This window comes from Fulmarus glacialis, unplaced genomic scaffold (assembly GCF_000690835.1).
Source record: "Fulmarus glacialis isolate BGI_N327 unplaced genomic scaffold, ASM69083v1 scaffold9569, whole genome shotgun sequence".
NCBI lineage: Eukaryota > Metazoa > Chordata > Aves > Procellariiformes > Procellariidae > Fulmarus > Fulmarus glacialis.
Window position 1 is genome coordinate 31,825 of NW_009232626.1, and position 71,316 is coordinate 103,140.

Here is a 71,316-nt window from a genome sequence, read left to right on the forward strand (position 1 = left end):
TTTGACGCTGGATGGAAGGGTGTGTTTCCTCAGCCAAATTGTTTCCTGCCTTCTGGTGCTGTAGCCTTAAGTTTGTCTCCTTATTTCCTTTCTGTTCACAATCTCTTGTTTGTACCTTGTCCTCTTGCTCCCTTTGTCTTCCTTGTCTTTGGTGTTTCCCTCCATGTTGTTTAAAAATTATTTTTAAGGTTGGTTGCTTTTCTCTTTGTACAGGTCAAACTCTCAGATTTTGGCTTCTGTGCTCAGATCAGTAAAGATGTACCTAAAAGAAAGTCCCTAGTAGGTACTCCCTACTGGATGGCTCCAGAAGTTATCGCAAGGATACCATACACTACCGAGGTAAGGGACCACCTCCCTAATATCAGGAGAGGTAGTAAGTAATGTTCTGAAGTGTCACAAGAAAATAACTCTTGGCTTTTCTAGGAGGAGCCTCTAGAGTCTATTTAAAATACAAATACAACTATGATTACAGATTTGATTGTGATGATATCAATATTTCCTAAACCAGTAGAAAAACAGGTTGTTCTGCTTCCGGGAACAAGGTGTAAACTTACTCTATTCTTATACCTGAAGCTTGGCATAGGCTTGTATCTGCAGTGGTGTGGACAGATGTTAGCAAGGAGCAGCTTGTGACATGATATGGATCTGTGCCATAAGGGGAGGGAAGGAGAGGAGCACAGATGGGAGCTCTGAAGTTATGTGCAGGTGGCAGCAGGCTGATGAGTTTTGTTTGCTTGTGCTGCACCTGGTTGGTTGGTAGTTACTTGCAGACCTTTGCATGTTGCAACACCAGCGTGGCTCAGTCCTAGGTGGAAAGCTGTCTTTGTTAAACCACGGTAAGGAGTCCAATAGCATCAAGTGGGTTAATGTTTTACTCTCTTGGTAACGTTTGTCATGGGTGGGGTGTTGTAGTCTTTGTGAAAGCAACAAAGCAAGGACCTGTTGCTCTGAACTGTGTGTATTGATGTGACATTGGCTCCCACAGGTGGATATCTGGTCTCTGGGGATCATGGTGATAGAGATGGTGGATGGAGAACCCCCCTATTTTAGTGATTCTCCAGTCCAGGCAATGAAGAGACTCCGTGACAGTCCTCCTCCCAAACTGAAAAACTTCCACAGGGTGAGCATACTGGCAAACACTCATAAACCTGATGATTATCATGGGGAAACATCCGTATCAACCGTTCCCGGTAAAGCTGGCTGTGAAAGTGATCTTGCTAGGACATGTTTCCTGGGGAACTTCTTTGGCCCTGGTACCTCAGTGGATGCAAGCTGCTGCTGACAGCTAGTGGCTAGTATGGGAAATAGCCCTAATGATGTAAGGTCACTTGGGCATAAACCTGATAATGCGAATCAAAGCTGCTTCAGGTCGACCCAACAGTTAATATCTTGCTGATGTCGACAGAGTAGCTCATCTTCTAGGGAAGCAAATAGGAGGATCCTCTTGAGAGCTTCTGGCTTCGCCGTTTTCAGGGCTGCAAAGACTGCATTATGGTCAGAGCAGGAGAGCTCAGTACAGACAGTAGCTCATGGAGACACTGCAGCTGCTTTGAAGATGAAATCAGCTTCATAGTTTCTTATGAAAAAGTTGCAGTGACATAAGAAATACAGTGATTACCTTTTAGTCACCACTTAGAGCTGTCCTCCTTTCATTTCAGTCCAAGCCTCTGAGATCAAATAGCTTCTGCAGCATTCTGAGCTATCCGGCCTTTCCAATTAATCAGAATATCTGCAGCTGCTAAAGCTGAATTATTTAACAGAGTAGACTGCTGAACTAACAGCATACACTCAAACATCAACAGCTGCTCTTTCCTCTTTGCCTTTGCAACACTAATTAAAATTTCAAGGTCACATTCTAGACCCAGTGCTTGTACTCCTTAGGAGTGTAAAGCCAGTTCTGTTTTGGATCGCACACCTTGCTTGGTGAGATGACCCTGCCACGGGCTGTGAAAGCCAGAGCCATTTATAGTCTTGCTCTGCTCCACTTTGTCCTGGGAAGCAAACTGGCTTACAGCAGATCTCTGGATTGCCAGGCCAGTGGCCATCCTCCCATCTCCCTGCTGTCTGAGTGGAGCTCAGCGCCTGCTGTGGATCCAGCCCTCCATTCTGATTACAGTTCATGGCTCGCTGGGGTCAATTACTGTAGCACTGGGTGCAACAGGTTAAACGGACGCCACCTCTGCTGCTTTTCTAAAGCATAACTAGATTTATTGACAGAGTGATAAAGGCTGGATCCTGGCACTCGTACTTAGCTATGTTGTGCCTTCTCCCTCTAGCAGTCACAGTGAAGTCGTTCAATGTGCTCATGAAATAAGCAGTAGCTCAGTGTGAGCAGTACTTCATGATCTACTTCTAAGTTAACCAGAGCTGGGAAAATGCCCCCAGTCTAAAATGGATGTAATTAGCGGCAGTAAAATAAATAAATATATACCAAGTTCATTTTTTATTCAGTTTTAATGATGCAGAGGATTACCACCAGCAAGAGATGCTTTAAATGGTTCTTAGGTCTGGCTACTCAACAGGCTTTTACACATCTTTCAAAGGACCAACCTGCTGAGGTCATTTAGGTTTTTGATACACTGTTCTGCAGTTTCTTCATCTTCTTGTATCAGCAGCATCAGGTTTCCAGACTCTCAAAGCCTATTTGGGAATCCTATTTAACTACTTTTTCCACAATCTGTGGCCAGTAGAAGAATGAATTGATCAACCCTTCACACCCAAAGTGAAGTGCCTCGGGTAACAGGAATTCTGTTGAATTTTTGAGCTGAAATGCAGAAAAGATTGAATAACAAAATGGGAAACAAAATTAATTTAGATGGAAGGATGTGGCAGGCAGTCTTGTCTTAATTTGCTGTGCCCCATTAAAAAGAAAACAACCTGTGTAAATGTGCCTTCTGGTGACAGACAGTTACTACTGTAGCACCAAAAGCATGCTCTCTCATGTTCCGTTTCTGTGCAAAAGCAAGGTTACAAAGTTGAAATGTACAGGATCCTTTTTAACCAAACCTACCTCAGCAACCTGTTGTCGCATGAACTGTTGCCTGGTTTCTTTACGGGGTTGACTTGGTTGGTTGCTTTTTCACAGACCTCCCCAGTTCTGAGAGACTTCTTGGAAAGGATGTTGACACGGGATCCGCTAGAAAGAGCAACGGCACAAGAGCTTCTGGATCACCCATTTTTGCTCCAGACAGGACTTCCAGAGTGCCTGGTTCCCCTTATCCAACAATACAGAAAGCGTACCTCTACCTGCTGACTTTACATAAGGGGAAATGCTAGGAAAAAGTAACGTTTATTTAAAAAAAAAAAAAAATAAAAAAAAAAAAAAAAATCAAGAGACCAGGTAGTTTCGTCCTGTGAATGGTGCTTGGAACTTGTCAGCAATCTTTTTAGAGGATGAATGTGAATACTGTCCTTGCATTCTCAGCCTTTTGTGGCTTCTCTTTTGCTGAAGACAATCAATACATACTAGATCCAAATAAGACCAAGTATGTCTCAAGACTAAAGCAGGTGTTTCATGACTTGTGGATCGCTTCTTCTGAAGAATGGCATTTTAAAGCAGAGTTGAAGTTGCGTATCTGAATGTCTGCGAGTTCCTGCAAACCTTGGCTGCTGACTGCTGAACTGGAATGATATTTCCCAATTAGAAATGTGATCTTTGTTTCCTTAGTTATACACTGGAGTCTTGAGCTGACTCAAATGTACATTTTGGGGCACAGACCCCTTTAAACTCTCAATGCACAAAGACTTGACAATTTTTTCCTCTGAGACTTTTTCACACATGATTTTAATTTCCTTCAGTTAAATGTGGACCTAGAAAACTGTACATATTTACCTAGGGAGCAGATGTGATATGTATATATTTGTTTCTAAATGGCTCTCTTGCATCAACATGCTTCTCCTTTGCTGAGGAATATGTATGGTTTAGTGGTCAATCTTGAATCCATTTCATGATCTTAAACTTTTGGAGGGGGAAACCCTTGGATACAGGCCTCAAAACAGACTCAGTGAAGACGGGTGTTCTTGCCACCAGGATCTTGCGGGTGAAAATGCACAATATGCAACTCCTCCATTGCTGGTTGGAATGGAGAGTCTGTGAAAGCTTGTTCCCGGGTTTGGTTTCCAGGCGCCTGCCTTTCCGAGTCCTTTCTCCCAAGAGAGGCTGAGAAATGCTGCCCTGAGACAGTTGTTGGGTAGCACTTTGAGGATGCTCTAGGAGACTGAATGAAAAAGTTTCAGCTGTCCTGCATATCGCAGGAGAGATTTTTGTGTTCATGTGAGGCGGTTTGTGGAGCCTCTATCTCCTCTGCTTGCTATTGCAGAACATCGGGAGAAGAGAAACTTTTGATGTATGTTTTGTTATTGGTATGCCCTTGCCCACCATCCCTTTGCTGATACATTTGGAAAGTTACTGGTTGTCTAAACAGCTCTTTCAGTGATTTTAAAATAGATTTAGGTATTTTGTATGATAGACTTTCTGATCAGTGAGATAGTCAAGGTAATTGGACTCTAGGTCAGGATGTAACATTGTACAGTAATGGTGCGTATTGTTGTGAGGTCTCAAGAATATAATCTTACATGTGGAACTGGGATCCTGTTTTGAAACTCCAGATACAAATTTATTGGAATTTAAGTTATTCTTGGGACAGCCCTACTGTCTCAGAAACTAACCTCATAATTGCATTTTCTTCAGAAGATGTTAATAATCCCTATCCTCTGCTATTTACTCCAGTTACAGATCCTGCTTCAAAATTGAAGCCACAGTTGATTACTTGAAGTAATTTGGGATGGAATTCATCTGCACTGATGCCAGCCATCTAAATGGTGGGCACCCAGCCTGCGAAGCATATAGGTTGGCTCTGTAGACCAAGGTGAGAGGAACACCTCCAGAGGGTGGTTCATCTCCGTTACTCAGATGCCTGCTGAAGGATGAAATCGCTCTCTCTCGATACCACTCTGCCTGTGGCCAGTAGAGGGATCGTGGGTGGTTTGCCTAGACTGGATGTCTAAGTTTGGGGCTGATGAAGTTGGCTGAAATGAATTCATTTAGCTCCTCCTTAGCTGCACTGGAAAATTTTTGATGTAAAATGTTTCTGTATTCCAGATATACTGCTTTTTTTTACGCAAAAGAGCAGGGCTTTGAAAAGATTTATAATTTGAAACAAATGATCCTGCTCGTCTGTAGTTGTGAATCCTTTGCACTTGTGTTTTAAATTAAAGTAGATCTTGATTTATTCATAAGCCTGTGGCGGTGCTGAGGTGCTTTAAAATGTGTCTGTAGTTCAGAGAGTAAGGGAAGTGTGAACCTTGAAGTCCGGTCTAACTTACCTGGTCTGTGGCTATGTGGCTTTTAAAACAAGGGACTATAGCAGAAGCCCGGATCCTGACACAAATGTTTCTTGGGGACAGGGATGATGGGTTTAACTTTTAACACCATTTTATACTTTGGCCCAAGTCTGACTAAACACAGTGAAGGAAGGCCTTGAAAGATTGCATTCAAGTATCTTATAAAATTGTAAAAACTCATTATCCTATTTGTGAAGGATGCAGAAAGTATCCATCTTCCTGTCCAACATAGATTTAAATATCTGATTCTTGTGTTTCTCTCTTTACAGTTCATGCATGGCATATCACCAATTAATTGCTCCATTACTTAGATGAGTGTGGAATCAAATATAAATCCTAAGACAAACCTAGATTAGTTAAAAGATTGAAGCTCTGTCTCCAGGGCCAACACCTCCTTCCCCAGGAACCAGGCAGCCAGTCAGGAGAATTATGATAAGCAGAGCAGGTTTGTAATTTGCATTGCAGTAGTATTCAGGAGCGAGATTTCTTGTATGCTAAGTGATACCTAAGTATATAGCAAAATGTAGCCTCTTCTCTGAAGAGCTCATAGCCTACTCAGTGGGTAATTATGCTTTGAGATGTTATTTTCTCTGAATATCGTTTCGTATATGCTTTCAACAAGGTTACACTTACGTCTAAGGGTTTTCTGTTGTTTTGTGTCATGTTTCACCTCAATCATTCCCTTTTATTTTTCCTTCCTGTCAGCCTTGCTGGTATCGAGTATTTCCATGCTGCCACAGCCCTGGCAATCAGCACATAGTAGGCCTTTGAAGATGGCAGGCTGAATTTATATGCACATTTGCTGAATCAAACAGGGAGTCTGTGACTGCTGTCATCTCCCAATTGCGCTTGTTTATATATAATGATGCCTGTCCTCCTCAAACAGGACTCTGTGCTATCGAATGCAGCAGCTTATTATCCCATTTATTTCAGAATGGGACGAGTCTTTCTCTAGAGGCCCCTGTCTTTTAACCAGTGATTACAGAAGGACCCTAGATCCAGTGAGGCTCCCAACTTCTAAAATTGTTCAGTCTGGTGAGAAGAATCCTAGGGTTCCCCCTGTAGCAAGCATTTTGCTGTGCCCTAGTCCTAGTCTATAAATGGGGATAATAATAATAATTAGTGAATCTTGACCGTGTGGGGATATGTGTGGGGCATATGTGTGTCTCTAAAATACAGTGGCTACTGTGCAGCAATTCCTTCTGTCGCAGCAATGGTCATGTCAGCACTATATCTTTATTACGGAGGTAGAAGATAATTTTAGATCATTCAGTACAAATTGAGCTCTCAACAGGATACAGTTTGTAGGAATATCTAGAGCAGCTTGCAGTATGCAGAGTGGCCACTGAATATTTGAAGGCAAAGTTTCCTGTAATTGCAGGAAAGGGAGCAGAGAAAACTGCCTTTACACACTGTCCATTCTTCAATTAAAAATTGGGACATCATAGTTGTGCAAACTGGAAGGAAATGAGTTACTGTTGCTTACAAAGGAGGAGAGGATGGCCAGGCATTTGTTTGGAGCTGCAAAGAGACATCAAAGACTTCTAGGTCCCTGACTGCCTAGGGAAATGATGATAGAAATAAAGCTAAAGCATCCAGCTACACGCATTTTCTGGCTATTTGCTTCTCAATGTTTGGTTGACAGCATCATATTCATAGGGATCTGCATCTATTCACCACAGCAAACTGATTTGCTTTAGCAATGACCTTCAGGCTTTTACTCGTGTCTGTAAAGTGCTCGGAAAACGTGAAGGGCATGATGATAACAAAGGTGCTAATAGCGAGCCAGCCTGCTGAGGAGAGCTGCGCTCGCCCTAACTTTCCCACTACCACCAGTTCCCACTGAATAGAGAAGAGACAGCAAGGGGAAGCTTTCCACCGGGGTGGGCTTCTCATCTTAAAGTGTGTGCCATCCTAGCCTTTTAGGTTTTTTTTCTTTTTTTCCTAAACGTCAGTGCTGAATTCTCATTAGGGAAGCTGCCTGCAAAGGTGTTGGCCAAGGGTGGAGTTCGACTGCTGTGTCTTTTGTTAGTATTGCTCTTGTTTTAGAGAGTCCCTGTGCTGATCCTTCAGGTATAGTGTCTTCTGTTTGTATCCCTTGTTGTGGTTGGAGTCCTCCTTTGCTTAGGGATCCCCATTATTTTATTTTTTAAGAATATAGTACAAAGATTGGGCTCCTGAAAATAAGTGTTTTGGGCAAGAGAATTTAGTGGTAGAGAATGAGATTTAGAATATGCCACATAAAAGACGAAAATGTGGAAAGAATCTAAGATTGTGCCTCAATCTGCTGCTGTTCAGTGTCTGACCAGGTACTACTGTCTTAATTACCACTGAATTTGGTTTCTGTATGTAACAGCCTCATTACAGAGACCTATCTGATCCAACTACCGTATCGCCCTGTGGTCAGCAAGTATCCTATGGTAAGCAAAAACACAGGCAGGGCTCCCCAGCCATATGAAGAAATCTTCAAGGATGTCTGGATCCTGTGGGAAGAAATAGTGCTGGAAGATCAGAAGGTGGCTTTTCTCCTCTGGAGTACGTAAGTAGCCAAATGCTGGTGTGACTCTGTGAGCTGTTGTGCTGCTGGAGGGGTGGTCAGAATTCATCATGTGTTGTGTGAAACCTCTGCAGTAACATTTGTTTTAGTGCCTTTATGTTACTTTTGTCCATTTCTCATCTTCCAGAAATTTCATCACGTTTTGGGTAGAGGCAGTATTCTGTCTAGAGCAGCACCGGCACGCCTGGCCTCTGAGGCATGAAGACTGCTTCACGTCAGTGGGGAAAGGTGTTGATGCAGAATGCGGTCTGTACTTCATCCGAGATGTGGCTTTGCTTACAGTTAGTGATTCTTCTGTATACACTCTGAAAAGTACATTTAGAAGATTTTTTTTTTAGCACTGAGATGTAATCTGCGTAAAACATTCCACCTGTTTTTCATGAAATCCTGCATAAATCACCTGATAGAGCTGTGCCAGTGCTTTGTTTAATAACAGAAGGGTTGCACAATAGAAACTGTGATGTGGTGTAAGGGTACAAGTCATCATGGTGTGTTTTCTTCCTCAGGCTTCAAACGGCAGAGGCTATTAATAACACGAATCCAAACTGCTGAAGTTAAGTTTTCTTACATATGTGTCATAGTGTAGCTGAGCTATGATTGTTTTTTTGAAATGTCTACACCTTCAAAAAAGCCTCAAGAAGGGCATTTTACTCTGGCCTTGTTTCAGCCCTTGCTTTGGCCAAGCAGTTTATGTTGTTCAAAGGCTGTCGGAGAACTGATGCTCTGCTTGGAGATGATGTCAAAAAGGTTAGAAGAGGAGAGTGCTGGGTTCAGCCTGCTGTATTGACTTCAAAATGCTCGCAGGCAGTACGAGAGCTCTCACTGAGGGTGTTGATGAAGAGTTGGTGCGATGCAGTAACGGGAGGTCTCTAGGCTGGAAAGCGGAGCAATTGGGGAATTCTGACAGGCAGCGCTGGGTAAGTTGGCGCAGCTGGAGGGAGGGGGCTGTGGCGGAGGCATCCCTCCTTACAAGGGCTGCAGCTTGCCCCAGTGCTGAAGGTGGGGAGCAGCCTCTAAAGCGAGACTGAGCTTGCCCGACCTGGCTTAGAGCCTTTGTCCTGTCGTGTGCTGTATGGAGGAAGAGAGCGCGTCCTTCCCCTGTTACTGCAGCTGCCACTGGGGCTGTCCCTGTGAAACATGTTCTTTAGGTGGCGATGTCACGGGGGAGAGGAGTGAAAACTTCCACCAACTCAGGCCCTGCTGTTCTGCCTGGCTTTACGTGTCTGTCTCTGCAACATGGGTTTATTCTGTTGGGTTCATTCGCTATAAGGGTTTGAAGGAAAAAAGTAACCCCTGGTGCTTTGGCAATGTGCATGGAGAGGGGGGCACCCCATGTCCACCTTTTGGTCTGAGCTAGGTGTCCGAGTTCCCTCCAGAGAGAGATGGGATGAATTGTCCTTTAAAATAACCTCTAAAAAGCAGGGGGCTAATGAACACAGGCTCCAGTATGGAACTGCCAAAACTGCAAGCTGGTTCAAGTCAAAATATTAAACTGCTTCCTGGCTGCAGTTCTACCTTGCTGTGCTGTTTGTCATCTTTTCTTTGAAGGCCCTCAAACTTCACAGCATGAGTAAGACTTCAGGGATGGAGGCTGTTCTATAAACCAACAAAATTGATCTAACTGGAGTAATATTTTACTGCTTCCTGAAATAAAGCTTCAGTCCCGGAACAGCGAAGGCAACTGCTCTCAGCAGAAGGAAATGGCCATTAATAACATATATCCACGCCAGAGCTCCACTGTACCAACCAGCCGTCAGGACGAGCTAGGAAGGGAACCGAGCTCACGTTGTGGTACCCTGGCACTGCGTGGCCAGAGTTTTGTGACTCTGTTGCTGCCCACAACAGAAAGGGTTCTGCACTGGGCCCGGTCTGTCCTGGGAGATGCTTCTGTGGGCGCTTGGAGCCAGCGAGCGGCCACGGGGTTGTGCTGTGAGAGCGTGAGGGGCGAGCGTGCCGTGGGGTGGGAGAGAACCAGCTGCAAACGTAAGCCCTTGTGCTGCCCTCCTGGCGTGCCTGTGAAGGACCTTTCTGTCTCTAGGCAGCCCCTTTGCTGGGCTGAACTCAGACCGAGCCAACGGGAGGAGTGTGAACTCACCAAAAAAAACTCTTCTGACCTGCGCTTGTGAGGAGGAGGAGGAAGAGGAGGAGGGAGGAGGAGGCCACTGTATTAGAGTGAGGCAAGGTTGCCTGTAACGGGATCAGGAGCGGTATGTGGCCTGTGAGTAATTTGCTTTGCTACATTTGGTTATTAAGTACGATAAGGAATGGAATGAACTGTGCAGAGGAGAATGTGTGAGAAGGATATTATGTTTAAAAAAAACCCACCTCACTGCATATTTAATAACTGAAGAAGTTGAATTTGAGAACTGTGAGCACAGATGGCAGAAAACTCGTGGGGACCTGATGTCTCTATTAACATCTGCGTACATTGGGCAACATTTGGGACTTGCTCCCATATCCACTAACTGCAATTTAAAAAAAGGTGATCCAATTTTTTAAGAAATGCAATGTTTTATTTTTTTTAGAAAATAAATAAGTCAGAAATTCACAATACATAATTTCAGTAATCTGTTAACATGGCAGGAGAGGTACGGTCTCTTCTTGGATGTCAGACCAGGCTTGGAACATCTTGTCTCTCATACCTACTTGAGTTGTTTGTTGGTTTTGTTGTTGGTTTTTTCTTTTTTTTTTAATAGCAGCACTTCATAATGCGTTTATCAATGCAGTTTCTAGGTGTAACTGTTCTTGTATAGCAACCACTGCATGCTGTAAGTTTGCCGTGACTGAGCTCACTTTTCCAGAGAAGACAGAAACCTGAAGAGCAAGTTGAGGGGTGAGTGGGGCCTTTATTAGATTATGCTGCAGTGTGGCACTTAAAATTTTGGGGAGAGGTGAGAGACTCTTCCTCCAGTCAGGAACATCTCTGCTAGTATTGTCTCAAATTAAGGGCAAAGGTTTTAATAACAAGAGGATGGAAGAAGCTCCTTTTTTAGACCATGGTCTCACCCCTTTCCCTTCTACGGCTGGGTTTAAAGACACTCTACCCTCTGCGGGTCTGTAAGGTAGCCATTAAAGGGGGCTTGAATGGCCAAATAAATACACTGAGGGTTTCATCAGCGCAAGGTTCTCTAGGCTGCTGGTGCTAAGACTTGCAGTAGTCACAGATCTGCTCAATTGCAGGTTGAGGTTTGGGGGGTCCTGTCCCCCCCATTTCTCTTCAGCAGTGTTTAGGGGTTTTTTTTTTGTTGTTTCCTGTTGTTTCCTTGAACAACTGGAAGATTTGACCTACAGTATCTTAAGATAAGCATTTGTTACAAAATAGTTGCAGTTCTCGTTTTCTTTTGTATCCCTAAGTGTATCTTCTTCCACCTCTTTTAATTAAGTCTTGCTATTTACAGATGTATGACTGGGGAGGGTTGACTCTTTTTTTTTGGGGGGTGGGGGAGTGTCAGGTCAGTCCCCCCTCCGCTTGTGACATCTGGGGACCACAAGTGCCTAATTTCGCAGGGTCCCTGTGACCTGGTGCAAGTATACGTTGGCAGGCTAAACTCCAATTCTTGGGCTAATGTTATTTCAGGACGTGATATGAGGAAGGCCAGGATGTGGCTGCTCTCTACTGAATTATTGCTATTTCCTGCTTTTTTAGCAAAACTCTGTCTTAAATGATGCTAGGAAAAGAGTTGCACTGTATGTTTCCAGTTCCTTCCTTCTGGATGAGTGAGCACTTGCTGTGTCAAAGCTGTTCAGTGCAAAGGTCATAAAACAGGTGAGAGAAAGTATGTGTGGAAGCAGGGGGCATTGATGCAAGTTCTGCATTCACAAAGTAAGGCTTTGCCTGTCCTGGAGAGTGGAAGTGTAAAGATGGTGAAGAGGAACCTGCCCTTTTTCTGTTGCAAGACAAGACCAAGATGCTGGGTACCGGGGCCTCCAAGTGTTCTGCGGGGAGGTTTTGTGTTAGTGAAAACAGACAGCAGCACATATGTGCTAGGGCTAAAAAAGGCTGAGGACCATTTGCCCTCCAAAGTCATATGGGCAGGCAATTTTCATTAGCGTTAGGCCGTGGAATGAGACTGATCTGTTATGTCACCAAAGCGGGGGGCTGCTGTTAGTTACAGGTGGACATACTTCATGAAGAAATGGGACATGACTTAACCCTTTGAGGGAAGATGTGTGCCATACTCCTGCAAAGGGAGCGCAAACAGCAGGAGTAGCATGTGTAGTCTTCTTCCCAAGGTCCTAAAGAACATGGATATTTGAGGAGTGTTGTTTTCCCAGCAGCAAGGAACAGATTCTACAGATCACTGCTGAGCCCTCTGTTGTTATTAACTGGGATGGCAGCATGTAAAAGAAGCTCCAGAGAACTGCTTTCTGCTACTTGAATGGGTAATTCAATGTGTTTTCTTATGAGCCATACTCAGCTTTCTGTGTAAGGGAATCTTACAGGCAATATAACTGGATGCCTCTTTATTTGAGCAACAAAACTATTTTCAAACAGTTTAGAAATTTTGTTAACTGCCCTTATCCTCAGCCCATAATATGGACCTAATTTAGCTTCATGAGAAAAAGTTTCAGTGAAGCTCTAAAAATGTCAAATTGCTGTAGACTGCAAAGTGTTTTTGTGGTAGGCTAGAACAAATGATGAGGCTCTTAGACTCCTCATAGTATGCCTTACAATTGTCCAAGGAGCCTGCTCACGACTGGCAGAGTCTTCAGGAGATATGGATCCAGACCTGAGAACTTGCCTGAAGGCCTGTGAGAGTCAAAGTTAGAATTAGGAGGAGGAATCAGCCTCTGGGAATAAGGGGATGTTAGAAAGAAAGAAAGAAGAAAAGCTACAGTTCTGGTAATGCACATTGCCACAGAAGGAAATGCTGGTTGTGTGGATACCAATGTACTGAAAATGTCCTCATCTGACTCGGGGGGGGGAGGACACCAATTAAAAAGCCAACAGTGGCTGTGTAAGGAAGTGGTATGCTGACAAAAAATGGTATGAGGTTCTATCAGACTGACCTTTCCTCCTATAAGCAGAGGCTGTGTCTACATCAGCAGGTAGTGTTGCCAGAGGGAATGGCACTTCAGAAGACAACAGGTTTTGCTGAGCACCTGCCACCCACGCTTACGTGTATTTCAGGAGGCTTTATTCTGGGCTAGCTCTCAGCTGGTTGGAGCATATTAGGTGGGCTACTGGAGAGCGTCTCTCACAGTTAAATTTTGTTTAAAGGGATCTAGCTCCGAGACCACGCTGATGTGAAGAAATGCATGTGATGAATGATGAGGGAACTTACTCTACAAATGGAAGTCTGAATCCAGATTAAAATATTAATGTAGATGCTGCTGTGAATGCCAACAACTGGCTTGTCTTCAGCAACAGGCCCTTTCACGCTGCTTAAATACCTTAGTGCCAAGCTGTGGAAGACAGAGAGTGAAGCACTCTCTGAAGGGTGATCTCTTCAGACTACTTCCAATATCTAGGATAATGAAGTAGTGAATTCCTGAAGGATTTCAGGAGTTCCCCAGAGTGGAAACGGATAGTAGTTTGTCAAACTGGTCTTTAACTTCACTATATACCTCCATAAACCTTCCTGAAGTGGAACGGTAAGTAAGGGAAGCATCTCTCACAATATGCTTTCTTCAATCTCGACATCTGTTCCAGCTCCTGGGGGCTCACGCATGGCTATTGTAAGCCTTGACACCTCTGCCGCAGGGATCTTTTCTTCCAGTTGTTCTGTAGAGCCTTGTTCTCCCTCAGGAATTCTTGGAACTGCTTCCTTCTGAGTCTCTGGCTTTCCAGGAAAGCCTGCTTTTGCATAGTTCTTCACCATCTCCTGCACCTCCATATTCAGACTTTTCAATTTCTCCTCATACTCTGCCAGTGCCTCCTGCTGGAGCTGCAAGCAGAGACCTCAAATCATTCTCCAAACAGGCTGAGAATGGTACAAAAACCTGCTCTGAGAGAGACCAATATGATGAGATGTTAGCACTTCATAATTTTGGTCTCAACCCTATATTGAATGATTTGTCTCCATCCCCCAGGCAATCTTTGGATTCCCTGAAGATGAAAGCGGGGAGGATTGCTGATTTACCTTATTCTGATTTGCACCACAGTTTGATGAATTGAGACTGCATGTTCACTGCACATCAACCCTGAAAGAGCATGAATGCATTTTGTGTGTTTTGAGAGTTTGAGGAGCTCAGGGATGAGACTCATCTCTTCTAAAGATGCACTTCCATCACACTTTAAATTTAGGGGGTTTTGTATTGTCGGATGAATGCTAGTGCTGGCAGAGGGAGCGTAGGAGTGCAGCACCTCTGACTTAGATCTGTGTAGGCTCCTGTAGAACCACCTTCTAAGTCATTCATTTTCTCAGCATACTGAGGAGCGGGCAGCTGAAGTGTGTGTGTGGAGGATGAGTGTAGCATTAATTAAAGAATGCGCAAGGAAGACTGATCCCCTCTAGTATTTTGGGTTTACGGTACTGAGTACAGCATTGACCCTGAGCTTCATTGTTGCCTTTACCTGGCTTTCTTTCTCCTTGATTGTTCTCAGATTATCTGCCTGCTTCTCTTCCAGTTTCTGCTGATACCTGGCTGTCTTCTCTGTCACCTTTAAAAAGAACAAATAAAAAAAACCCTCAAATTTTAAGTTTTCATAAACAAATGCTTTAGCCATCCCAAGTTTATAACAGCAAGACACAGAGTTACAGAGCACATGCTGCAGTATCTCACTCATTCCCAATTCTGAACAATTTCTGCTGGCTCTGAGTTATTTGTGTAGTACTCCAGACTCTGCACTCCTGCACTAGGGAAGCATTGCGAGAGTGTGCGCGCATGCACACGGGGTCTGCTCAACAAGGGGATGGGTCTCTGAAGGGCAAAGATGAGATCCTTAGGGTCTTCTCCCCTTCTGCAAAATTTTGCACATTATTAAATAGATGTGGGGTTACACTGCTCGTTAGTTGTGCTTCAAAAAAATCCCTGAATTAGAAATGCAAGATATCCTGGACAGCTCTGTTGCACTGCATCTCTGAGCAGGTGGGAGGACCGACTAGACCCTTATGGACCTGTGGGATTTTAGCAAGGGTAAGAGATTTTAGTAGCTGTCTTCAGCTGCACTTTGGCTGTCTGAATTACACGCTCAGAGCCCGCAGCGCAGTAGCAATTTAACGGGATTTAAATGTCTCAGAGAACTCACACTCTGTCTGTGCGACATGCTGATGGTGTGTATGAGACACCCCCACTTTGCAGAAAACAGATGCTGTGGCAGACTGTCACAGGAGGACTTACCAGTTTGATTGTTTGCACCACTTCCTGAATGTGAGAGTTATTAATTTCTTTCTTCAACCTTTAAAGAAAGGAAATCCATCTGTTATCTTTATATAAAACCTGTTCATCAATTCTGATAAAGTGCCACACAGTAAGACAGGACTGCTAGTGCCCACACAGAAAGACAGGTGTGTTACTCTCATAGTGTCCTCCCACATTGAGGGCTTGCTGTAATTTTAGGAAAAGCAAATAAAACATCATTCAAATTTGACTGAGACATAAGCCAAATAATTGGATGCAAAATTCTATTTTTTTCAGTTTAACAGACCTTAAAGCACCTTGCTATGAGCCAGAAGCAAAGGAGGTAGCGTACCCTTTTCTGTACCCTTGAATACGTGAAGCTCTTACAACTGATTCATATCATGCAGTACTTGAATACACAGGTTCAATAGCAGAGTATTATTTTTATAACAAGAAATGGGAAGGAAGGCTGCAGCCATTATATGCCTAAACACAACCTCTTACCTGAGGTGGCTGCTGAAACCGATTACATACAGAGTCTAGAGAGGCTGGGGAAGACCTTTGATACTAGGGGAGATAAATACTCACCAAGGCATGAGGGTAGGCAGGAAGCATTTGGAAGTGCTCTTACGCATCAGCTGGTGACTGGAAGGTGTGTCGTCATGTCAGCAAGAAGCTTACATGTCTCGTAAGAGACCCAAAGAGACCAGTGCATGGGAGGCTTGTCTTCCAGGTACGATTTCTCCATCTGTAATGACTTCCCCCTGCACTTCCATATGAGCTCCTACTCCCTGCGGCAGGGCAGGGGGCATTTCTAAGGCACTAATCCTCTCAGGCTATTCAGAAGTCCAGTAAGTGAAACCAATCTTGCTGACTGCCTTATACAAAAAAAATTAAGCCTACGGAGAAAACTCCGGAAGTCACTGTCAGCAGTGACTGCAGGAATGACGTTATCACTACAGCTAGGGAGCAGATGTTTGGCTTCACTGCCTATATGCCTGTGTACTGGAATGCAATGCAGAAAAAATGCTAAGCCAGGAGCGAGGGCAGGCCAGCACACCTTCCCTGACCCCTAGAGCCCTGCCACTACATGTTTGGCTGCTTTAAAAAGGTTCCCTGTTGGTAACAGACTGTGGTGTAGTGCTGTTCCCTTCCTGGAGCAGGACAGCTGGTGTCTGCATAGACAAAGCCCAGTATCATCTACCCCAGTACCTCTCCTGAGCAGCCTTGTCACTAGTATTCCTCATCATGGTTTGGATTCGGTCCACTCTCTTTGCCTCCAGCTTCTTCTTAATGTCTTTGATATTGCTGTGGAGAGAAAAGAGTGCTGTGAGAGACAGGACTGATTACAAGCCCCATAGACTGAAGCAGCCCTCTGCATTTGCTCTCTAGAGTGCTCTACTGTCCAGAAAAGCAAAGTTTGAGTGATTGTGCAACAGAAAGCCCTAAGTCTTAAGAATATTTTAAGTCCTGTAACTTTTTCTTTTTTTTTTTAAAGGGAGTCATAACAAAGGGACAGGAGAAAACACATGTTATATAATTAGGTTGTATTGTATATCTACATTGCGTTCCTCTCGAGCAGCAGGAGACTTGCTGAAAGTACTTACCTTGCTAAATTTAAAAAAAAAAAGAAAAAAAAGAAGGGAAAAAAAGGAAAGAAGGAACTACATGTCTGTATAGCAGACCTAAAAAGAAGACCTGAAGCAAGCAGAAAGGCACATAAACTATGGGATGTGACTTGCAAAGCAGAAACCATAAACACTTAAAAGGCATTTGATCAACCAGTAGGAAAGATGAAAAGAACAAAACCTGGAAAACCTAAGATCTGTGCCCCTGACTGAGGCATATATGGCCATGAAAAATGCTAACTGCAGGCCAGAGAATGTGACAAGATAGATGGAGGAAGATGCATCAGGGCATAAGAGGCCACTGATACACCACTAGTACCTCATCTTGGCCATCCATGTGCAAAATGATTACAACAGGACAGCTGCTAAGGGGGACATAAGAATGGCCATCGGATTGTGGCCCATCAGTCTGGTGGCCTGCCTCCAACAGTGGAAGGAGCATATGATTAAGAGAAATGTAAGAGAACAAGTGTAGGGTAATTTTTCCCTCCTCCACCTTCCCAGTTTCCAGTCTGTCCTCCAGCTTCTAAGCATTTATCTCCCATGAACGTCCCTCATACCTTGGAGTTTAGCTCTACTTTTGGACTTCATAGCTGCTTGCTCTGAGAGGAAAAGAATTCAATTTATATGCTGTGTGACACAAATTCTCCCTGAGAACTTCACTGGGTGCTCCACATTTCTTCTCTTATGAGAAACAGTGAGTAACCACTTCCCTATTCTTCTTCTCCATACCATTCATGATTTTACATACTTCTGTCACATCCCCCTCAATCATCTGTTCTCCAAGCTGAGTCCTATTTAATTTCTTTTTGTGCAGAAATTACTCCTCACTGCTGACTATCCTTGCCACCCCCTTCTTGCTCTTTCAAAGCTTTTTGTTCAAGATGGCACACTGAAAAGGTGACTGCACTATGGAGATAGATCTAGTGGCATAATGCTGACTTTGAATCTTTTTTTCCCCATACAATTCCAAAAATTCTATTTGCCACTGTGGCCACTGCAGAGCTGTGAATGATGAGCTGTTTGAGAGAAGTATCCACAGCAGCTGAAGATCTCTTTCCTGACTGACAATAGCTCACCCCTGTGTACACTTGAGCTATGGTTAGGTTTTTTTCCATTCACATTATTTTGTATTTATTCATACTGAATTTAACTGCCATTTTATTGCCTGTTGCTCAAGATCTTTAAATCTTTCTGGAGCTCCTCAGAGCCAGCTGTAGATGTGACTGTACTAAATGACACCGTATTGTAGCAAACCATTACCTAGCTACTCGACCTGTTTTTCTTAGTCTTGTCTGAATATGCTGAATAGCTGAGAGAAACAGAGAATCTGTCTTGATGGAGGACATGAAAAAAGGAAGTTTTGCCTGACTTAGCAACTAAAGGCTGAGAGAGGATTTAACGGGAAGGAGGAATGAGTGAGGATTTTAGCTTCAGGACAGTTATCGCAAGAACAAATGGATAAATGCCTGGCTAGAAATTGGTGAATTGATTCTGCCAGTTTATTTAAGTACTGGAGCCAAGATGCTCAATTCACTTAGAAGACTGAGCTGATCAGTCCCTGGAAGGGATTATATGTGATGTACTGACTACAGCAGATAGAGATGACATCCAGCGACCAGCAGCCTTATTTCCTATCTTTCTGAATTAGTCAGTCAAGGCTACTCACTGCAGCTTGAACGCTAGTACCCTGTTTGGTGCCTCGTGGCAGGAACACTGTTATAGAGATCACAAGACAAGAGCTGTCTTCCCACCACTGCCACTGTGTAACTGTGTGAGACCCTGTGTCACATCGCTGTGCCTCAGTTTCTCACCAAAGTAAAAGAAATGCTTCTCTTCCCCTGTATTCACTCACTGTCTGTAGTACAGTGCTTTGAGATCTAGCAGAAAATCCTACCCCAGATAAGAGCTATGCATTATTACTTCGTTATTCAAATACTAAGTTTACCTTTCTGATGACTCCTTCAGTGCCTTCAGCTCAGCTGTCTGCTTCTCTCTGGCTAGCTCTATTATCTTGGTAACTTGCTGTTCAAGGGATGAAAACAAGAACAAAACCAAACAAACCAAAATGAGACATAGCACACCATCTGTATTTAATTACCACCAGATTCAGCTTTATCCCTCCACACGCTGAATTCCAGGGGCCAGCTAATCCAGGTGGCTTTGTGCAAGCCCATGCGCCACAACAGCGAGTTCCGATGTGCACACAGATTGCATCGTGCTAGTGGACTAACTCCACCAAGGCTCCGACGGCTACTCTGTGAGCCAGGTCACTCACCTCTAGGTTATCTTTATGGACAGCTTCCTATCTCTTTGTGCAGGAGGCAGCAACAGATTCACTGTACTTGTGGGTAGGTGGGAAACAGCTGTAGAGCTTACCTTCTAAACAACAAAGGCTAGCAAGAGGATGGGCCTTCTGTGGAAACTCCTGGCAGAGTCAGTGTCAGCGCAGTGAGACCTGCTGCACTGCTGCCTGCTAAGAGACAGCCTGAAAGGAAAAAACCTGGCTGCTGGGCTACGTGCTGTGCAGTGAGAACTCAAGGTTTTTATTTCCTTTTTGTAGCTTTGCCCACTATATCTCACAGACTTTGACAGAGTTGTGAGACAAGGATGTTTTATTCCTTTGGCTTCTCTCTCTGGTGATAAGCACGATTTCCAGGTAAGCTAGTTCTCAAGAGGCAGGTTTTCTTTTTCCCTGCAGGGTTGGTATAGGCTAAACCAGCCAGGCTTGTAGACAGCTTGCAAGGTGTTGTCAAGCCTAAGTGCACTAGGGAACCTAAGATTTAAGACATATGATGCAATCGCCTTTGGAAAATAATGATAGGAAAAGGCCTCCGAATCCTGGAATCATGCCCCTTTCATTGGAACAGATGGCATATGCCATATTTATCATCATCATCTTGTGGACTGCACTTTGTCTCCAGGCATTACCGTGTCTCTTGCTGGCGTTTGCTTAAGGGGGGGCATCTGAAGGTGTGGGAAACTGATGCACTTGTAGGACTCTGGTGACATCTTACGTGGACACTTTGACTTCTACTAAGTCAAACAGCAAAACACTTTCCAGATTTCAAGAGGAATGATATCCAGCCCTGCTGTCAGTGCTAAGGGGTGGTCCCAGGATTACTGCCCCTCCCTAGGCTTTCATTTTATTAGCACAGATGCGGCAATGGCTGCTCTGTTCCCACGCATCATCTGTCCTGGTTGAATGACAGCGGTGAGCATGGTTGCCCCTACGGCACATCTGTAATGCTTTGATAGTTGCCACTGGTGAACCTGCAGGGCTTCAACATACCTGTGTGTCATCCTAGCTCTGACGGTACAGAATCAAGCAGGGAGCCATGAGAAGTGTGGTACAGCCTCATGTACCCATGCTCCTAGAGAGTTGGCACCTGGCAGCGTATGAAGCCAATAAATGCCACGTTAACCCCAAGCCAAGCTATCAGAAGAGTTTAAGCAGATGGAGCCTGATGTGCTCCAGGGCACTGCTTCTCAATTTTTTTCCAAGTGCAGAGCTTTAAAAATGTTTCTGCTGGATTTTTATAGCTTCTAACAAATAAGCATCACTGTCTACATTCTCAATTACCTTGCATGGACCTGACAATTGCTCTGAGGGGTGTTTTCTGCTCTGTGACCACATTTCCAAGCTCACAGTTTAGTGAAGAACTTGGTTTTTCAGGCTGTCCTTGTAGGGGCTCTCCTAGGCTACATTTTCTGTTGACACTTGCAGTCCTTACCTCTGTGGCGTGCTGCTCTTTCTTTCTTCGAATCCCATCATGGTGTTCCTCCCCCAGTTGGATGAGGTCCATCTCCAGCCTCTCTCTCAGTTCCAAAGCTCGGCTATCAATGCTTTCTGCCATTTCTACAGGATTTGCACATGTACCAACATCACCTGTTGCCAAACTCCTGCAGAACAGATACAGCAGCTCTGCTGCTTCTAGAGATGCCGACACAATCCTGACCTTCCTACCCACCCCTCAGTGGGAACATCTGATGCTCCATAAACCCAGGGAGATGTGGACCCCCGCACGACTCCACGCTTCCTTCAGAGAAGGGGAGCCTGTGTTTCTCCTAGGGATCCCTCTGCTTTGGTTTGGGAAGGTGACCCAGGGGCCAGGCCCTGCTGGAGACCCTGTGCTGTATTTACCTCTTCTTCTGGGTTTTCCTACTCTGTATCATCCTTTTCTTGCCTCCATAGCAGACAGGCTCCGAAAAGAGTACAGAATATTTCTGCAGCAGCTCCTCCCTCCGTTTATTTCCTTTCCGCTCCAGCTCCCTCAGTTCCTTCTCCTGCTTCTTCAGCAGCTTCAGAAAGAGCTTCATCTGCTGCAGTTCTGCCAGGCTGGCTGTCTGAGGCTCTAAAATACAAAATAAAGAGAGGCTGTTTTCTCTCACCCAGCATTTCTCAACCTGCTGTGATGCCTTTTGAGGTCAGACAAGTTTTTTCAGCACTGCCTTCATTCAGCTTTTCCTCCCTCTTTTCAGCATTCATGCAGCTCAGTTCACCATCTGGTGGATGCGTGCACGGGGATGGTCAGAAGAATTGCTGCCTTTTGGTATTTTGGCCAGAGAAACACATTGGTGGTTGATGTGCCAGTCTGTCTGTCTTGTGCCTTGCACCCTTTTCCACAATCCTAAGTATCCCAAAGACAGCAGAGTTGTTAAGCTAGTTGGCAGCTCTCATTATAAGGGAAAAGCTTTGTTATTTCATTACTGATTTTTTTTGCAAAACTGAGTTACAATGACAGGTGCTTTCATCCCTTCCAGTTTTAATGCCTGGCATTTCTTCAGTTGTGAGGAATAAACGAAAGGGCTTTTGAGGCAGATGAAAATGGGAGGGGAAGGATGCGTGTGAACTGTTGGAGAACTTGTTATCTGGCAGTAGCAAGTCAGTCAGATGTGGTTATGTGTGGCAGAAAGGCCACAGGGAGTTATCTTCTCAGGGGAAGTAACTTCTTTTTTTTAGCTTGGAATGTGTAAAAATTAACAGAACTTGTGGGTGTGTCTGCAACACAAAGCTGTGCTGTGCAGGGTCAACTCCTTCTAAGAGGCTCGTATTGAGGAAACTCAAGGTTACAGCTTAAATGCAAGTCTCTCAGTCAACAAGTCTAGACTCTCAAATCAGAGCCCACTATGCTTCCATATTATGTGATGCCTTTTACCAGAGTACGTATTTAATGTAATCATAGCTCTGTCCATGGGAACATTTTTCTTCAGGAATAACTTTTAAAAACAAAACTTATTTGGCAACATATCCTGAGTGCAACAGGTTTACTCTTGTGCCTTCAGTTCAGTTTTTTGGCATAATTAGGCACACTGGTTATTAGTGGTTTGTATTGATTTGTATCACACTGCATTAAAACACAGAAAAGCAGGTGAACAATACATTATTACAGAGGGTGCTGAAGACTCCCTGCGGCCACATTACCTCTGGTTCAAGTCAGGGTCACGGAACTGTCGAATCTGGCCAGAGCAGAACTCGTGACAGCTCCAGCCTCCTATATATATGCTATATCCCTGCATATATATCCCTGCTATGAAGTTGACTTGCTGCAGGTTGCTGCAGCCAGTGGCCTCAGAGGGCTAAAGCTGGAGCAATCCAAAGCTCTTCTGACCTACCTCTGCAGATGACAGTGGCCCAGCTTTTGTAAGGCACAGACCATGGCAACTTCAAGCCTCTTTTCTCCTTGAGACCTGCCGTGAGCTCAGTCCCAGTCTGAGAGCTCGCCACACACCATGGCAGTTGTCAAAATGGGCAAATAGTGCCACAGGCAGGGAAATCGGGCCCCCGAGCCCAAAGATTCATGTGGTTTGTCTTTAGTGCTGGCTACAACAGGTAGGGTTGGGTCAGGTCTTTTTTAATTTGCAAAACAGGCTTCATCTCTATCCCAGTCAGAAATTGGGCAGAGAGGGAATGTAAGATGACGGACAGGGCCTCAGCCCACGTGAACAGCACGAGAGGACTTACCTGCAATCTGCATCACTTCTATCACATTTTCGTCCTTGGCGAATGCCGCGGCTCCTGAAATCACAAAAGAGGTTCCTGTTTATGTTCTATCTTGAATCTTTGGGTTGAAAACGGACAGCGGAGAGCTCATCAAGAACATGGGCCACATGAAGGATGTTGATGTGAATACAAAGGAGTTAATTAAGCTGCTGAGATGCTTAAGTGCTAGGGAACTTTGTTAACAAGCACAGCAGAAAGGGAACAGGATTCTCCACCTTGCCAGAGAAAAAGGGCATTTGCTTTGTATTAGCTGAATATTGCTAGTGATGATTTGGCACATGTAAACTTGTTTTGATTAGGTGAGAAGGATGTTCTGGTCTGAAATTTGAGAAAACTGATTGTTTTGATACCACCATATTTGAAAGGACACTAATCACGTTGATACAGTTAACATGAAGGAAATAATGATTAGCTGTCAATTACTATAAAACAGAACAGAACAGAATGAGGTAACAGAAGTGTACGGTAGGGGACATGTTCTTACCTAACCTGCAATTACTCTTATCAATTAGTTTGGATTAGAAGCATGTTTGAGGAACATTCCTTCTGGCACTTTCACCAATACACCACCTTTAAGGTTTGTTGGCTATCTTGTTTTGTAAGGTCAAGAAGGTGCCAGTATGAAAGGAACAAACACACTGTTAGGAAGATCTTTCTCTGCTAGAGCTTCTTTAAACCTAGTAATAAATGCTGACTTTGTCTTTTGAATTCTATTAAAGCAAATCCCTAACTTTTTTCCAACTCATCTGACTGGTCCGAGTTAAGTAGTTTTTGTCCTTGTTTTGTTATGGGTCCCCATTTAATCTAGAGGTCAAAACACAAGACTGTGCTCCATTCCCACTCTTGCAGAATGTCAGATGTGGGATCTGTTCACTCTGAACTTGTAATGGATCTTATAAAGAGTTTGGTGTTCATCTGAGCTGATGAATAAAATTACTAATCTTTAAAGCTCCAAAATATACAACTGGACTTTGTTGCAAGTGCAGTTTCACAAGATAAAAGAGTTTTCAGGGGGATCTAAACATACTTAAAATGTCAGAAATCAACAGTAATCTACAGAAACAGACCCTTGAAAAGAACAACAAAGAGGTGAAAAGCAGTGAGGTATTATCAGAGAAAACCAAGCCAGATCTTAAAACCTTTGTCTCAGAAATACCCAGAATTATCATGTCTTTGCTCAAAATCAATGTCCAACCTCCAATTTCACACTTAAGATGAAAGGCTACATCTCTGCCACAGGCCACTTCTTCCTTGCACGGTGGCTCCCTCTTCATGTAGTTATCTCCCAGGGAACTCTGTGCTGAACCTGGAAAGCTGAGGTCCTCTATCAGAGCCCTCAGCCTACGTGCAAGATAGCACAGGAAACAGCAGTACTACCCAATACGTTAGCCCTGCCTTGGAGGGGAAAGACGATGTTCATGCCAGTTGGGCCTTCAGCTTGTTTTCTGGTATTCTCCGAAGATACCCGAGATTACTTTTCTGTTGTGGAGTAAAAGCAGTACGCACGTCACACTCACTCCAAACCAAGAGTCAGGGGATACCTACAACTTTTGCCATTAAAGACAAGCATCAGAATTTAAGTTGGTGACTTGTGAGGTTCTGACCCCATTACCAAGGATCTTCACCCTCCAGCACTGTCTCTTTCCAGGCTCTTGAGTGTACAGGCTTTCCCTTCTACTTTTAGCTCATCCCGCATCCGTAGCTTTACCTGCAGGCCCATTAGAAAGAGGAGCGCTGAATTTCCCAGTGGAGTCTGGTATCCCATTCGTTTCAGCAGATGGGAAGTTCCTCTGTGTGCCAAGCCTCTAAAACAAAGATCAGAGGTAAATCAAAGCTCTATTATTTCAGGCTGAATCCATGCAACATGTTTTAGAGACAATGACAGAATTTGGAAAAACTTACCTCCACCGAGCCGTCTTTTAGCTTAATTGATCTCTTGTCTTGCAGACTGAAGAACTTAATGGGGTTGGAGAGGGCAATAGTCAGATCTAGAAACAAAGAGGAGGTCTTTGCTCGGCTTATCAAATAACTCATTGTACTCTGATTTTCCTTGCCTTCTGGTTTCCTTTCTGGCCTAGGACAGGAAATGTGGAGAAGGCATATTTTGTATTCTCTACTCATAACAAGCTTCTCCCTGACAGCACAAAGGGAGGGGACTGTCTTCGGCTCAGTCCCTTTCTGAGGTGATGGCTCACAACTGATGTTTAGGGCATTTTCAGCTTTATGAAGCTGAAAAGAGCACACTGTTCCCAAAATCCAAAGCCAGGTTAAGACTTTCCTAACCTGCACAGCTCCCTGCTCCAATTCCAGTCCAATGCTGTATAAACCTGGTCTTTTTCACGAGTATGTGTTAAAACCATCAATTTCACAGGATTTCCCCCATGAATAAGGTTCATTTGTATGAACACAGGGGGAGAGAGAGTAAACATGATAAGTATTCACAAGAACTTCTGTGGCAGATGCTGTTCAAGATTGTTAAAAGTTTTCCCATTAATACCTCCAGTGGGGCTTCTTTCCTGATTCTCACTGTTTGACCATCCCCTTTTTAAAGGAAGATCACTTCAAAGGGGAAGAAGAACACTCCTGTGCTCCCTAAAACCCTATTGCTGTCAGTCCCTGATAGTTACCACCTCTGCACTCTAGGAAATCTATCCCTGCCACTGAATAAAAATAGTAAAGAGACCGACCCATTCCAAACCAGAGAGACAGAGTTATATCTGCACGGCACGTCAGGTATGTGCACATCGGTCCATACTGGGAACCAGTCACAGTCACAGTGCGAGGGAGTGACAGGATGCTGGCATGTGCTCAAGTCCCACCCTGACAAGGAATTAAGGGTACAGCAGGAAGCACCAGGCTGGAAAAATGCTTCTGGATCACAGTTTGGACAAAGCCAGAACAACCCCCCATGCGCATTCTAACGCGTAGTACCTGCCCAAGCATCAGGAATGTAGTCCTTTATTTCCAGGTACACAAATAAAGAAGGCATGGTGAGCGGCATGTTACTTTCACTGCGGAGACAAACATGGTGATAGCCTGAAAACAGAAAGCAGAAGAGGTAAGCTAACAGAATCTGTCCCTTCTTGTCTGTGTGCTCCAACAGTAAAACAAAGTCTCTCTTTACAGAAGGGCATGGTGAACATATTATGGAATTAAGCCAAGGCTATAATAGGATGAATTTGAGGGCTCCACTGCCAACAGGAATGGAGATTAAGTAGCAAAATATGCAGATGTTCATATCTTCTTTACAGCTTCCAATGGATAGGTCTCAAAGGCACAAAAGCTGAAGGAATTTCCACAAAATTTACCTGAGTGCACTGCAATAACAGGAATGACACGATGACCAATGAACTTCCCTCCTTCCTCCCAAGCCACAATTTTGAGAGACGCCAACTCAGGCATCATGATCTAAGGAAAAAACAGAGTAAGGCACCAATGTCCTGACCTCTAACTCCTAACAGCATACCGGCTTCACTGAGTAGAACTTTACTCTCTCCTCCTTCCACCAGAACAATGCCATCTCTCCAAGTAAGTCACTGCCCATTTCTGCATCTTGTAATTTAAGGCTACAGTTTATCACAGACATAACTAAATTCACAGAAACTCCACAAAACACAGGCTTCTCAGAGGAGAGACTGCACAGGATCATAGGAGGGCAGTTCACCTAAAGAAAAAATGGGGCAACAAACCCTCCAAACCACAGCTTCCAAGAAGCAATTCACCAGGGAAGGGAATGAACTTGGGAGGATAATTTAGCAAGCGTGGTAACTTTGCCGTAAGGGCTCTTGCCTCCCTCCTCCCCCATTTTCTTCTGCCATAAAATGAGCTAAAAATTATTCTGTCAGAACTGAAGCCTGAAAAGCATTTTCTGAAACAAGGATAATATTTATCTACCACATCCCAAGTAGGCTGAAAATACCTGCTATTTCACAGTGTGCTTGACAGAGATGAATGGTGTAATATGTATTTTGCCTTTGTAACTTACTGCGGAAAGGCCAGACATTACTTTGACTTAACTTCCCTGTACCGTGTAGCTGGATTAGTGACCACGGAATTCTTGTGGACAAACAGGGCAGCTTTCTGCATTCTGGCACAACTGAAAACCTCCCTCTAGTCCCATTACTTTTCCGGTTTGTTTTTCTCTCATTTACAGTTTAACCACAGACATTCAGTTCCTTTCTGCTTCCTAGTGCTTGAAGTTTTCAAAGCTGGTTAGTCAATTCAGTCTGAAGTGCATCACAAATGGGAGACTTTTGATGCCTGTTATTTCCAGAAATGTTCACAGCTACCCCTTGTCTGTACAAGGAAATACAGATGGAGGGTTGTTTTGGATATTGTTGTTGGATATTATCTGAGAGAGCAACACATAACTCCTTGTGTGTCTAAAGCCATGACTTGACTGCGATCTCCAGAAGGGAGTCTATTCTGTTGTCACTGACCTCTCAAGAGGCAGTGCTTGTGGCCAACAGGATCTTTAAGGATTCTCTGTCTAAATTACTATCAAATGTTATTACCTTTTCAAAAACAAAAGCCTCCTCTTTCCATACAGGGTTAATGGAATTGGCAGTGGAAGTCAGTTTGGTTCTGTATTTGCGTTTTGTGTCCCTTGGCAACCCACACAGCTCTACTTCCACGTATGTCTTCACACTGCGGTCTGAGAGGAACTGACCAGAGAGTATCTAGGAACAAGCAGAAACATAATTAGCAACTGCTGAAAGGAATAAAACAGAAGAACCCACCCATACCTTCACCCCAAAGTCACTCTCCCACCCCAAAACATCTTTTCTGCTGCAGCTTCCAATCCACAATAGGCTTTTCTTTTACCTCCACCCATGTTTCTTGCTTCAGCACTTCCTCCAACCTCCTCCCTCCCCATCATCACAGCCTTGGCTGCTTCTGTGTGGCAGATGCTAATTTTCCATTTTCATGAGATTATGATTAATTTAAAATAGTGAAAAGACTGAGAGTTGCCATGGTAGCACTCTCCCACAGGACGCTCTGGGTTCATTTGCCACTAAGAACCCTACTGGGTAATAAATAGAGGGGACATAGATGCCGGTTATATACGTGGTGCCAGGAACTGGCTGTCAGGGGAGGAGCAGCACCCTGGTTTGTACTTGCCGTGACAGACAGGGTACTTGCCACCACCACGTCAATGCGGTCCACAGAGAAGGGGTCAAACTGCTTGTCTGGACGCCGCATGAATTCATGCTTGAGCAGATAGCCACACTGGCCGTTGAACTCAAACAGAGCCATGTTCTGCTGCATGGGGACATCTGAGATATAGAGGAACACAATGAGAAAAATTTCTGTGGGACCTCATCAGGTGGCTTGTGTGCTACGAGTGAGCTGAAAGATGCTGTATTTTTACAGCCCCTGCTAGCCAAACGCTCACAAAGCCATTTCAAAAACTAATTAAGCCTCTCAGCACCCTACAGGGAAAAATATTACAGCAGCTGTTGTAAGAAAGGTAAGTGGTTTGCTTATGATTGCACCATAAGTCATGGGTAGAACTAAATTAAAACCTACTTTAAGAAGTACCCGCTATTCTGGGGTGTGAAGTAAATAGTTGTCTGAACCCCACTACTCCTCCCCCTTTCATTTTGAGCCTCCTCTCAGTCCCATCTTCTCCTCTGCCACTTCTCTTGAGAACACTGTCTTGCGGTTTCTGCACCTGTCTTCAGTATGATATCCTCTTCATAACCAATCTCTCACTCTTTCTTTCTCCTACTGATCCTACAGCTAGTCTCCTACACTCTCTATACATAAGACTCCTCTGAGGAAGGAAGAGGGGTAAAGAACAGCTTTCTCTGGAGGCTTTTCTTGTCGCCTTCTCATGCTGCTTCTGCAGCAACAAAAGGCCCTTCTTTCTTGTTCAGGTCAAAATACTGGAAATAATAGCATAGACAGGCCAGTCCTGTAGCCAGATGGAGCTCTGCCTGCTGCCTCACAAAAAAGGAGGCAGCTTAGGGGAAGCGGGAGCTTCTGATGCGTTCATGCACATTATTTAGTCTGACATCACGTTACAGGACAGCCAGAGCCGGTACCCAGACACTGGATGACAGCAAGTCCATGTATGTGTGTATACACAAGTGTGTAGGACCAGCATCCCGGACACTATGTTCCAGGTTTGTGCTGGGCCTAGAAAAGTGCTTTTGGTCTGTGGGAGATGGAGTCAAAGAAGAACACCACTTTGGGAGAAGGCACACAGAATAAACTCATTCAGGGAAACAGCAATGGTAGGAAATAGCAGTGAAGGAAGAGACAGTAAAGATAAGCACACAGCCTCAACCACTCAGAAGCTTGGAGGAGGACAATGTGACACTCACCCATGGTCTGGAAGTTGAGCGCCACCATCTGACAGCCGACGTTCCAGAACATCTGGGGCATGTAATTAGAGGAGTCCATCCGGGTGCCTTTGGGGTAAATCCGGCTCATCTGTCGCTTATTGTATCTACAGTTGCTCTATTGGAAACAAGTCTGGAGCGCTCCTTGTGTACCCTGGGGCTAGCTCACATACAGATTATGAAAATTGTTCAAGCTCTCCTACCAAACGCTCAGAGCCTTCCAGACAAGAAGAGAGGCCCTGGCAACAACAGGCTCCTTTCCCACACCCTTTACACTTAAGGACAAGCATCTGGCAGCCTTGGTGTTCACTACAGCAGGATGCATCCTGTCAAGTACCTCTGTGAACAGCCCCCAAGCCACCCTGGAAGATCCCATGTCCCACCTGCACACTTTATATCTCTGATGAAGAGTTTACCAGGTCCTGAAACCAGAAGCCAGTTGGATATGCCTCAGCCTTACCCAAGCTTCAGATTAGCTCTCATGTTCCATACAACCAACTGCACTGGACAAAGGTTGCCAAAAGGATACTCTACAAACTGCACAGGAAACTTGGTTAGTAGATCGTAAGCCTTCAACTCCGTGAAGGAAGAGATGACGTAACTCCGGTTCTTCTCTAGAAACAGGAGATAAGAAGCATTAAGAAGAAAGGCATGCTCAGCCCCCACTCTGTGTGTGGGGACAGATGGACCCAAGAAGCACTTGGCTTGTTACTCCCACTTTCTACCAGGTACCGTTTTCTATCAAGGCAATTTACCTTTCTCTGGTCCCTTGAAAAGAGACTGAAGAATAATACTCCATGAAAGGTGATTTATGTTTACCAGGGAGACAATGGTTGTGCACTACAGGACAGGAACTTCATGGATTACAGACAGGATTGGCTCACAAAGCTTAAATGGCAATTATTTTGTCCATCTCTTCCTGGATTTCAGTGACATTTAGAGAATAGCTCCTGCCTGGAGTTTTAGTTCCAAGTAAATGCAAATATTCGAAGTCTTGCACAAAGTTTGTTATTTTGTCAAGTTTCCCCTTCTTCACTCCCCTATTTTTTCTTTTTCTTTTCTTTCTTTCATCAATCAAACCAGCTCACTCAAAGCTAGGCCCCAATGTGAGAACTGTTTAAAAGAACCTATTGTGTATAAAGAAATTGTATGCATTTTCAGTGTTTCAGATGTTTCTCTGTCCAATCACCACAGAAGAGGAAGGCCGGTCACATACATTAGGAAAAGCTGGGCTCAGCCCTGCCCTCAGAAGTAGCAAAGCAAGCCCACAGAGATGTCACTGGCCTCTAGGCTGTTTCTTTTCATCCTCACTCGTACAACTGGGAGCAGTATCTGACATCTCCCCATCTTCTCCTTACCACTTCCTTACTACAGGGAGGAGGGCAGAAGGGAAGTGTTTGTGACCATGCGCATGTTGTGGGAGAGAGAGAACACAACAGAAAATGGGTGAAAGCAAGTCACAAAGGCAGGTGGAGCACAGCAGCATCTGAAAGCACTACTGGTCGAATGGAAACACTCAGGATCCTGAAAGGACTGAGTTTGACTTACGGGCAGAAACTTCAAAGGAGTCAAATTTGATAGGCTGTATGTAATTAACTAGGCTGGACATTTCCTCGTACGCTGTCACTTCCAAACCAGCAGTGCCCTGAGCAGAAAACAAAATCCAAGAGAAGACAGATGATGAGACCTTTCCCAGAGATGAAACAAGACACACCTGGGCTTCACAATCAAAGAACTCTGGTGGCTGCCCTGACCAGAGCGCACCAGTTTCTTTGGCTTCCTGGTCCTACAATTACATCATGGGCAGCGTAGTCAGGGGTGCAGAGTTTCTAGGTAGCCTGGCAAAAACTGAAACTGAGGCATATCAGTTATCAGTCAGTATCCAAGAAGCCCCCGACCTCTTTAACCTCTCAAAGCACGGAGTCTGGGACAAACCAGGGACGTTGTTTTCCCCCCTCTCTAAGTGACGCTAGGGAGACAGAAATGGAAAATGTGGGTTTTGGTTTTTTTTTTATTCAAGGGAATGCTGATCTCCTCCTTCCCCCTTCAGCAGCAGCACTTCATGTTTCAGTAACAACTTTTATCAGACTAAGGCTAAGCCTCTCCAAACACCCGGAAGGCAGAGAGTTATCTCCAAATTGTGCAGAATATCAAAGGCAGAGTCAGAAATAATAACTCTTCTGCCATATTTTCTATGCTTGCAACATCATTTCTCTTATTCAGTTTCTCCTGCAAAAGTCATGTTGCATGGGGGAAGGAAAGCCCCCGACTGGTTATAGCACAGTTTATTCTCCTTTGCATTTTGGGTTCATCTCTATTCAATATGGTGAGGCCCCAGAGAAAACTGGAGGCCAGAAAAAAAACAGAAAAGGAACAGAAACAACAGTGACAGTACCTCATCTGACTGCATCTTTTTAATTTCCTCTTCATCCAGGTTTCCGAGATGTTCATCCTCTTCCTCTGGTTCCTCTTCAGCCACATCACCTGCCCAGACTAAGCACACACAGCCCACATCAGTAGTACATATCAGTAGCACACTGAGACAAGACATTGCAGATTGCTAGCAATGGAGAGCTCTGCAAAAACTCACAATCAAGTCATGCAGGAACAATAAGTGGAAGAATCATACAATTTTATTAGCCAAATCCAAATACGAAGTAGCACACTCTGGACTAGCACGCTCAAGAGACCAAATCATTCCTCCTGCAGGCTTCCCTCATACCCCAAGAGCGACAATCACAATGCTGTTTTCTCTACCAGGGTCACACACATTCGTGGGAATAAATGTCCATTTCTAGGTGCTCTGTAGTGGCGCTCACCTTGTCTTCATATGGCTTCATGTGCTCCTACCATGACAGGGACTGAAAATTCACTGTTCTACCATAGGTTCCCTGAGCCCAAGAGGTGACAGCCTTGAGACTGGAGGAAGGGAGGAGAGTGGGGCTGAAGTTTCTATAAACCTTCAAGAACCTCAGGGTGAAGAACTAGGTCATGGTGAATTTGTGGTTATCAGAGAGCTACAAGCAGTAAAAAATTATCCATCCTTCCATCAAACCAATAGCCAGTGTGTATCAATGAATTACCAACTCATGCAGCCATATATCTCAGAATAGCCAGAAGAGTTGACTGATGGGTAGGGCATAAGTTGATTGCCTCTTTTGGTTGGAATAAAATGTTTGAAAATATTCTGAAGATTTAATTTCTCTTCCAAGCTTATGCTGCTTCTTGAGATAACTGAATTAATGACGAGTACTGGCTTGCCTCAAGCTAGTATTGGGTGATTTGGAATGTCTCCAGTGGGCCAGACTTGCTCATCTAGCTATACTAGTCCCATTTTCCCTTCAGACATACCAGTATCTTCAGCATCCATAAGGGTTGGCTGCTCGATGATTTCTGGTTCCACATTCCTCCCTTTCTTCAAAGAGTTCTGCCTCTTCCCAGATATACATTGGTTCTTTTTGTTCTTAATCAAGATTTTCCCTAAGAGATCCTTAGGACTTGGCAGAGGAACTCCTGGCTTCAGCTGCAACAGATAAACTTCATACTGAATTTTCATCACAAAGACAGAATGCAAACACTCATCTCTTCTGTCCCTCCCAGTACCATTCCTCTGGCCATTTACTGGTGCATGGACACATCTCTCACCCACTGTATACTTTAATTTCTCCATCTGCTGGCACACCCCACTATATCTGTGCAGATTTTTTCTAAGACTTCACCTTTGGTTTCAGACCAGCATTTTGCACCTCTCAGCCCTCTGATGTTCTGCTGCGGGCACATGCCATGCTGTTCCCAGCCACCTATCCTGCACCACTGCTTAAAAAACATCTACATGGCCTGAAGGCATCCACACACCTCTGGCTTTCACATTCCACCTACTTCTCTCATTATCCCAGAGCCTCAGTCCTAGATCAGCACTCAGGCCATATTTAAACACTCTGCCTGCAGCAGATTTGAAAAAAAGATCCCAGAGTAGGTGGCTCAAGACAAGGATGTGTGACTCAGACTGTGCTTCCAGACCGACACTCCCTGTACAGATGGCCACAGGCCTATTAATAATTTAGCTAATACCCTGAACTGTTGCTCCCCACACACACACGGTGTTTCTCCCTATTGCCTGGAGAAGGACATGGGTCTGTGCAGTGGGCAACTGCTGATTTGCTCACTGCTTCTTTTCAGCTATTCTTTTGATCTCAGTGCTTAAAATAGATGCTTGGGCTAGGTGTCTCAGCGAGGAGGCCAGCAGGGGAAATGGCACCAGCAGGCAGAGGCCAGAAGGGGAAATGGTGCCGGCAGGCAGCTGAAGTAGCAATGTGCATGGGGATCACCAAAGATGTCACTGTATCCACAAAAATACATGCTCGTACAAGTAAGCTGATGACTAGGGTCAAGCAGATCGGGAGCTTTACTCAGCTATTCTGAGCACAAAGCTATGCATGTCGCTGACCCGCCCATCTATGCCTGGAAGGGAATATTTCCAGGTTGGAAGCAGGAATTGAGAAGCATTGGTAGGAAGAGCCTGAAATGCTACTAAGCCCTTGTTCCTGTTTCTTTCCAAAGCAAGTGCTGGCAGACAGATTTGAGCTATCTAGAGCTCAGTTTCCGAAGTCACTCAAGTCACAGAGTGTTAAGTAGAAGCAGAGTCAGGCAAGTGCTTAGGAAAACCTCTGCGACTGAAAAGTCTTCCATCCACTTACTATGTTGCTCACCCCTATGAACCAGGTTTATTTGTCCATGGCATCGTCTTCTCTTTCACTGTCCTTATATCTGTTGTGGCATCTCCTAGCACCAGGAGTGATCCATTTTTTCAGAAAGACCTCTCCACTAGCCTTCTTCCCCCACTTACACTTACTGGGTATTTTTCCAGCGGCTCTGTCAGCAGCATATCTCCAAATATGGTTCGGCAATACTCAGCCATCTTCGCCTGCTGCTTGGGTCTAATGAACAAAGAGATCAAGCAGGAGTGAACAGGAAAACAGATTCCCAAATCCAGAGCTTAGCATGAACAACCATCTCAAGATCCATGTACTCCACCCAGAAAACCATCTCTTGCCTTCACTTAGACAGCTATGCAGATCTTGAAGTCCCTTCCCAGGCCAACTCCCACTTGTTCATACTCTGCCATCCTGAGCTAAAAGGCTGCACAACTGTGGTCACTCTCACTCTGCAGCTTATGGCTCATCTTTCAGCTCTGACCCACCTCCAGTTGCTTCAGAAATCTCAACTGATGTTTCATTTCAACTCAGGCACTCACTTAAAACCCAGCAGCCCTTGCCTGTATACTTTCTGCTCTGGACAACAGAGAACACAATTCTCCCAATCACTAGATACTCACGAGTCCACATGGTTCTCAAAGGACAGGATGACAGGGTAGAGAGATGTTTTAAAAGCACTTTCTGCAATGGCCTCAATGGCATCCTAAACGAGAGGCAATGGTCAGAGAAAAGATCAGCACTCAGTAGTCACAGAGACATGCAGCTGACCTCCCACTGAATGGACTCCAAATTCATCATTGTCAGGAGCTTCTCTTCAAAGTAACTAAACTTCTCCCAGTAAGAAGGTGAGAAGTGTTGTCTTTTTCATACCTGCCCGGATTTCCAGCTCCAGAGGATACAACATGCAGCTAAATTCAATAGCTTGCATAAAAAATGAAGCTGAAGATGTAAGAATATAAGTTTTGTATTTTTCTTACGTAGTTCAGTGTAGACATAAACGAATGTGCAAGCGTCTTGCCACAGAGGCAAGCCACTGCCACATGCACTTTGAATTGGTAGAGAAAGGTGTGTGCAGCACCAGATTAAACTGCTTCAAACCCTGTTTATACTTACCTCTGAACCTGTCCAATTTCCTATCATTTCACCTGCTTATAAAATCCTTCTGTCTAGCAGCAGAGAAAACGGGAATGTTCAGTAACCAGCAGTGCTGACATTTCAAATGCAAATACCATGGAAACGTTCTCAGCGTTAATGATGTAAGAAAAAATAATCGTATTTTCCCCAAGCCCCTGTTAAACTGCCACAAACTTTCCACTATTTTATTTTCTGGTGCTGCTAATTGATATGGTAAAGAAGCGTCATTTGCTCCTTTGCAGTTATATCCCCTACTCCCCTAAAAATCCTGGTTCAGCCATGATCTTAGCACTGAGGGAGGCTGCCACAGCTGCTCCTGCATGGACCACTTGGACCTTCTATCACAGAAACCTGCAAGGTTCAGAGGAGGAGAAGCTACAGAAAAAGCTACTAAAAGGCCACAGGCAATGGGAGAAAAGGGAGAAAGGTGTGGAGGGAAAGATCTACATATTATGTAAAACTAAAACTGGGCACATGCTGCGTTAACAGGTTATAATTTCCTTGAGGTACAGTCACATGCTTTAGCAGAACTCTGCAATTACAGCAGCTACAGCTGTCATTATTTCTCCCATCTGTAGTGAACCGCTGTGCAAAAACCAGCAGTGGTGCTACAGGATTTGGGAAATTACTGACACTGAATATGACAATACCTCTAATCTTAAGGATTGTTTTTTTTTTTACCCCACATAAATATTTTAGTAATAGTGAAGTGTGGGAACTGGGGGATGATACAGAATAAGAATAAATAGCTTTAAAAAGAATCTAAAGTGCCTCTGCCTGTTGGCAGCAGCTGTGTAAAGGAGTGCAGAAAAAATAAATGTGATGCATTGATTTTTAACCTGTAAGCTGTTTGTAACTTCTGTGGTTAAATGCCCTATATTCCCAAGGGAGAAGCAGGCTTTGCACTGTGCTTCTGAAGCCTGGGAGCTGAACCCTCAGGGAAGCCATCTGCCCAGCATGCTAGAGGGCAGTTGCTCCCCTGAACACATTCCACACACACATGTAATTAGCAAGTAATTGAAACCTATTCCTCCAAAGTGCCACCATGTGAGGCTGTAAGCTGCAGAAACCTGCTGTAGACCACTTAGAAGACAAACTAATTTTAACCGTTTGTTTTCTAAAAGCCATCTTGTTTGTTTCTCTGACATGCATCCATCCATAAATCCACCATCCTCATGCAACTTTCTGTCCATACACCCATCTTGCTACACAGCCCTGTGTATGCAGGCACATCCACTCAACCATCTCTCCATCGCTTCTACCTGACTGCCCGCATTTCCCTCATTCATTCATCTCCATCCAGCTAACAACCTCTCTTCTGGTCCTCCCACTCCAAAAACGTACACAAACTCCAACCTGTTGCATATTTGTTCATCTTTCATTCTATCTACGCATTCATTCACTTGTCGTCTTGCCATCAATCTTTTCCTCTCAAACATCTTTGCCCTCAGCCCATCCATTTGACAGTTCCCTCAACCAGCCTCCTCAAACAAAGATCAGTCTAAAACCAAGCAGGAGAAAGCATGTATGGAGAAAACTCTTCCCGTACCTTGAAGAGGATCTCAGTTGTCATAGTGAACCCGTGAGTGATGATCGGCTCCTCATCCGGGGGACGGCCCTTCCAGCAATCCAGCTCCACGCAGCGGCAGCCAGCCAGCAGCGTCTGGCGATACATTTCCGGAGACGAGATACCAGAAAACTGACCAGCTGGCGGAGGGCAGAAGGAGGGAGGCTCAACATTAGCTATTCACATGGGAGTTTCTGCATAAACTGGAGCAACAGAATTCTCTGCCGTCCTTTAGCACGTGTACGTGGCAGACTGACAAGATGTTTTTGGTTACAGGGTGACCTTTCTTCTTCTTTACACAGCATCTAAGTGCCATGCCCCTCAGAGCGCATTACAGCCCTCAGCCCTCCAAACTTCAGGGCAGATTCACCTGCCCGACTGATTGTCAGTATCATTCATCCATCCCCGGTGGCGGTACATACACGTTGGAGCTGAGGCAGACTCTGGAACTGCCCATACCTGTTAAATATGTGTTGTGTGATGAATTGATGAAGTAGTGTGAGAGCGGCTGGGTCATGTCCTGGTACAGCACCAACTTGTCCAGTGCTATCACATTGTTCTCAGGGCCACAGAGAAACCAGACCATCCCCTCTGGAGACAACTGCCCTACACGGAAAACAAAGCTGTTAATAGTACCGAAACAAAATGGTCTGGCACCTCCTTGCCGGTGCTTTGCAACACAGGGACTTGAGAGCATCAGGCTGATTGCTCCCCTAGGAAAGTCAGGGTAGCAGAAGGTGTGAGACCCTCTGCTATTTTCATACTACCTCTATAGCAAGACTTTTGGGCTGAACAAGACTCACCTCTCTGGATGTTAATCCCACTGGGCTCATACTTCTCTATCAGGCTCTGCACCTGCTCAGGTTTGGCTGGTGGGAAAAGGATGTCATTGAGGCGAGAGTCTCGCTGCTTCTTGTTGATAAACTTTGCCAAGTGCTCTTTGGTCATGTACGGCTTTGCTTTTAAATGGCTAAGGTGAGACAATTACAGAGGAGCAGAGGTAAGGCCTGTGTATTACCCAGAAAACCTTTTCACAAAAAAGATATTGGTCCTTCGTCAGGTTAGCAATGAGCATCCATCTCCCTGGGCCCACAAGTTTCTGTTTTGTCTACATTTCTTCCTGTAAAGGATGCTTCCCACTGTGGCCTTTCTTCTTCCTCACTAACTCAATACTGTGAAAAGGTTGTGCTGACGGGAGCACAAAGCATATTTTGAGCCTCTGACTCGAACTCTAAAGGGACTTGAATTTCAGAGCACACTGAATTGCTTGCCCTATGAATGAAATCAAGTGCATTTAAGAAGTCACAGATTTAGCTACTTAGAAAACAAAAGGTCACTGGCTACTTGTGAGGATCTATGGTTCTCATGCTGTACATGGCCTTGTTTGGGGCTAGCCACAAGCAGTATCACGTTAGCATGATCTAGTGTTGACCTGCAATCAACCCTCATGATGATGACAGTTAAGAGTCCCTGCAGCACAGTGAGGTCTCATCCTTTTTATTCAGGCTGTGAGTGAAAGTGTTAAGTACACTGTCACTGTTTTGTGACCTGGATTCCTGCCCTTCTAAGGCTTGAGACCAAACAAACCACATAGGCAAAAAAGGAGGGGTGAGGGGATTTTATGCTATCTTTTGCCACAAGAGATCAAGTTCTCTGCTGTGTCTTGAGGGAAACTTACTGCGAGGTAAATATCTCATCAATCTCTGGCCGTGGACACAGATTCATGAGGAAAGTTTTATATACGGTCTCAGGGAAGTCCTCTGGGTTGATGGCATCATTCTGAGAATGCAATAAAGACATGTCAGTATCACAAACCCATGACAGCTTTCACTTCTCCATTAACACCCACAGCCCAGCACTTGTTTGTGACAAAGCAAGTAAGCGACTGGAACATCTGGCAAGGTGTTTAGGAAGGAATAGCTGGAGTGGAGAAGCATCTAATGCCCTATTTCAGAACGGACAGTTATTTAAACTGTTCTTCGGTGCCCCTTGTGTGACAGTATAACGCTAAAGCTTGATGCAGAGGTAGGAGCTGTCAGAGGCCTGGATTGTACTCTGCAGGTTGGTAGGAGCGCCAAGATTAACCGTCAGATCTGTTGCTTCAAATACCAGACAGTGAAACAGAGGGAAGGGAACATGCTGCTTCTTGTGCCACATACTGCAAGTGATGGAGTTGTAAGCGCTACTGCAATACAAACAGTAAGAATTGATCCTAGCAGGCTTGCGGTTAAGGCATGGCAGCTAGTGGTAAGGAAAAGGTTTCACAGCAACTAAGAGCATCTGGGCTGATGATTTTTTCATAGCCAAGGGCATCACAGTCAGAGTAGGCAAAAAGCTTATTCTCAAACTAGCGAGACCTTTGGCTACCGAGCGAAACCCTTACCTTGCCCTTTGGAAGATGACAAGCGCTTAATGCTGCTTCCACCCTCTTCCTGTCTGCAGGAAACATCTGAAAAATACTGACCAGACAGGGAAAAAAGAAATCACCACAATGTAGCAGGAGTGAAGTCCGAAAGCCCGGGTTTGGGTGGCTGCAAGCTGCAGCCAGACTGCAAGACACTCAAAATGCACAGCGAGGGAGACTGACAAGAAGACTGTAAACATGAACTAGAGAAGACAGACAGTGTTTCTCCAAGGGAGTAACTGATGTACTGAGTCTTATAAACCTACAGTGGATTTTTTTGACTGCTGCCTTAATACAGAAGTTCTGTATTTCTGCTATGGACTCTGTAAGAGTCCTGTCACTAAACTGCTTACTCTCAAAATCCCTCTTCACTGTCCTTCCCTTGCCCCTCTTGGAGGTGGCCCTGTGGTAGCAGGCCTCATGCCACAAATTCCCCAGGACACTTACCCCCACAAGACACTATCCCATGCGGTAGCTGGCATTAGCAAGGAATAACTTTGTAGTCATGACAACATTCAAAAAAAGCAAACAAACATTGTGCACATTTGCTGCTTTGAAAGGCAGCAAAATTTTCTGAACCAAAGGCTTTCCATGAATTCAAGGAGCAAACTCATCACACAGGCAAAGAAGCTGGTATGCTACACGATGGAAGCACAAAGTCCGCTGCTGCAGAAACCAAAGCTCATCTCCAATTTAGAAAGCTGTGTGCTGGTCTGCAGGGCAGAATTCACTTGGTCAAGCCTTCAGCTTAAAGCAGCCTCTTTGCTGCACTATGGAATAGTAACAATAACTGAACTCTCCCTACTTTCAGAATATCCCAGTCAGCAGCAATGAGGTCTCCTCCGTGGATAAATTTAGATGTCAGCTCTATTAAGCTCTTGGCATCACAGGTGCTCACAGCCAAAAAGGGGAACAAAAAGTGCCAAATGTGTGGACAGGTGGAAAAGCGTTCAGTGGGAGCTGCAGCAGGCTTATGCAAACTCAGTGCATATTGGTTCCCAAGCTGCCCTTTGCAAGGCAAAAATTGCAGCACCCTTGTTATGATTCAAAAGGGATTTAAATGTCTAAAGAGAAAGGCAGATGCTCAATGGAATTTTCAGAAGAATTCAGACATGGAGTTTTGAAAGCCTTACATATACCTGCACCTGGAGATACTGAATATCTGGCTCTTATTCTGGACTATTTAATGGTTTAATGCTTTACACAGTAAAGCGTTTCTACCACTCTGCAAGAAAGACAGACCAGGGCATTGAAGAGAGGTAGAGCCTGTACGAGATATTTTTTCTAGCTTATTTCAGAAGAATAAGCTGTTTTCTCTCTGCAGTAATGCTACCTTGCTTGGACTTTAAAGATCAATTCAAAGAACTCTTCCCTAGTGTGAGTTATTCATTAAAGACCTATACATTTTTAAAAGCCCTTTGATGAATACACTGGTTTCTGACAGAATGAAATTCTGCTGGTTGGTGGTTTAGAAAACAAACAACAAAAAATGTTTATTGTTGAATAATGATCAACCATCCAGGAGCCCATTTAGCCAGCACAGACTTAATCTAGAATTGTTATGCAATATAACACGCAGTAGGTAGCATATTTATTACAGGTGATTAGCGCTTGCCTCTTGTGATGCTATACCACAGCATAAACCTAGAAGCAGTGTGGTTCAAAACTTTCCAGTGAATGCCCACAAATGCAGTACCTGCAGGTCCTTATTCTTAAAACAAAAGATAATTTATGCACCCAAAAGGGAATTCAACATGGCAGTGCAGCCTTTTGTCACTCATTCAGGAGTGGAATCAATATGGAGGAGCCATAGGATCAGCCATGGAGTGATTTTACTAGGGAAGACACTGAGTGGCACAATATCAGTTCTAGCTTTATGCCATGCAGTGCAGGGGAGAAGTAATAGGCTGGTCTTTGCTTCAGCAAAGCATCCTTGGCTTATTCTAATGGCAGTCCTACCCTGATGCACAAAGCCAACCCTGGGGACAGCGAAGTGCAAACCTCCACTGTTCTGTACTTGGACCAGCATTAACATTGGCCCAGAGGTCTGCTCGCAAAGGCTGTTTCCCTCTCATGCACATCCAGAGTAAAGACTGAGGGCAGCGGAATTACACCAGTGGAGAACGATTGTAGTGGTCACACGTGAAGAAAGGAGAAAGCGAAAGCAATGGACCCCTACTTCAGGCTAGCTGGAGAGTCAAGCAAAAAGTTCTCCAAATACAGAACTCCTTATATGAAAGGTAAAATGAGTCCTACACCTCATCCGCCTTTCAATTCAGGTTTGCAAAACAATCTGTGATCAGAATTTTACTGAAGTTGCTTGGTTTTGTTGATTATTTCTTGGCAACAGCCAGGAAGTGAAATCCATGGCTGATTAAGGCAATTTCTTGCTGTAGATGAAGGCCACAAAAGGTCTCCTTTCTAGACCCAAATTATGTCCCAGGCCCTTCCTTGGGAGGAACCCAGGTGCAGCAGGAGTCCTTTCATGGCCTGAATCCAGAGGGAATGATCTCTACCTCTTAGGTGCAGAAAGAGCAGGCAGCTGAAGCCATTGGGCAACCATCCTCTTACTAGCTGCTCTGCCTTTAGTCTGACTGAACACACAATTTTAAAAGTATCCATACTCACTTCCTGACAGGAATCTTTCCCTCTGCATTAAGCTGCATCTTCAGCTTCACCAGGCTGTGAAAAAACCCCAAGATTATGAAAATGCACTTGTACAATCTTAGAGGTCCTATTAAGTAAGGAGAAAGAAAAAATATGCAATTGGGAAAACAATCTAACAGTTAACTGCAAATTAGGGTCCTACAGACTGTCAGCTTAATCTCAGACAGAACCTGTTCCTGTTTCTTGGGAAGGAGAAACAGGCAAATTATAAGAGCTTAGATATCAGAAAGATTCCTCTGAAACATATGATATAGACAGGAGATAATGATATCCCCTATTATTTAGCGTTCCTCAGTGATCCCAGGTTGCCAACCAAACAGTATTACAGAGCCAAAAAAAAGAGGCAACACTTCATTGGGGTGAGTGCTGTGACGGCAGCGGGAGACAAATTTGAGGCTCAGAATTTCGGTTTGTCTAACACCACGTGTGTGTTTGACTGGCTCAAGCACTTTTGTGCCTGTCAGTTATCATGCAACATATGGCCCGACTACCAACCCCCTACCTGTGCCTTGGGGCTCCTGAGCTGACACAGGACTTGTTTTGGAGGCTGCCAAAGGACCTGGATGCTAAGAAGCCTGTTCTTTCTAGTACAGATAGAAAGGGCAGTACAAGAATGTTTCACAGAACAATGTTTGTCAGAAATCACTTACATTTTCTCTAGGAAGGTGTATCGAGAAGCGTTGTATGTGAGGGGATTCCGAACGATGGCCATAATATCCTCAGCCCAGCTCTGAGAACAAACACACACACAAGACAGAAGCAGTTGGGCGTTATGGAACTGTACCAAGAAGTACAAAGCAACAAACATTGAAAGGGCATGGACCTGTCCTGATACCGCTGGGCTACAAATCCCAACAAGTGTGCCCTGGGCTTGGCTATATCACCTTCCTATTGCCTATATATACTAGCAGCTGAAACTTCTCCACTGAGTCTTCTCAGCTGTCTATCCATACAAAGCACATCAAGGACAAAAATGACACACTAAATTTCTTCCACTGGTCCTTCTCCATGCAGGGCAGAAATTTTTAGAACTACAGAGATACCACACCTTACTGGAACATAAACCTGCTTGTTTATAACTTTGCCAGTAACATTGACAGGCTTCAGTTCCCTGCCTTCCCTTCTCCTTTCCTGCTCCCCCCTTAATGCCCCAATCCTTAGTGTTTCCCAGTGCTTCCTTGCCCTCAGGACCTGATACCTTGCCAACATTCTCCTTGTAGGACACAAAGTTATGGAAAGTGAGGTCCACCATGTCAGGGCCAGATACAATAGTCAGAGTCTTAAGCAGGAAGGTGCTGTAAGGGTAATCCAAGTTAAAAACCTCTCGGAGCTTCTGGCACTGCAAAAGAAACAGAACAGATGGGGATGAAGGGAGAATGAGGCAAACGGCACCTGAGAAAACCAGGACTCAATCCAAACATTGACCCAAATTCACAGCAAGCTTTTCAAGGGTTGCAAAATTGTTTAATGTGATCTTCCTTTCCTTAGCTTTCCTTATTTTTCATCTTTATTCTGGAGCCTGCATTACCTGGATCCTCCACAGAACAAATCATTGTGACTAACATCACTGGACAAACATGCTCTTTTGGTGTGAAAGCGTAAAAGTTGGAGACTGCTTCTGAAACTTCAGCCTGAACTTGCAGACAAGCAGAGGAGTATTGGGCCTGCTCATACCAGAGGTGCATAACCAGGTTATTGCAGACAGCCATTTGTCAAAACACACGCTAAGAAAGTCTTTTAGATCAGTGTGCTGTAACCTCCCTCCTCCACAAGAAAGATGTTGTTTGGGACCCCTTCTGGGTCACTGGAGAGATAGGCTCTCTCCCTCCAAGTCACATTTTCTGCTAGTTGTCAGTTGCTAGAAGTGTTTGTTTCCATAGCAATTGCAATATCCTACAGCGATGGCTCACCAGAGATTTGTTTTGTTAAGTATAAGGCTCATCTGACTAGTCATACTTGGATTTCATCACCATATGAAAGTATTTCTAGAATCCCTTTAAATTATTTAGCATTTTCTGCATTCCTACGTAAGGCGTCACTAAGCCAAGGTACCCTGGAGTTGTACTGACGGTTGCTATTTATAATGAAAGGATAAAATTCCCATGTCCTGGAATAAAGCACAGCAATTCATTATCTAAAGTGCAGGATAAATCCATATCAAAGCAAACAGGGAGGCTGTCAGGGCACCTGCTCCTTCAGAAACTAAAGGCAAAATTAATGATCTGGGATTGTTAGCAGAGCAGGTCAGACTCAGAAGTTTAACTGGAGCTGGAATCTGAGCTCTCGCTGTATGCACAAACCTACAGTTAGACATATGGCTGAGTTACTGCGTTTCAACAAGTTAAAACATCAGTAACACTTTAACACATTAGATAATCACATTAACTTCAGCAAAAGAGGTTTTAGCTAAATGACTTCATCTTTGTGTTTGCTATAAACTTAGAGCACATACAAAGTCAGCCGCTGCAGTTCAGCTCATGTTTAGTGACTTGTTAAGCTGCTACTAACTGGAAAATGCCTGAACCTCTGCAAGTTGAAGAAAGCGAATTCCGCTTAGACTTCCATGGACCTCAATTTAGCCCAAATCAACTATAAACCCCTGTATGCAACCATCTGTTTACATCCCTTTGTGATTCAAATAGAAGCAATTCCATTTCTGCCACAGAATTTTCTCTTTACATTTGGACCGCAATAGCAGAATCTCCGAAACAACTCAGCTTCAGGTATTCTTATGTATCTGCACTATATCATGCACAGAGCTGCGTATATATTTTAAAGAACTCTGCAGATTTTTTCCACTGCATTTTTCCAAATTTCTGGAGCATTTGCAATTTTGACACATCTGCAGCAAACAGGCATCTTTAGGAAAAATAGGATGGCCTGGATTGTAACTGAAGATCACCTGACTGCTGTCTCTCACTTCATAAAAACAACTCTCTGCAGGGGTAACTCTGAAACATGTATAATCCAAGAGCATTTGGAGGGAAAGAAGGGGGAAAGCAGTCAGCCACCCAGAAGATTTGCCTATTTTCAAATAGTTAGGGAATTTCTGAAATGCCTCATTTTTGCTTTTTGAGCAATTTTGCTTCGCAGAAGTGAGCACCCACATACCCACACCTCCTTTCCGCGCTCACAGCAACTTCTTGATGGAGCTTAACTTTTCATTACAAGCGGCAAAGTGTTAGGATTTTAACTTCAAATTTAACTTCATCTTGCAAACCCACTAGCATTTGCTCAGCTTCCTTATCTCTAGTGTTGTAAATTATATGAAGCTAAGACAATAGAGAACTTGTGGTTTATGCTGAACTCATTTCCTGTATTTGTTACAAATCGGCTCCTCCCAGCCCTTCCTTCTCTGCAAGCTGGTGTCGCTCCGCTCTCCAGCAGACATTTCTGTTCACGCTACGTCCCTAGCATTAACTAGTTTATCAGCATTAACTTATGACACCTCCTAACACCTTGGTGAAGTTGATAGCTTCATTTTATGAGAAGCAAAATGCAGCAGGGAGAGGAAAGGATGATCTTGTTAGGGATCTAAACTGGGCCTAAGAAAGTCACTCGCTTGCTCTGTGCTGCCGACTTTACATAGGGACTATCTCCCTCACGGGATAAACGTGGTGATGTTGGCGTTAACACTGAACGAAGATGGTGAGAGAGGACCAGAGACTGTGTCCAAGAGCACTGAACCTGATGCCATGTCTTGGCTCTTTCATAACTCCTTTAGCACCTTGTGCTGCAGCTTCACTACTTAATTACTTAGTGTCACGTTGCAGGTGGCCATAAAGGAAAAATAGGAATTGCTACACGAAAAGAAGGACAACCATATTAACCATGCAAATCAGAAGCAGGGAAACATGCTTAGCAAATCCACTTAAAAAAAAAACCCAAACAAACAGAAAACAACCCACCAGCAGAGAGGTTGAAATACAGATTCAGCTTGCATTTCACTTCCCACCCTCCTGATTTCCCTAAAATCCTCATCTGTACAAACCAGATTCATAGTCCAGAGAAAAGCAAATTCTCATGCAAATATAAACAAAGCCAGGCCTAACGCAAGAGACAGAGAGAGACAGTCCTTTCTCTACTTGAAACAGCCGAATGATAGCTGCATGTGCTCGCTGCACTGACAATTTTGTATCTTCATGAAACGCACTACATGATGCAGCGCTTCTGGTATTAGAACACAGGACATGACAACAAATCTTCTCTTTTGGAGAAGAAAGGTCTTGTTCAGTTGCCAGAAGGGAAAGGGAGCACCAAGATTATTCAAATGCCTTTGGCTCTGCAGGTAACGCTCATGTCCTTGTTAGCAGCACTGCTCCATCATGGGATTCAGCAACGAGACCGTTTGCTGTGAAGCGGGGCGGCCGACCTGCCACCGTCTGCACTGCAGGGGCCAGCCCGACTGCGCCAAGCATCTCAGCAAGACGAGGCAGAAAAAAAATATGCAGATGAAGCACTCTCAGCTCTCATTGCTGCCTTATCTAAAGGAACCGGAAAATGCAGCAGCACACAGATTCACATGGCACGAAACAACCCGCGGCATTCTGGAATCAAGCAGGAACAGACTGCGAGGGAGAGATGCAGACTGTGCATCCTCAGTAACTTCTGTCTAAGAGCTCACACTGCAGAAAGATGGAAGAGGCAGAAAAAGGGCCCAGCATGGCAAAAGGCCATTATTCAGATGCGACTGTTTCTTTGCTTGGCCCTGCTCCACTATTGATAAATCATTTGCAAGCCATGGGCTTCTACCCGCTTTTCTCTTGCACACACGCATACCAGTTTGTCTCCATATGGCTTCTTGTGATCACTCTTTTATCTGGAGGCCTGAACATCAGACTTTGTTTAGTTCCATCCTGTGCTCACGCACATTCCTGAATCCACAGCGTAGCGGTGAGATGATGCTCAATCCCCAGAGCTGCCACTTTCCCCCTGGGATGCAGCAGAACGCCTGACCACCCACAATGTGTTTATAGCCCACGGCTCAGCCCTCTGGTCAGCTCCGAGGGCAATGTGAGCACTCCCGGCATTGGTGGTTCCTAAACACTACTCGCTCCTACTTTATCATCTCAAAATACAACGTGTGAAATACCTCGGTATAATTTTCTCCCTTGTACGTGTTCAGTTCAGAGTCCGCATCTCTGGGTTCAATAACAACAAAATGCATATGGAGGATGAAACTGTTTTATAATCATGACAGTTAGTCAGAAAATACAACTTCTGTTTTTATGAAAAATTATGCTTGTACCAAAGCCAATGCCTGCTGAAATGTCTAAACAAAACCCGAGACGAAGCCAACAGCCCAGCAGTCTGGCCTAAAACGTCATGTATTTTGGTCCCAATTATTACATTCTCTCTCAGTGTTCTGGAGTCTTGATGCATCAGAAAAAAACAAAGTGGAACAGCCGTTATTGTTCCCTGTTAGTCAAAGGAAAACACAGAATTGCATTCATTGTAAATAACATCTTGATCTGCTTCGGCATGCTGCTGAACTACATTCAATAGCTTTTTATCTTGTCTCATTTATGTTCAAAGTCCCTGCTAATTCTTATCTTTATTACTCTTGAACATGCGCCAAAGTTCATTCTGCCCTGTCTCTCAAAAAAAATTTCCATGGAGAAAAAACACTGCAGAACACTGAGTAGCTCTCAAAGAAAATAAAGCAAAGGGAGTGAGAAGGGGAAACCTGCACATGCATAGAAGAGGACTCGAGGGCTGTGACGTGCTTATGTGCCAGGAGGTGAGGGCTCCGGAGGGGGTCAGGAAGAGAGAGGAGAGTCTTTGCTCAAAGAGAGCATGGCTGTCCCTCACCTTCAGGCAGGTTCAGTTCCAGGAATCATTTCCTTCCGGGGCACTGGCCCTTACTCGTTTGGAGGTGGCTCCTATTGCTGCCAGTCCTTAGTGACCTCTCCCTTTTTCAATGCCACACTTACTCTGCTGGGTGCTACAGGCTGACTATCTACTCCCTAAACACTTGCAGTGTCAGGAAGGGGGTCCCACCAGTCCCTGCCTCCCAGCTTGCAGGGACAATGCTGTGACCTGTACTGGCCAGGGAGTGCATATGATGGCAGGTCTTTTCAGAAGTGGTTTTTTGCATGGGCTCTTTGGTGTTATTCTTCTTGCTGTGTATAGAGAGATTACAAAGAAAAACCCCAAACCGCTTGGTCAGCAGCAGCAGTAAAGTGTTACGGAAAGCAGGTAACTCCCAACATCCACAGTACAACCACCCGTTAGCAGGGAGACTCGTTTCACTTACATTGGTCTGAAAAGCTCAGGGCATGTTCCACCCTCATGCAGCCAAAAAGCACACAGTACCTTGCAGAAGAAAGCAATAGTGCAGATGCTCTCAATAAAGCACCTTCCTTCCTTGTATATTCTTCAGCCACAATTCGGTAGGAAAACCAGATCACAAGCTTTGCTCACAGAGGCTGTGGATTTACTATGGCGTCACTTGCAAGGAAGGGGAGAGGAGGGGAAAAAGATGCTTGATTTGTTATTGGTGCTATCCAAAGCTCTTCCAACAGCTGCGATCATGTTCTCCTTGTCTTAAATATCATCCACTAGCCCCTTCTCCTCCACTTCTAGCCAAATGAAACAAGTAATCGTTTGTATTAATTTCAGCGGTTATATCCCACAACCATTCCAAGTCATTATTTTGTAACAGTGGAGACAGCACCCTTTTTCATTTTTCTGCCCTTCACCTCTAACAGATTTTTGTTTGCTTCATCACACCGGTTTTTCATATTTATACCTTTTTGTAATGATGCACCAGACAGAGCTGCCCTATGTGGAGGGTGTAGTGATTCATGTTAAGAAATTTTTCACTGCTTTCTGCATTCCTTTGAGCAAATTCTGTTCTCAGGAAAGCCAACTGAATACGCAACTGAGGGCTTTAAGCAAGCCCTGCAGAAGTATCATGGATAGTACAGCCATGTGTAAATAAGAAATTTCCAGGACTGGACAGTACATCTCTCCCACCATTTTGGTTCAATGGCCATTTCAGTGCCCACACAAGACCTCCTATCATCCCATAAAAGAAAGGTGGATGAAGAGCCAGCCTGGTGCACTTTACTACGTGTTGTCACAGAAATGTCAGAAAATTCCCTGAAATAAAAAGGGGACTTATTTTAAATGGGTCTCTGTGAAATGCAGAATTCAAAAAGCACTTGGGATTTTCACAGCAGAGGTTGTCATCAAGTGCATCACTTCTGCCTGTTGCGAATACTTAATAAATCACTTGGTGCTTGACCTTTGTTTCTTTGTTTGTAAAAAACGAGCTGTAGCCAATTCCCAGGACTCTAAAATACTGTCTCTGGCCTATTACAATGGCTAGAATACAACAGCTACACCAGGTCAGCCCACAGATCCATCCAGATGCCTGGGGAAAAGTATAAGAACAGGGCAAATGCAATGATACTTCCCTGACACGTTTCTGTAGCTTCCAGCAATTTATGATTCAGCAGCTTCCTAAACCAGAGGCATTATCTTGCATTTAATAACCCTCAAAGGGCATTTCCTTTTTGTCCTGACTTTTTAAACTCGCGTACGTTTTCATGACTTGTGCAGAAAGGCATCCCAGAGCGCAGCGACACGAGGTGTAAAACAGCAGCACCTCCTTCTGCTTGTGCTGAACCTGCCTTTGGAAAATTCCAGCTGATGCATAGCTCTCACACTGGAAGAAACACTGAGTAACTGCTTCATGCTCACCTTCTCCATTCAACTCCTGATTTTACAGCACTCCACAATACTCCTCCACATCCCCCTCACCTTTTTTTTTTTGCCAGACTACAGTCCCTGCCTCTCAGATGCTCTTCCTACAAGTAGCCATTTCATTCTTTTATTAAACTTGCTGCTCTTCTCTACCTTTTCCCATTCTTTTTCTCCTTTGAGATGAGGACATTAGAAATGCACAGAAACACAGGTGCATTCGGGGTGTACACAGTGGCATGATTTCCTAATTCTTCCCTTATAATTCCTAACATACAACTTATTTTTTTGAGCAAATACTACTGAACACTGAGTTGATATTTTTATGGGTTTACCATACCCTCAAGATCTTGTTTCCGAGTAGCAATAGTCAACTCAGAGCCTATTATTACAGGCTAGGATTGTTCTTCTTTTTCTGTGCGCATTGCCTGATTTTTATCTGTACTAAACGTTATCACTTATTAGATCAAGCAACAATCAGCAATCCAAGGTCTTTCTACAAATCAGCCCTCATTTTATTACCCCAAATAACTTGGTACCATTGGCAAACTTTGCCTTGTCTCTATACACCTCTTTTGCAGATCACATACAAACACACAGTGTGTCACAGGCCCAAGCACTGATCTTTCTGGGAGTCTGCTGGTTCTCTCTCTCCTCTCAAGAGACCTTTTTCTTATTCTCCAGCAGTAATTTTTCCATGCAAAGATGTCCTCTCTTATTCTGTTCTTTAAGAGCCTTTGCTTACGATGGGAATCACATGGGCCACTTTCCAATTTTATTGAAAAGACTTAGCACTAACTACAAAACACACCCACTGCTTCCCCCTCCTCTTTTGCTTTTTGCTGCCCTGGTACTGCTCGTGAATTTCCTCATTCTTTTCACAAACTTCTTTGTGCTTTTATTAAAAATCTCCCTTAAAAGGCCATTTCAGTTTTTCTCTGGATATGGAATGCGGTCATCCCAAAACTGTACTGTGAATTACTCTTAAAAAAACTGGGGTTGGTCTTGTTTCCAGGGCAACTCCTGTTGTGAGTAGGGGCTCGTTACAGAAAGATCCTGTTTGAGTAGAAATTCCTTCTGTCTAGAGGCAACTCTGACACTGCGCTTGTGCCAGCATGTTTCTCCTGGTAGTCTCCAATTAGTCTTTCCTAAACTAATTGCTAAAATCTAGGACATTTTTCTCCAGCCTGGCTGCTGCCACCAGGAGGACATCCACCTATGGCCTCAGTACTAACACCATCAATTTATAATCTACATCGAAGTTGAATTAATTTTGTAAACATGAAAGTTTAACACCCTAGAAAATAGTACCTCATGCCTCTCCTTTAAGGTGGCCTTTTCCTTACTGCATTCTGTCTGGAGCATAGCACCTAGCTCTACCAGCTCCAAATATTTCATATTCTCAAATGAAAAAAAAAAAAAAAACACCAAAAACTTCTGAGAGCTTTTTTTCAAACATTACTCCCAAAAACAAGTTGCAGACAAAGTTTTAGGCTTGCTGAAAACTCAAATATGTTTCATTCTAGTGAATTTCCAAGAAGAAATGCAGTTTCTCAGAAGGAACTATGATTTTTAAGAATGTGTAAGATGGGTACTGTTCTTGAGCTCTGCTGTGTTTTTAGCACCCCACTCATTATAGTCGTTTGAGAAACATCAGTGTTGGGGAGCTCTGAATAGACATTTTCAGAGGAGTATTAAGAAAACAGCCGTACTACTATGCAAAGAGGCTGCTCGAGTCTCTCAGTATATATTGCAAAATCTTCCCCTTTTGCATTAGACTGAGAATCGCCTATGTTACCATATGGAGCCGTTATCTTTACTCCTTTGTATCCTTTTCACTTTCTAGCTTTACTTCAATTTTCTGCTTGCCTTTTCCATACAGAGAAAAGTTAAAAACAAACAAATAACAGACCCAGAAAAAAAGGCCTAAAAAGGACAACTTTACTGCAGGAAGCTTAAATTATAACTGAAACCAAGAACAAAGCCAAAATCATGTGCTTCCCTTAGTCTGCCACCCTGCAAGCAGACAATTTAATTTTTTGGGGGGGTGCGGGGAAGAAAAAGAAACACTAGTTTTTCTGAAACTACATTTCTTCCCTTTAAAGGGAAAACCCCCACCATCACACACTGCGTTGGAATCTCACTTTAACTACGGGTTTGTAGCTGCCTTGACCCAGCCTGTGCATCTTTGCACAAGAGAGCAGCTCTGGTGACTCAATACAGAAGCATCACAAGTCTCCTGCAGGACTTCCCAGTGTAGCTCAGTGAACGTAAAGGCCAGGCCAAGATTAAAGCTAGCTGGATGCATGGTGGGGAAGAGAACACAGCTGCTGTGCACAACAGAAAATGAGTCTTCGCAGGCACTTGGAAGGGGAATTGTTGTTTTCCCAGCATTCTGGCATATTCTTTCCAACGAGCTCATATACCATAGTCTGGATGTGCCTTTCTTTTGGGTGCACAGAGGACCCCTGGGGAGGAGTTCAGGGACAAGAGTAGAGATGGCTTTTCTGTATTTATGCAGTTGTGATGTAAGAAGGCAAGGTCCTCTCCACCTTCTTGTAACAGAAAGCCAGGGTAAACTGCCTCAGCTTACGCCAAAGCCCTAGGCAGCCTTGCCATTCCCATATGAACAACTGGCAGAAATGAAGCTATGCACTCACCTTGGGGATTTTGGCAAATCGCCCTACTCGGGTATCTCGGATGCTGGTTATATCCAAAATTTCCATTTCCTACAACAGAACAAGGACAAGGAAGATGAAGAAAGACAAAGGAGGAAGGAAAGAAATCCATTACAGAGCCCCCAGAAGCTTCAAAGCAGATCTCAGCCTGTGCCTTTCACTGGGGAAGAGCCCTCCCACCAGGAACCACACAGGCAGGGGAACGTCAGCTACTGAGATGCCACACTGGCAGGCTGGCTAGTGCGGCTAGTGGTCTGCAGCACTGTCCTCTTCAGGGTGAGGCCAGAGGCTCAGTGTGGATTACCGTGAGAGGGAGTGTATGACATGCGTAAAGGTTTATATGGGAAACTCTATCCCAGTCACAGTCCGTGTGTTAATACAACCCACTAATGTTCTCAGCCTGTCTTTTGCCTCCATGCATTCAAGATAGAGCAGCTGAGCTGGAAGGCAGGCAGGACCACCTCTTCCCACGTCACTCCCAGCAGACCTTCACCTAATCTGCTCTGAAGCAATTCCCATGTGTCCTGGTTTCAGCTGGGATAGAGTTATTTTTCTTCCTAGTAGCTGGTATAGTGCTGTGTTTTGGATTTAGCATGAGAATAATATTGATAACACACTGATTTTAGGTGTTGCTAAGTAGTGCTTACATTAGTCAAGGACTTTTCAGCTTCCCATGCTCTGCCAGGTGCACAAGAAGTTGAGAGGGAGCATAGCCAGGACAGCTGACCCAAACTGGCCAATGGGACATTCCATACCATATGCTCAGTATATAAACTGGGGGGAGTTGGCTGGAGGGCAGCAACCGCTGCGCGGGGACTGGCTGGGCGTCAGTCGGTGGATGCTGAGCAGTTGCATCACTTGTGTTTTTTTCCCTGGGCTTTGTTCCTCTCTCTCTCTCTCTCGTCGTTTTACTTTTCATTACAATTTATTATTATTATTTTATTTCAAGTATTAAACTGTTCTTATCTTGACCCATGAATTTTCTTACTTCTACTCTTCCGACTCTCTCCCCCATCCCACTGGGGGGGGGGTGGGGGTGGAGTGAGCAAGCGGTTGTGTGGTGCTTAGTTGCCAACTGGGGTTAAACCACGACACCATGGAGGACATTCCACAACCTTCCCTAGGCAGCCTACTCCACGTCCTCACTACTGGCTAGCTGTCATGTTTATTTTGTTTGTTCTTTTAATATCCAACCTGAATTTCCTTCCTCTGTTACTAATTTGTCTGCTCACCATGGATCTGGAGAACAAATTATACTTGTTGCAGCAGATAATATTATTTTCCAAGACCATAATAAGGAACAATGTGGATACCATGTCTTCCGGCTGTATCCCCATTTTATTGTCAAGTGGGATGGAAATTTTACTCCTAATCCCACTCCTTTCTGAATCTCTAGTGCAAAAGTGGTGCTGTTTATGACAAGCAGATCTTAAGGGGAGTCAGCCAAAGATTAATAAGCCACACAAATTCAGCAAACTATTGACCATAGCACACCATGCTCTGTATCAGCCCATCTCTTGTTCCTGGTTGCTGTGCTCATGTCAACCTGCACATGACCTTCACAAGCCTGCCCCAGCTCCCTCTGACAGCCAGCATTTGCCCACCACCCTTCTTGCTAGCTCACACTGTCTGCAGAGTCCCTCAGAGAATAGGAAAGATGCCAGACAAGTGCTTCCCTAAGGATGTAAAACAGGCTGTTGCTTCACTGCGGCTCTCAAATTTGTTTACAGTTCATTGTAGGTGCTAATCAATGGCATTTTCCAGGAATACGAGACGCCCCCCCGCCCCCAGTTGGGTTTCTTCATGTCAGCTATGCTTCCTTACCCCAGCCCCCTTCCCAGGTAATTAAATCCCTCGTACTACTAACCCAGTGAAATATCTCACTTTTGATGGGTGACAGCAGCTCCCCTTGCCCATTTTGCGCACCTCTGCCAGTGTTACCACTTCTTCCTGCTGTCTGGCTGTAGCCCTTACAGCAAAAATTCTACCCCCAGGAGCAGACCTTGAAAGGGGAATGAGAGTGGCAGAGACGGCTGAAAGGAGAGCACATCTTCTAGAAGGATGTGACAGTCCCCAACCTCGTGACACTGTATTCTCGGAGGATACGGCTGTGTGGCAGTGCCTTGCCCCCACTGGCACTGGGGCACAATCTTCTGAGAAGGCAGAGCTCACTAAACACATCAGGTCTCTTGGCCAGGGCCCTGTCTCTGTCTCTTTATCTACCATGCCTCTTCAGCATGTAGGTCACGAGGAGGAAGCAGAGCTGAACCACAGCTCTGCTCTGGAAAGCAGAAGTAAGCCCAGCCTTCCACCTCCACTCAGCCAGATCTCTCCACCCCCTGTTGCTACTCATCAGCGAGGAACTGAATTCTCTTTCCTGAATTTGTTGCCCCTCTCTCTCTCCTCCAGCAGCCAGCATCCTGTGGTTTACCTCCGGCAGTGTGCACACACCACCCTGGCCTGAGAGGAGCACAACTCACTCTCCAGACTTGATGTAGTCTCTACATCATTACGGTCACTACTTTTTTTTTTTTTAATTAAAATTTCTAAAACACCAACAAGTCAGTTAATTACAACACAGGCTGCACATGAGATACACGTTAGCTGAAGCTACACACATTTAATTGCATACGTCTAGCCATTTTCTTTCCAACTGCACCATTGTACTGGTTGGGAGAATCCTTTAGCATGCAGGGTAACAGGGATATCAATAGTACTGTTGCCTGTGAAGTCCTCTGAAGCACATCTAATGAACTTCGCAGGTATAAAATGCCAGCATGACAAGCACAAAAAGGCCATGCTCATCTCTCTGGCATGTTTGCAGCTTAATTTCCTGCTCTTTTCCAGAACTCGGAAGACAAGCTGCCATTGAATAAGCACGAGACTCCCAGGTCCTTTGTTGGGGGTTTCCTGCTAAGTGGAATGAGCGTGGTAGTTTGCTCCTCAGTGCGGAACTCAAGCACCTATGGTGTCTTAATCTCGCACGAACTTGAACTGGCTATTTGGAGACCAAGCTGTGAAGTCTTAGCACTTACCTTATTCTGATAGGTCCAGTATAAGTAAAAGCCCTTTGGATCCACCCGAAGAATCACAGGAGAAGCACTTGCTGTTTCCTGACACAAAAACAGAAGAAAGAAGGTTAGCACCTTACGTGACTTGGAGAACTCATCATGGGACGTAACGTTCCCAGTTCAAATATAGACCCAGTCGGGTGAATCATCCTCTGTGAGTTATGGAAATGAACCAGATGATTTTAGTACATCTCCAGAGTAACAGTGCGAGGCTATGGAAGCTGATCTCTGCTGAAGCCCGGGTCTCACCTAACACTACGCATTTAGCTAGAACAACTCTCTTGGAGCTTTCTATACAATGAATTAGGAGAAGAAAGTACCTGTAGATGCAATTAATTGTTTCATTTGAACTGCCTTCCCTCCAAGGCACCTACTTCGTTCTACGAGCTCCAGAAGGAGCTTAGGCCAAGTAGAGATAGCATTCATCTGTGGCATCTACCATCTAGATGCTCACCCTAGTTATCTGGGCTCTCTTTATAGAGAATGAGGCCTAGTTAGGAAGAATTCAAGGAGGGGTCCATCTAATACAGCAGATGAATCTGCTTTAGGTGGCAATTCTTAAACTCCATGGCCTAGCCCTACACAGACTATAAAAAGAAGCAGCTATTTAAACACCCACACTACAGGCACAAAATTAGATGAAATTATTTAGGGCTGATCCAGAACCCCATATAACAGGGGGGCCCTCCAGATCACAACCAAAGCATATACTGCAAAGCAGAGACAGGCTGCTGTGAGGTTGTGTTCTTTGCCTCTGAATAATTACACTGCTTCTGCATTTTCAGTTAAGGGCAACTTCACAGACATTTTCAAGACAACATCCATTCCCATCTCACATGCAAGCCTGTGCTAAGAGTTGAATTAGCTTGAGCTCTTCAGAGACAGAGATAAAGAATGCTTAGTGCCCCTGCTTGGGCCCCAGCCCATTTGCTCATTCAGTCTAGATGACTCCTGACTGCATTTGACCTGGTGTCACAGAAGATAGGATCATAAGGCCTATCAGCCATTTCTAAGAAGGCTTCAACTTCAATTCAGGAAGTTGAAATACCCAGCTACTGAGATGAAACCAGTAATGGAATTTGGAAGTTATATTTGTCACTTTGCCTTGGGTTCTTCAGTCTATTATGAACTCATACTTCACTCCAGAGTGTTTCTGTATTTCCAGTGACCTCCATTTCCAGATTCAGTACTCTTCATTACAGTAAACTGCCCATGCCACAGTGCATCATACGTTCGCCTTTTACTCACTACTGCCTTTCTCACACTGCACTAGGGACAATGCTGATCGGCACAGCATCATGCCCATGTTCCCAGAGCTCTTGGTTAACTCCCTGAACACATGGCCACAAGCCATGAAGAGCAGAACAGGCACTGTAGTACTACTACTGAGTATTGTGCCGTGTTTCTAGATTAACTTTATCTCCTATGAAGCAGCTTTCTTGAAAGCCAACTGAGGCTGCAATAAGGACAGCTGACCTCCTCATCAGGGACATGGATGGCAGTGGGGTGCAGGTAGACTTTCCTAAGGGATGGCTCCTTGCAACAAAGGAGATGGTGAATTCCACAGAAGATGGTCTGGCAGCCAAGCTGGCTGCTGCTCACACTGTGGAGTTCAACTCTAGGGCAGAAAGCAAGTGTTGTCTGGTAAAATCCTGTAATATATAATCTTTCAAGGATAGAAAAAATTTTTGCTTGTACTTAGAGGGCTAAGAGTCAGCATAGAGCCAAATTCATACACATCTGCTCAGCTTAAGAGGTCAGCTACTACGCTGTGCCCTACCTGAGGTTTTGAAAGGGTTCCCAAGCCAGTTCTTGAAATAAACTATCATCCATGTAGTAGGACTTAACCTCCTTAGTCTGGTTGGCAGCCCTGGCTTGCTGGACACTAAACAAAGCACAGCAGAGAGTTGCTCCTTACCCCAAGATGTTGTAACTAAGTCAGTGGGACAGGTCAGAACAGTCCTGCCTGTCAGAGATCCTACTGCACTTTCCTCTAGAGAATACATTACAAATGCTGGACAAGGTGTAGGCACTATAGAAAAAGTGTGGTTTTGCTTTACTCAAGAAGCTGTTGGATACAGTGAAGGCTCCAGTCCAGTCCCAAACTGTACAGGGATGTAAGGAGCTAATCTGATCTACCTTCATTCCTTTGCCTCAAATATTGTGGAAGGAGTTCAAAACTGTTACCAACAGCATGGCCAGGTCAATTCAAAGAGTGAGACAAAAAAACACAGGCCCATGACCTCTGAAGAGCTGCTTTTATCCTGACCCTCCACTAGCAATCCTGCAGCCTGGAGCTCTTGCCATCATCCTTTGCAGCCTGCTCTAACTGTGGAGTGGGAAAACATGATGAGATGGAGCAATGCGACCAGAACAGCCCACTTGTGGAGAGGGCTTTCATTATTGTTGGAGGTCAAGTCTGTAAACTACTTAGTAGTTAAAGGCAACCTTTTAGGAATGTTTTCAAATCTGTAAACCTTAGGGAAAAATCCTTGAGCTCCCTAACTCCTATGGTTGCAGCAGCAAATAAACACTTGGTGTGTCTTGGAAGCCCAGCTTAACTCACCTTGGGTTTCAAGGGAGCCTAACTATCCCAGGAATTCCCAGTGAAGTACTTAACAGCTTCAAGTTTTTGGGAAAGTGGTCCCCAAGGACTGAGCATAGAAAGTCAGCAGCTATTTTAGACAAGTTTGGCTACTGCTATTCTCAGAAACCAAATCCCTGTTCAAATTCAAAGAAGCCACAAGAGCATTCTGCAGGCAGTGGCCCCACTGGAAAGAAAGGGAAGGCTGAGCTTTCCACCGTACCCTGGTGTCATCCTCCTGTTTATGTACAGCTACTGGAATAACTGCTCACTGATATTCCAACCTGCATTCCTCAGCATCCATCCTTTCTGTCAGCTGCATATTACATTGCTTTCTCATTTCTCAGTGCTGCTGGACCACCCCTGCTTATGCTGCACACAATGATCTACCTCCCCCGCATACACTGCCTTGGGATTTAAAACTCTATTCCAGCTTTACGCCCACAAAAGTAAGCACTAATCCCTCCCGTGTTGCTGCTGGAGGCTCCTTCTAATGCGTCTCATTTGCCATACCACATCAAATGTTTCCCCCAGATCTTGGTGAGTAATCACAACCTGGCCTGCCCCCCGTTTTATCAACATTCACGCTCAATAGCAGACAATTCATACTCCAGACAAAATGGATGGGCAGCTGCTGTCCCCTTGCTCAGGTATGTGGGTATTGGAAATACTCTTTTGCCTTCTTAGAAAGTGAGGAGGGGACTGTTACATTCAAATTAACTTCTCCTGTTCCACACTTTCTCCCCCTCGCAATGAAAGGCAAAGAGACTGCAAACCAGGTGTTTTGAAGATACAAGAGGACACAGAGCTGGAGAGAGAAGCAGCTTTTTGCAGCACCCTCCGAGGCTCCAGCATTGTTAAAGCACAGGCCCCTTGCTGCTCGGCCGCCACGCACTCAGTAGCTCACAGACTCACAAGCCAGGCAGGCGTGGGAGGACATGGCTCACCCTCTGATCCACTCCAGCAACAGGGCCATAAGAGGAAGCAACCTGGAGCCTGATTTCCTCTCTATCTGCAAAGCAGAGAGTCCACTCAGCTCTGGAGTAAATCCTACCCCTGACGCTCCTTCGCACACATCCGAATGCAGCGTGCGCCTCTCGCCCCAAGGAGGCTCCCAGCAGTGACTGCCCTCCTGAGGGCTGCTGCCCAAATAGAGACAGGACCCTGGGGTCTGACACCAGAGAAGCTGCGCACACTGACCCAGTGGCACACTCCATTTACTTCCATCCTCCACAATCACAAGGGGCGCAGAAACCATATCACCACCCCCTAACACACACGCCCTCTGTTTTTAGCCCTCAGCTCTCCTGTTCTTCTCAGTTCACTCTCCCTATCCAGACATCACTGCTCTCAGTGTCCCATCCCCCCACCGCATACATGCTCCCAGGCTCCCCACAAACTCTCACCAAAACACGGTACCTGCCCTGCCACCATACATACAATCTAGCAAAGCAAAAACCCCGGTACTCACATCATCCCATTTGATGAAGCGCTCACCCTTGGACAGATACTCCTTCACCTCCGGGGGCTGTAGGACAGGGGTAAGCATTGACATTCTGTCCCACTGATGTGCTCCTTGGCTACCAGAAGCAATAGCAGCTGCACGGTTTGCTCCTCCTCGGCCCCCTCTCCTCTATCTCTGCCTCTCACATGGCAGGGCACTCTGCCATTGCCACTGTTGGCATCAGAAAGCAAACAGCCTCTTATATCCCAGCCAAATTTAGGAGGGGCAGGGGCAGGCAGGCGAGGACCGATGAATCTGCATTGTAAATCAACAGCTCTCCAAGCAAGCACACGGAGCTCAGCCCAAGGTCACCTAGAGGAAAGCTTGCGATGGGTTGAGATGCCCGCATGGGCAGTCGTGCACGCACGCCATCTCTCCAGGAGGGACCTTCTCCTCAGAGTTGTACTTGTGAACCGCACGGTTTGTAGCGCTTCCGCAACTGAACTTCCTTAAATTTCTCTTTGACGAAGTGCAGGCATTGCCAGCCGACACTCAAACTATTTCAGCAGATGTGGTAACAGAACAGCTCAGGCTTTGGCTACAAGCAGACTGCCCCCTTCATGCGACGGGCCAAATATCACGTAAAATAAACTTATTCTTTGCTCTGTACAAGCCCCATTTCTGGGGCCACTTACTGCACTGTCCAGTCTTTAACTTTTTTCCCTTCTCCTATGGGTTCTTCTGAATGTCAACCTAAAAAGTGAGACAGACCAGCAGAGCAGATGGAAGTTCCAGACAGATGAAATAAAACATTCACAACAGTCCCCGGGAACTGCAATATTCTCGAGATTCACTTGGGTCTACAGATATCGTGGGAACACAGAATGGGAGAGATGTGCAAGGTGGGGATTACAATGATGAAGTTGCAGGGAAGTGACAGAAAGCAGAACAGAAGGTTAATGGCAAACAGGGCAAAAATGAGTCCCTGCTCCTGACCTCAAAACGAAGGAATGACGTGTGGACAGCAGAGGAGAAAAGGAGCTTCTGGTGGCAGATGTGCACTGGCTAATCAGTCCTTGTGAAAAGGAGTGACACGGGCAAGGTTAATTTTAGTCAAAAAGGCAGAGCCCCACAGCTAATTAGAAGGCGATAACTGTGCTACGCTTGCTGTAATAGGATTCCCAGCCACACGGTGGGATTTCATCCTTGTTGTCCCCTATGAAAGTGAAAGTGTGGCACTTGCCATTGCTCAAGAGGGACAAGATATTGTCAAAAATAGTGCAGATTCTCTGAGACGGGTGGACAAAGAAACTCCCGCTGTGCAAAGGGAGTCAACTGCATGGTTTTGTTACTTCTTTCCCACCCCTGACTTACCCAGTTTGATAAGGCCAGCACTTTAAAGCAGACTGGACAGCTGGGGGAAGGCTGACTGAAGGAATCGTAAGGACATTCTCAAATGTTAGTGGCATGAGGCAGGAGAGATTAAGTGGACCTGTACCAAGTGCTCCAGCTGTAAAAAACCAAAGAAGGTAGCAATTATCAGAGAGACAACTGCTGCAGAAACAGAGAACCCTGAACAAACCTAACATCCTTTGCGCATTTCTTTAAGGTTTTATCTGCCTGACAAACCAGGAATAAGAGAGCTTCTACATTTCCAACTACCATTGAGTTTTCTGCATTTACTAACATATTTTGCAAGGCACCATACTTTCCAAGAATTGGCTACCCAAGCTAAGGCTGTTAGCTCTGTTTTATTAGGGCAGTGAACTGAGGTGGCTTACCCATAGCTGTAGTTGCTCGATGTCAGGGCTGAGACTAGGGGCATAGGAATCCATCACCTCCGGTCTCATAACCAAGCAACACTCATGGTATTAAGCTTCCTTTGCATGTGTGTCAGTGACACGTGCTTCTCGGGCAGCCAGCTGACAGAGCACTGGGGTACTCCAGGCCCAGCCAAGACAGCATCAGCAGGACCCCCCACTCAGAGAACGCTGTTACTCCCAGCAGCAAAGCAGCAGATGACAGTGTCTGCCCAGATCCCACAGGTTGAGCTGGAAGCACTCAGGGATGTCAGCAACAGCCTGGGACTTGGCGTAAATGCCAGTGAAACGCCAGGCACTGCTGGGTGGGTTTTGTTCTCTGTGCTCTTCTTGTAAACAGCTTAGGAACAGACGCTGAGGCCTAGGTACTTATAGAGAAAGGCCATGGGAGCACAGGAGGCTGCAGTGAGGAGTGAAAGTTTTCTCTACCCTCACCTGATCCCTTCTGCAAGACCAGAGCAGTTTCAGGGCTGCTTAACTTTAACTTAGCGAGCAGCTGTGAAAAGGAGAAAGAGCATCGATCTTGCTCAGAAGTGCTGCAGTCCTCCCATCCTTTGCAGCACAGAAAGCACCAAAGAGGAAGGCCTCAGAGGTCACAGCTGTGAAGAAGTGAAAGGTGGGATGAGCTCTGCCACCTGGTACTGCAGGTGAGATCAGGCAGTCACAGCTACTGGTTCCAGTGGCCCATCTGGTATCTACCACAGTTATCATAGCTTCATGAACCATGTCTGCTTCCTGCCAGAACCAGGGCCTCACAGAAGGGCTGCTTCTGTCCTGCATTCTTTCAGACCTGGATATTCAACAGCTTTCTCTGTCCCATCAACAAACCTAAAGTAAGCAAGAATCCTGCCACAGCTTTACTTGCTTGTCACTCAAGCTCAGCTTTCCCTAAGAGTTAAAACAATAAATTTAAAAAAAAAAAACAACATGAAGAGCAGTGATCAAGCTAGCGGCTGTCCTGTGAGGCTGCATGGCACTGCACAACATCAACTGCCAAGATCCCCGCTTGCATAAAGACGGGCACAAAAGCTGAAGCTCACTTCCTTTTGCACAACCCAGCCTCCTTATCTTTCATTTCACACTCCTTGTTCTATGTGGGAGCTTCTGTCCCTCGCATGAAGAGATGGCTGGTGGAACAGCGATAGAACAAAGCAACAGTCCTGCCCTCTGCTGAAAGCTCTGATATCGGAGCAGGCAGGCAGAAGCAGCAGCACTTTAAGCAGTATTTGTTCCCACTGCCCTTTTTTTTTTTTTTTTTCCTTCTTTCTCCTGCAAGGCACATCACCCAGTGTATACTCATCCTATATCCCCTCTGTTCACAGCCCCGTGCCTCCTTTGCTTTCATCCCTTACCTTCACCACTGTGCATCCCACCACCCACTACAAGAGTTTTGATATGCAAAAGTTGCCCCCCCCCCTTTTTTTTTTCTTCTTTCCTAGAGACTCTTCCTTATCTCCCTGTCCTACCTATTCAGCAGCCCCTACCTCCCATGAAGTGCATGCAGAAGCAAGGTAGTCAGCATTACCCTTCAGAGATTTTACAAGATAGGGTCTGTAGACAGTGATTTAAGCCATGCTGTCTATTAAACCACCTTGACCAGATGGCTCCTGAGTTCTAGCAAATTATTTTGTAACCTCAACCCCAACCTATTCCTAGCACACACAAAATCTGCAAGAAATCTCTTCCAGCATTGTGCCATTATAATTATACTTTGCAATGTGTAATACTGTCCTCTAGTGAACAGCTATGATATCGCACACACAGCCTTTAGCATTGCCTTCAAACACCAGTAATAAATTCACAGCTAAGCAAAACTGAGTTCATCCTGCTGCTCCTTTTTCTATTCTGCCCTCTGAGCCCTGGGAATCCTGAAAGGATTAACGACACCATTAGGACCACAAAGGCCAATGTTTTCTCACCACCCCTGGAGAGGAAAACTGTTGAGTGTGTGTGCTGGGACATATTTTGTGTCCTACTTTCAGCCCAAACCACAAAGGCCAAGGATTCATGACAGCTCTCAGCTGACAGCATGACTCTTCAACTTGATCTGCAAAAGTCAGAGGGCAGTGGACTACGGCACAGAAAGACAAAATGGCCACAGATGCCACAATACCATAAAAGCAGTGAGGTCTTGCGTAAAAAAAGAAACCAAAACACAATCTGACCAACCACCGAGACATTGTTAGGTCCGTAATTAACTGTTCACTGGGCAGGAATATGCAGCAGGAGTCTGTTATGCTTACAGCATTCTGATGGCTTTCTGCGTGTTTCCAGACTGCACAGCTGAGTGATGCAAGCAGGCTCACGCACTATTTAAACATCCTATACATTACTGCAGTACAAAAACAATCACTGCACAGGGATGACTGAACCATGCAATTCCTAAGTGCTAGCAAAAGAATGAAACTTTCCAAGACGGGTCATTAACAGAAGAGGAAGGAGGATGAAGAGCAGCAGCACACCAGACAGAATGTGCCCGTCTCCTGTTACCTTGCAGTAAGGGAACGGCAAGAACAGGAAAGCAAGTTCTACCAAATCTGCGAGGTGAATCCACCTAATTGTTCCACTTTGTTTACCTACAGTATAAAATACTGACCTGGAAATCAGGATACTGGGGAAAGAAGACCCATTTTGCTCTTGACCTCATCAACTTTTTCCTCCTCCTCTACCAGCCCAACTTATTTCAACTGCAAGCTTCCTCTTTCTGTGGATGCATTTGCCGCCTGCCGCAGCAGATTCCCAATCCTGGTTGAGACCTTAGTATTGCTGTAATACTTCTGCCACACTCACATCCTCATTGCTTCTGCTTTTTACAGTCAGGCTATTAGTTCTACAACCTGGACTTTACTCACTCTGCTTCCCTTGGTTCAGCATAATCTTTTCCACTTGTGAGAAGGTCAGATCCCAAAGCACATTTTACAAGCGCAGGCCCCTATGGAAGGTCCAATGCAGCAAACCCAGCTGCCACACTAACTGCGTCTGCCCACGTGAGTCAAGTCCAGAAGAACACAGTTCCCTTGAGCAGGTCACAGAGAACAAGACATTATTTCAGCTGCAGCTCAGGGGGCTTTGAAGATCAAGGTCAACTTCTTAAACTGACATACCGGGGAGGTAGTATCTGGGGCAAGACATAAACCTAATGGCTTTAGGAATGGCAGAAATTACATAATTTTAAGGTCAACATGCTCATTCTCAGCTGAGACAAACTATTATTCCTGAAGCATCAGCCTTCATTGTGAAATAAAGAACGAAGAGTGAGCTCTCTGACACACAACAGCTTCTGCTCAAAGCATTCAGGGTGTAGGAACAAACAAGATCCACCGGAAAGAGGCACGCTTCTTGCCCCATCCAGTCAAGAGCCCGGGCGCAGACTCAGGTACTGAGCATGCTTTGACTCTTCCCCTTCAGAGAGCTCTGAGGCAGCCTCTTAATACAGGATTTCCAGGGTAAGGTAGCAGATTAGCCCAGTCTTCAGTGCAGGATTAAATCCACACTTCCCTGAGAGTAGGGATGTCCACATGTGCGGGTCCAGAAAGATGAGAGCTCTTTGCCTGAGAAGCAAAGGGTATCAGCTTGGTTCCAGTGTCAAGCTAAGGCAAGTAATGTGGCCTTCAGCCCATGGGTGGCTTTCTGTCAGCACAAATACACCAAGTTTTCTACATGGATTTAGACAACTGTGTCCATATGTGTAAGCCCCAATGCACTGACTTTGAAAGGCAAAACATCCCAATGAATCCCACTCAAGAGGCTCCCATTCCAGACTACCCCTGATGCAGCACTATCGAGAGTCAGGGATGAAAGAACAGTATTAAAGAAAAAAAAAAAAAAAAAAGCTATAAACCTTCTTTGCATGGCTCCTACCAGCTGATTCCAAGTTAAAGCAGCCTCAAACCGCTACCCAAGAACCACTCTGCGTACTTAGCTAATGGAGCTGAATAGGTTTCAGCCATGGTCTTCCCCAGGCCTTCCATAAACTTCAGTTCTCCATGTGCTAGACCAAAAATCTGCTTTAGTAATATCCAGCCTCAACCTTCCACTATTCCCCTCCTCACTGCACACTATGTTCCAAACTCTTCACATCCTTGAGGTGAAATGCACTTGTGAAGCAATGACATATTCAAGTTTAGTCCTGCAGGAAAGAACGCATTTCCTGTCAGGTAGGTTTGCAGGTGGGTCTACAGCCTCCACTGTTTTAAGTGAATAGTGCAAAATCAGAGATTCACAAGGTTTTCAGGCTAAGGACCACTTTCAGCCCTGACAAGTTTCTCACTAACCTCCAGCTAGATCACTGAAGCTGTTGTGGGTGGAATCTCAAAAGGCACAATGGCTCCACAGCCATGGAAGCCATCAAATGAAGCTGATTTACACCAGCTGATATCCCCTGCAACTGTAAAATGCAGCTAAAGGTGTCTGAAGCTAAAGGGGCAAGACCTCACTGTCCTTTGATAATCACCTGTGGCTGGGACAAGGGCTTTACATCAGATCCTAAAGAGATGATGGAACCTGGTTTTGTTCACTTTTGCAGTGAGGTTTGCTCTCTCGACACATCACTGCTGCCTGCAATGCCGCTGTGTACACAGGCAGAGTACTGATTCAGCTCAGTGCCATAATGCACATGAATACACACACATGGCATGGCCATCGCTTCTTTCCATTGTTGCTCTCCAAGAGACTCATCTCCCTGCCTTAGTGGGAAATGCCCTTCTTTTTACCTTGTTTATTGTTATTTGTACTTTTTACATAGCTTTTCTAGCCCTGATGAGTGCAACCAGTGCATTATATTTTAAATCATCTCCTGTCTTTCTAGAGGTCAAAATTAGACCTTGAAAATGATTTTTTTATTTCATCACTTTATCAAACAGGGAACAAACAACAGGCAAACACACAAAATTACTACAGATTTCTTGGAAAAGAGCTCTCTAGGAAACATTTAACACTGCGTGCAACTCCAGCCATGCTTTCTTTGGAACAGTCAGATAAACATGGGAAGAGGAAAAAGCAGCAAATGGAATGGAAATCACTATCAGAGCATAAGGAAGGTCTCTTACTAGGTCATTCCATGGCATCCAGGGTGTATGAATGGCCAAAGACAGTAACATGTTCATGAGCAACACTGACAAACACAAGGCTGGGTGTACTGGTGGGAACAGCGAAGGCTCAAGAAGGTGTGTCAGAGGAGGCTTCTGTCTAACAAGGCATGTTCACAAAAAGCAGCGCAGCTTCCCAGATATAAACACCAGCTCTGACACACGCCACCTTGTCAGTACTCATGGCATACATGACCAGGTTAGATGTCAGGTTTGATTCCATTCTGCAGTGCACAATTTGTGGTCTTTAAGATCCCAGCAAACAAGCCGCAGCTGGTCCCCAGGCTCATATGACCTCCATAGTATTTTTCAGCTGACAGTGATGCATGCACCATGGTCCCCAGAAAACTGAGGAATAATACTGTTACATAACCAAAAAACATTTGGACACCTCTGCTGGGAACATATACGTCCAGAAGAGTGGATAATTATCAAAATACTGGATCTGGAAGAAATATTTCCCTGAGCAGAATGGCCAGTGGCTTGTAATACAAGATTTATCTGAAGACAATGCAGCATTAATAAAGAATCCCACTTAAGCTCATAGCCAACAAATCTTCCCCCTTTTCACAGGTGTACAACATAGCAGGACTGAATTTTCTGCTGACATTTTCCATGCTTTCTTCTCCTGGAAGCGTCAGAACAGCCTCTCTCCAAGGACTTTACAGCTCCATTTCCAGTCATAGCCTGAACCAGGATGGCAGAAGTGTGAAAGCAGTAAGATGTAACAAGTAAGAATCAGCTCCAGCAGAAGTGGGAGAGGTTTCAGGCTGCTATTTTAATTTTGTTAAATAACCCTCCCTTGCACAGGGTTATCAACATGAGTCCAGCACATTTTCCTTATTCAGCTACCAAAGTCAAGCACACAGAAATGGAGAAAGTCAAAAAGTAACAGCCACTTTTGATTTTTTCTGCAAGGAAAAACTACTGTGAGATCAGGGAGCATTATCACATTCAAAGCTAAATTATTTTAACTAGGGTGAAACCCCATGTTAACCCCGCATATAAAAGAATTATTTAAAGCAGTTAAAAATTCACATTGCCTTAGTGTAACTCAACAAGGACCCAAACTTAAGCTAAGTCAAGCTGACTTTGAAGAATGGACAAGCTGTTTGGTCTAACCAAGAGCTTGGCCGCATTAAGAGCTGGCCCCAAAGAGGGCTGGAGCAATCATGCACAAATGAACTACCAAAAAAGCACCCTTCTCCATCCTGGGGGAAAAAAAGCCCCAAAACTATCCCAGAATGAAACAGCAGTAACCCAGGCTAAACCAGGATCACTTGAGCTTCAGGGCTGCATCATGAGATTGTGCATAAGGCTTTCCAAGAAGATCCTCTCTATGACAGAAGGTTCAAGCCTAGAAAAGTCCTAGGCAAAGTTCAAGGACTTCAGCCAAGAAAGAGAGATGAATTTAAACATACCTATTCCGTCCTTTAAACATTAGGAGGCAGGTAGAAAGACCTCATCCATCTCCCCCCTCCCCAACTCACAAATGTGACCAAGGAGACAGAATAAAGTTTAGAAAGCAACACACACTTACAGCCAATAAAAAATTACAATTCTTTATGAAGTTTATAATCTGCCTGTAGAAGTCGCACTGCTGGAGGCAGACACCAAGAACAAAAACCAGGGCGAGAGTTCAGACAAGGGAGTGTGTAACACATGGTAGTGAATTATGATTTTAGAGTTACACAAGCTAACCTAAGTGGATTAATCAAGCCGCACACCTCACGGAATAAGATGATCATCTGTAGGGTGTCACATCAGATTGCCTCCTAATGACAGGGCACAGGAAGGAAAGGCAGAGTAGCTGCCTTTCCTGAATCAAAAGCACAGGAGCAACAGGACTCTGGGAAGCCATCCAGCCCATCCTTTGTCCCAAGGCAGGATCAGCTGTGACATTTATCAGCTCTGACAGACATTAGTTCAGAGAGCTTCAGGAGGCCTCTGTTAACAGTGGAGACTCAACCACCTCCCAGGCAATCCAATCCAGTGTTTTGCTATTCTCAGAAGCAAGGTCTGTACAGAGGTAATATCTTCGGCCAATAATCTTCCCTTAATTAAGTCTTCTCTGTCCTGAAGCACTAGATACTATCCACTGACTGTGAACATGGGAAATCAATAATACAAGTTTATTTAGCTACATCCTTCAGGGGCCCTGGGAGAGCAAACAAACATCCCATTGCAACAGGTAGCAGCAGAATTCAAGCAATGCTGTTCAGTCGGGTAGGTGGAACACCAAGTCTTCAACAATCTGTCTCAGCACTTTGGTTTTCAAATAAACACAGGTGTAAGGCAGTACGTAGCAGGCTCGTACGTAAGCAAGTTTCCTAGTGGACCCTTAGACAAGCGAAGTAAAAAAATCAGAGAAGCTTATAAACACTAGGACCCTGAAGAGTACATTGTTTGGACCGTTGTGGGAGAAAGGCTAGATGTTCAAGGGCTATACAGCTCTCCTTTGTGGGCAGGTCCAATCCCAGGGCGCACCATGTGCCCTTGACTCTGTTTGTCTTGGCTGAGCACTCTCTTTTGTGTTCTTTAGGCAAAAATCTCACAGAAGACTAATTTGCAAGCTTTGTCTAGCATCTGACACATTCACTGACTTTACAAGACCTCCGAGCTCTGCACCCCAGAGCTCTCTTTCTACACCACAGGAGCCTGCTCAATGCACAGCTTGGTATTTCTGCTAAAACCCAGAGGACAAAAAGAAAATATCATTATTGCAGGCTCTGGCCTCCTGGTTCTCATTTGCCTTTATGAGTGGTTGTTAGCAAGCAACTAAGTTTAGGAACAGAAGGCACATGCCTTCTGGCAGCTGCCTGCACTTGAACAAAAGGACCTGGAGAGAAACTCACACCCATTTATTTGTTCACAGTAAAAAGAAAAGCTTACACCTGACTTCGGCAAAAGCCAACAAGACTTAATATTTAATGAAGGCAAGTCTTGCCTTATTCAAAGCTGAGACAGCAGAGGGCTTGGCATAGAGGAGAGAGCCTTAAGAACACTGAATTTCTGTAATAATGTGGTAGAACTGTTGTCTTCTATGAAGGGTAAGTCTACACTGCAGCCCGAATAAGCAATGAGTAAGTGCGATGGGGAGATGAAGTTGCTAGGCTGAGGGCAGAACGTCTCTAGAATGACGCAGTTCAGTTTTAAGACAACTACAGAGCTGTAGTTCTGAGGAGTGAAGGGGAGGGGAACAAGAGAGTTGGGAAGGAGTGTAACTCATGCTGAATTATCTATTGCCACATTTTCTAGCTGGAGCAGCTTTAGTTTCTCCTAGAATCTACATTCAAACAATACAAGGCGTAGTAGGATCTCAACCACACCACGCTCACTACCTTTGCTGGGACTGCTTCTACGACTCCACTGCATGTCCCTAGCCAACCCAGTCTGCCAAGACCTCCACTGATGGAAAAGGAGTGCTATTAACTGTTGGATTCATAAACAGAGTTTTGATGCACAGAGGAAAAGAAAAAAAAAAGCAGCACCAGTGAAAGAGCAGCAATCATTTGCACAGAGATTTTAAGGATTGGTTTCCTTCCCAGGAGAGGGGAAACTAATTTTGGGGACATAGGATTAAGCTATGCAGCTATAACTGCTTTTTATCACACTGATACCTACCACCTCACTGTAACCTTCTGTGCCTATTTCCTGTATTGACCTGCTGACTCTTTTAAACATCCTGTATCAAACTCAACATAATATACATTTGAATACCTAGCAACACCAGGGCTCTCATTTTTGTCTCCCAACTTCTGGACACTACAACAGGGTGGAGGTAAGCAATAAAGGCAGATGTAGCATCTCCAAGGATAGACTTAAAATGTGGGAAGACAACATGGACTAGACAAGCATCAGACAAACTGCCAAGGCCTCATTCAGCCCCAGAGGAACTGCCTGCGTATGTCAATCCTCTCCCCCAAAAATCCAGAACTGGAATTAAGGAAGAGCATAGGGAAAGGACTTGTGGGAGATAGTAATTCATCATCCTTTCACCAGAGGCAATGATAAATTATATCAGTGGCAACAACAGAGATCACAGCCAGCATAAGGGTTTGGAATGAACTGATTTCTGCACAGATCACTTGAGGAAGAACTGTGAGTGGACACAGACAGCAGCCCAGTGAGGCTCTGGCTCTGCCTGTCTTTGCAGCATTCACTAGCAGGAAGACAAAGGCCAGCAAGAACCTGAGTACAGACTGGCAGCTTTGATGGTGATTAAGAAACAATCTGAAGATCTAAGAAATTAAGCTAGACAAAAAAGGTCCAAACCCAATCTTAAAATACTCTGTAGCACAGAAATGAAAAGTCTGACCTCTAAATAAATAGTTCAGTGACATATGTAAAGCAGAGGAAAGGTGTACTGAAGTCACAATAGAATTACAGAATTTTTCTTTTAAACGCAAAGAAAAGATGAAGCAGCAGACAGCTGCTGAATGAAATATGAAAAGCAAGGGGAGAAGGGGTTGCAGCAGACCCATCACCAAGAGAAAACAGCCTAAAAAATTAGTAGAAAATCCATTTTGTAAGAATTGCTATAAATCCACATGTACCACTTAAACATACACAGCCCAAGGGAATTTGTGTATAGAATCTACAGAACAACACAAAAGATACATTTCTGTGACTCAGGAAAACTTTGTTAGTAGGGTGCCATCAGCTCATGCCATTCAGGTGTATGAAATTTAACTTCAATGAGAAGAATGCAGTCAGGTGTAACAAATTAGGGCAAGAGAGATAAGGGAGCCCATAGAAAAGTCATAATACCTGCTAACAAATGTTTCCTAGACATACCAGGTTACAGCAACATTTCATGAAAATTAAGTATTTCAGGAGGACAGAACACAGCTGTAGTTCAGAATGAGTCACAGAGTCACTTGGGGTGGAAGGGACCTTTAAAGATCATATAGTCCAATCCCCCGCCTTGGGCAATAAGCCCCCTCTGCCCTGAGCAGATAGTGAAATCACGGCTAAAAAAACCCGCGCTGGGTCCGCACCGACACCCCGGTTGCAGGTGCGGGCAAGCCAGCCACAGTGGGATCCACTCACTCCTGTACCTACACTGCATAGCCATGATTTTTATTACTATAAACGAGATTTTATTACATAGACAAGATTTGTGCTGAGGCCAAAAGGCAGAGGATCTCCAAAGGCAGCTGGCAGCACAATGGCACACCCTTTAGCCCTTCCATCCAGGCAAAAGCAGGGTCTGGATACAGAACATCCCATGTCTGCATAGCTGCTCTCTCCCAAGAAGAGTTTAGTCCCCAAA

General features: G+C 44.8%; 2 protein-coding genes across 3 annotated transcripts in view; one reads left to right on the plus strand and one right to left on the minus strand.

The window, feature by feature from the left end:
- The window catches only part of PAK6 (p21 protein (Cdc42/Rac)-activated kinase 6), a 15,511-nt gene extending 12,258 nt beyond the window's left edge, over positions 1 to 3,253 (plus strand). Inside the window, exons 5-8 of one of the 2 annotated variants that reach the window (XM_009584979.1) lie at positions 1 to 19; positions 214 to 339; positions 986 to 1,120; positions 3,086 to 3,253. The exon at positions 1 to 19 is cut by the window's left edge and continues 108 nt beyond it. In XM_009584979.1, the coding sequence (XP_009583274.1) occupies positions 1 to 19; positions 214 to 339; positions 986 to 1,120; positions 3,086 to 3,253 (448 nt within the window). The remainder of the gene's footprint in view (positions 20 to 213; positions 340 to 985; positions 1,121 to 3,085) is intronic. The other variant, XM_009584980.1, reaches the window with a different exon arrangement.
- Positions 3,254 to 13,515: 10,262 nt separating this feature from the next.
- PLCB2 (phospholipase C, beta 2) lies at positions 13,516 to 59,245 on the minus strand. Its single transcript, XM_009584981.1, has 32 exons — positions 59,162 to 59,245; positions 55,071 to 55,148; positions 52,018 to 52,086; positions 42,849 to 42,989; positions 42,301 to 42,380; positions 41,612 to 41,665; positions 38,963 to 39,038; positions 38,258 to 38,358; positions 37,383 to 37,549; positions 37,039 to 37,185; positions 36,562 to 36,719; positions 34,499 to 34,581; positions 34,016 to 34,100; positions 32,515 to 32,686; positions 31,559 to 31,656; positions 30,712 to 30,808; positions 29,693 to 29,777; positions 29,146 to 29,270; positions 27,938 to 28,092; positions 27,331 to 27,495; positions 26,125 to 26,224; positions 25,748 to 25,852; positions 24,719 to 24,804; positions 24,525 to 24,621; positions 22,778 to 22,831; positions 20,957 to 21,167; positions 20,547 to 20,715; positions 18,761 to 18,837; positions 16,397 to 16,492; positions 15,185 to 15,242; positions 14,418 to 14,504; positions 13,516 to 13,788 (listed from the first exon to the last, which is right to left on the minus strand). The coding sequence occupies exons 1-32, from the start codon at positions 59,243 to 59,245 to the stop codon at positions 13,516 to 13,518; spliced, it is 3,633 nt and encodes a 1,210-aa protein (XP_009583276.1).
- Between the last annotated feature and the right edge of the window lie 12,071 nt (positions 59,246 to 71,316).

Excerpts from the sequence above, each read along its gene's own strand:
- PLCB2 (XM_009584981.1), bottom strand. The coding sequence starts at position 59,245 with ATGTCAATGCTTACCCCTGTCCTACAGCCCCCGGAGGTGAAGGAGTAT. Across the intron at positions 28,093-29,145 it reads GCTCAACTTCCAGACCATGG|ATGTCCCCATGCAGCAGAAC; the intron begins GTGAGTGTCACA and ends TCTATATCTCAG. Across the intron at positions 27,496-27,937 it reads CAAGTACCCTGTCTGTCACG|ATACTCTCTGGTCAGTTCCT; the intron begins GCAAGTACAAAC and ends GCTTGTTCCTAG.